The 72,089-nt window shown below is 38.2% G+C and overlaps 1 protein-coding gene and 1 pseudogene across 2 annotated transcripts; both read right to left on the reverse strand.

Annotated features, from left to right (window-relative positions):
* Positions 1-21,886: 21,886 nt before the first annotated feature.
* LOC308239901 (putative P2Y purinoceptor 10) lies at positions 21,887-22,864 on the reverse strand (the record flags this gene model as incomplete). Its single annotated transcript, XM_080652770.1, has 1 exon — positions 21,887-22,864. One exon carries the CDS (start codon positions 22,862-22,864, stop codon positions 21,887-21,889), a length of 978 nt encoding a protein of 325 aa, XP_080508896.1.
* A 37,827-nt stretch (positions 22,865-60,691) lies between these two features.
* Positions 60,692-62,070, reverse strand: LOC308239773 (nuclear factor interleukin-3-regulated protein-like; annotated as a pseudogene). The gene has a single exon. The product of its transcript is annotated as a nuclear factor interleukin-3-regulated protein-like (transcript).
* Between the last annotated feature and the right edge of the window lie 10,019 nt (positions 62,071-72,089).

Consider the following 72,089-nt stretch of genomic DNA (forward strand, 5'->3'; position numbering starts at 1 on the left):
AAGAGTACACAAATGTTGAATAACAGGCTTTTGCCATGACATTTAATAAAATTTTAAAGCACAGTTTCTTCAGCTTAGAGAATATCTGAAAATGTATGAATTTTTTAGGTGTGTAGAGAGAGAGAGAGAGAAAGAGAGAGAGAATGCTCCCTGGGGTTTTAACAGGGAACATTCCCCAAAATAACCAAGCAAATCCCCAAGCTTTTGTGGGCTTCTTAATCCAATCATCTAGCAAAAAACACTTGAGTTGTGTCCATGTCTGGACCACCATGAAAGATGCTGCAATGAATATAGGTGTACATATATCTTCACAAAAAACTATTTTCAAATATTTTGAGTAGATGCCCAGAAGAGGGATTTCTGGGTCATATGGTAACTCTATTCTTAATATTTTGAGAAAACTCCATACTGTGTTCCATAGTGACTATGCCAGTATACACTCTTACCAACAGTGAATGAGGGTTCCTTTTTCTCCACAACCTATCCAACACTTGTTATTACCTGTCTTGTTGATAGTAGACATTCTGACAGATGTGAGGTGGTATCTCATTATAGTTTATTTTACACTCATTTTACTTATTTTTATTTTTTGACATTTCTCATAGCGATATTTTTTTCTTTTACTTTTTTACAAATTAAGTAGCCATTTATATGCAATAAAAATTAATATTTCAAGAAAAATGATTTTAAATATAATATTACATGCAATAAACATTAATATTTCAATAAAAATCTAAATATAATAATATTACCAAAAGTGTACTAATATAGTATAATATTACAAAAGATGTAGGAAGTATTAAAAATCTGCAAATAACAGGATTACTTCTATTATATTCTAAAATGTTTTTTTCTCTGAGTCTATTTTTATTCATCAGTTTATGTTGTTAATTATATTCCACAAAAGAATGAGGTATGTGAGATTTATCTTCCTTCAACTGGCTTATTTCACTTAGCATAATGTTCTCCAGGTCCATCCATGCTGTTCCAAATGGTAAGCGTTTTTCTTTTTTACAGCAGCATAGTATTCCATTGTGTAGATGTAACACTGTTTTTTAATCCACTCAAATGCTGATGGGCACTTAGGCTGTGTTATAGACACAGCGGGTCCTCACAGCCAATTGGCCTGGAGGTCAATTCCTCCCAGTGTGCCACCAGCAATCAAGGCTTAACTACAACAAGACTGTGCACTCAGCCCACAAAGGGGTGCACCAAGAGTATCCACCTCAGGTGATTGGGGAGGTTGAACCACTGGGCCCTATAGGTCACCTACCACACAAAGCCACTCCATCAACACAGGGAAGCAGCCAAAATGCGGAGACTAAGAAACATGTCACAAATGAAAGAAATGGAGGAAAGCAAACTACTGGACATAGAGTTCAAAACCACAGTTATAAGGTTACTCAAAAATCTTCTAGAAACCTCCAAGGAACTTAGTGAGACCTTTAAAGATCTTAATGAGAATGCCAAAAAATGGAAAAGGACCAGTCAGAAATTAAGCATACACTGTCTGAAATAAAGAATATACAGAAATTCAACAGTAGACCAAAGGACCCCAAGAATCAAACTAAAGATCTGAAATATGAGGAAACAAAAAACGCCCAACCAGAAAAACAAAAAGAAAAAAGAATCCAAAGATATGAAGATAGTGTATGGAGCCTTTGAGACAACTATAAGTGTACCAAGATCTGAATTATGGGGTGCCAGAAGAAGAGAGAGAGCAAAATATTGAAAACCTATTAGAAGAAATAATGACAGAAAACTTTCCCTACCTGGTGAAAGAAATAGACTTACAAGTCCAAGAAGTGCAGAGAACCCCAAACAAGAGGAATCCAAAGAGGACCACACCAAGACACATCATAATTAAAATGCCAAGGGCAAAAGACAAAGAGAGAATCTTGAAAGCAGCAAGAGAAAAACAGTTAGTTACCTACAAGGGACCACCCATATGACTGTCAGCTGATTTCTCAACAGAAACTATACAGGCCAGAAGGGAGTGGCAAGAAATATTCAAAGTGATGAACAGCAAGAACCTACAACCAAGATTACTCTACCCAGCAAAGCTATCATTTAGAATTGAAGGGCACATAAAGAGCTTCACAGATAAGAAAAAGCTAAAGGAGTTCATCACCACCAAACCAGGATTATATGAAATGCTGAAGGGTATTCTTTAAGAAGAGGAAGAAGAAGAAAAAGGTAAAGATAAAAATTATGAACAACAATATGACAACAAATACATACCTATCAACAAGTGAATCTAAAAATCAAGTGAATAAAAAATCTGATGAACAGAATAAACTGGTGAATATAATAGAATCAGGGGCATAGAAAGGGAGTGGACTGACAATTCTCGGGGGGAGTTGGGGTGTGAGGAGTGCGGGAAGAGATTGGACTAAAATCTTACACCTATGCATGAAGACAGTGGTGGGGGTAAGGGCATGGTGTTGGGTGGGGAATCAGGTGGAGGGGAGCTATGGGGGGGGGGAAGAGGAACATCTGCAATAATCTGAACAATAAAGATTTATTTAAAAATAAATAAAGGAAGATGAAGGAAAAAATTAAAAAATATAAAAATAAAAGAGATAGAAAGAGACAACAAACTGAAATAAGATTCTGTATTCATGGATTGAAAGAATCAACATAGTTAAAATGGTCATATTTCCCAAAGCGATATACAGATTTAATCCAATCCCCATCAAAATCCCAATGCCATTTTTTAAAGAAATAGAATGAGAAATCATCAGATTTATATGGAACCACAATATAACCAAATTAGCCAAAGCAATCCTGAAAAAAAAAAAAAAAAAAAAAAAAAAAAAACAAGCTGAAGGTATCATACTACCTGACTTCAAATTATACTACATAGCTATGATAATCAAAACTGCATGGTATTGGCAGAGAAACAGATCAATAGAAGAGAATAGAAAACCCAGCTATAAAATCACATGTATATGCACAGATAATTTTGACAAAGGAGCTAGAAATGCACAATGGAGTAAAGCTATCTCTTCAATTATTAGTGCTGGAATAACTGGAAAGTCACATGCAAACAAATGAAACTGGATTACAGTTTGTTCCCATGTACAAAAATTAATTCTAAATGGAACAGAGACCTAAACATAAGACCCAAAACTATAGGTTACATAGAATAAGATATAGGTACCAAACTCATGTACCTTGGTCATAGAGAACATTTTATGGATTTGACCCCAAAGGCAAGGGATGCAAATGCAAAAGTAAATGAATGGGACTATGTCAAATTGAAGAGCTTCTGTACAGCAAAAGAAAAAGATAACAGAACAAAGAGGCAGCCAATCAGATGGGAGATGTTATTTGTAAACAGTAACTCTGAGAAAGGTTTAATTTCCAAAATTCATAAAGAACTAATAAAACTCAGCACCAAACAAACAACCCAATCAAAAAGTGGGTAGAAGACACACAAACAGCCAATAGATATATGAAAAAAAATGTTTAACCTCCCTGGCAATTAGGGAAATGCAATTCAAAACTACAATGAGATACCACCTCACAGCTGTTAGAGTTGCCATTATCAATAAGACATGCAATAACAAGTGCTGGAGAGATTTTGGAAAAAGGGAACACTCATTCACTGCTGTTGGAAATGTAGACTGGTACAACCACTATGAAAAGCAGTCTGGTGATTCCTCAAAAAATTAAGAATAGAGCTACAATATGCCCCAACAACCCCACTCCTGGGTATATACCCAATAAACTAAAAAGCATGTATTCACAAAGATATATGCACTGCTCTGTTCATTGCAGCATTATTCTCAGTGGCCAAGACATGGGAACAACCAAACTGTCCCACGATAGAGGACTGGAAAAGGAAGATATGGTACATATACACAATGGAATATCTACTCACCATTTGCAACAATGTGGATGGAACTTGAGGACATAATGCTAAGTCAGTGGTCGGCAAACTCATTGGTCAACAGAGCCAAATATCAACAGTACAATGATTGAAATTTCTTTTGAGAGCCAAATTTTTTAAACTTAAACTTCTTCTAATGCCACTTCTTCAAAATAGACTTGCCCAGGCCATGGTATTTTGTGGAAGAGCCACACTCAAGGGGCCAAAGAGCCGCATGTGGCTTGCGAGCCACGGTTTGCCGACCACTGTGCTAAGTGAAGTAAGTCACACACAAAAAAGCTAAAAACCATATGATTTCACTTATATGTGGGATATAAAACTGAAACTTATGAACACAAAAAGCAGAGTAGTGGTTGCCAGAAAGAAGGTGTTGAGGGGAAAAGGGGTCCTAAGATGAGGTGACAGGATAAGATTTGACTTTGGGTAGTGGGAACACTATGCAATATATAGGTCTTGTAACATAGAAATCCACACATGAAACCTATATATTCATGTTGACCAATGTCACCCCAATCAATTTAATAAACTAAATAAAAATAAATAAAAAGATCATACATCATGACCAAGTGGGATTTATTCTGGAGATGCAAGGCTGATACAATATCCCCAAATCAATAAATGTGATACAGCACATTAACAGATTTGCAATACAAATATCATATCAATAGACACAGAAAAGGCATTCAACAAAATCCAACAGCCATTTTTGATAAAAATTCTCAGCAAAGAGAGATCATAACAACATAATAATAACTACATGTGAGAAACCTACAGTCAACATCATAATCAATGGGCAAAACTAAAACCATTTTTCCTAAGAATGGAAATAAGACAGGGATGTCTGCTTTTGCTACTCTTATTCAACATAATACTGGGAGTCTTAGCCATGGTGATCACACAAGAAGAAAACATAAGAAACATCCAAATTGGAAAGGAGGAATTAAAACTGTCATTATTCGCAGATGACATGATAGTGTGTATAGAAAACCCTAAAGACTCCACCTAAAAACCAATGGATTTAATAAATGAATTTGGCAATATATCAGGATACAAAATTGACACCAATAAATTTATTTCATTTTTATACACCAATTATGAAGTCTCAGAAAGAGAAACTAAACCAACTATACCATTTACCACTGCAACAACAACAAAAAATTAAGGTACTTAGGAATAAAAATAACCAAGTAGGTAAAAGACTTGTACTCAGAAAACTACAGGACATTTAAAAAAGAGATAGAGGAAGATATAAAAAAGTGGAAGAATATACCGTGTTCATGGATTGGTAGAATTAACATCATTTAAATGTCCATACAACCCAAAGAAATCTACAGATTCAATGCAATCCTTATTAAAATGCTACCAGCATATTTCACAAATCTAGAATAAATACTCCAAAAATGTGTATGGAGCAAAAAAAAAAGACCCAAAATAGCCACAGGAATCTTGAGAAAAAAAGAGCAAAGTTGGAGGGGTCACAGTACCAGATGTCAAGTTATATTACAAAACTACTGCAATCAAAACAGCTTGGTACTAGCACAAGAACAGGCATATAGATCAATGGAATAGAACAGAGACTCTGTAAATCAACCCAAGCCATTATATTCAATTAATAATTGCCAAAGGAGGCAAGAGCATTCAATGGAGTCAGAAAGTCTCTTCAATAAATGGTGTTGGGAAATTTGGACAGATAGATGCAAAAAAATGAACCCATACCACCAATTTATACCATATACAAGAATAAACTCGAGATCACCAAGATGTCAGCATAAGTAAATACCTGTACTCTCCACCTCACACAACCACATCAAAATTACAACTAAAATACGGAAAAACCATCATCCAGAACCATCAGAAAGCTGGCTGAATGGAAGTCCTACAACTAGACAAGGAAAGAAGAAAGCAGACTGACACTGGTAGGAGGTGCGGAGGCATGGAACGTACCTCTCCGACACCTATGTGTGTTACTTTTTTAATTGGGAGGGAGATCAACTCTGCAGAGGCTGCCCATGAGGAGCAAGGGGTCTCAGCCCCACATCAGAAGCTCAACCTAAGGTCCCAGTGCTAGGAAAAGAAGTCCCCATAACTACCAGCTGTAAAAACCAATGCAGATTGGGGCTCAGTGATACAGAGGCTGCTGGAGAACCAGCTGTTCCTCTTAAAAGGCTGGTACATGAATTGAACTTGCAAGGTCCCACTTCCTCTCGCTTCCTCTGATCTCCAGCACCAGGGTGAGTCTCTGGGGACACATACACATAGGAGGAGAAACTAGGTTATCTGGAATCCGGGCAGGAACTCTGGGAGGCTTTCTCCTAGATAGAGGTGCTACCAGGGATCATTATTCCTATGGTGGGACCTCCCCTGTCTCAGCACTCTGTTTGCTCCACCCTGGTGATTCCCTAAGATCCCCCCTCATCCAGTTTACAACCCCACCCAAGCTGTGTGCATCAGCTTTTGCATATGAATGGCCTGTCTTGCTCAGACTAAAATCAAACAAGCTGCAGCTGGGTCAGGGAGCCCCAAACCTATCAATAAAAGGCCCGAGACACAGCACCAGCATGCCTTGCTTCATAGTTGGGCCTTGTCTGGGCACTTCCAAACCCCATACAAAGAGGAAGAATCTGCAGATCTCTCTGTAGCTCCTACTGGGTGGCCTGAGGCAGTGGCTGGCTTTGCACCACCCTGGAGACCCAAGAACCAGTGTACCCAGTGGCCAGTGTGAGACCACACCAGATTACAACTCTACACATCCATAAGCAACACACTCAAGGGGCAGACTCAGTGAGCACCAAAGCACCACAAAAGCAGGTCCTGTTCCATAAAGGTGTCTCCTTCACAGCAGCTCTTCCACTGTAGTTGCAGCTGGTCTTCACAGCCAATGAGCCTGGAGGTCAATTCCTCCCAGTGATACCAACAACAATCAAGTCTCAATTACAACAAGATGGTGCTCACAGCCCACAAAAGGGTGCACCTAGAGGGCCAGGCTCAGGTGACTGGGTAGGCTGAGCCACTGGGCCCTATAAAGAACCTACTAAACAAGGCCACTCTACCAACTCAATGAGACATAGCAGCTCTACCCAATACATAGAAACAAACACAGAGAAGCAAATGCAGAGACAAAGAAACATGTCACAAATGAAAGAAATGGAAGAAAGTAAACTACTGTATATACACTTCAAAACCACTGCTATAAAGTTACTCAAGAATCTTCTATAAACTTCCAAGTGACTTAGTGAGACTTTCAAGGATCTTAGTGAGAATGCAAAAAAAAAAAAAAAAATGGAGAAGGACCAATCAGAAATTAAGCATACACTGACTAAAATAAAAAATAATATATAGGGATTCAACAGTAGAGTAGAGGATTCCAATAAAAATCAATGATTTCAAATATGAGAAAGCAAAAAACACCCAAACAAAAGAGCAAAAAGAAATAAGAATCCAAAAATATGAAGATAGTGTAAGGAATCTCTGGGACAACTTCAAGAGTACCAACATTCACATTATGTGGGTGCCAGAAGAAGAGACAGAGCAAAATATTGAAAACCTATTTGAAGAAATAATGACAGCCCTAGCTGGTTTGGCTCAGCAAATAGAGCGTCAGCCTGTGGACTGAAGGGTCCCAGGTTCGATTCTGGTCAAAGGCACATGTCTGGATTGTGGACTCGATCTTCAGTAGGGGGCATGCAGGAGACAGCCAATCAATGATTCTCTCTCATCATTGATGTTTCTCTCCCTCTCTCTCTCTCTCTCTCTCTCTCTCTCTCTCTCTCTCTCTTTCCCTTCTTCTCTGAAATAAATAAAAATATATAAAGAAAAAAATAATGACAGAAAACTTCCCTTACCTGGTGAAAGAAATAGACTTACAAGTCCAGGAAGCACACAGAGTCCCAAACAAGAGGAACCCAAAGAGGACCACACCAGGACACATCATAATTAAAGTGCCAAGGGCTAAAGACAAAGAAAAAATCTTAAAAGTATCAAGAGAAAAGCAGTTAGTTACCTATAAGGGAATGCCCAAATGACTGTCAGCTCATTTCTCAATAGAAACTATGCAGGCCAGAAGAGAGTGATAAGAAATATTCAAAGTGATGAACAGCAAGGACCTACAACCAATATTACTCTACCCAGCAAAACTACCATTTAGAATTTAAGATCAGATAAAGAGCTTCACAGACAAGAAAAAGCCAAAGGAGTTCATCACCACCAAAGCAGTATTATATGAAATGTTGAAGGGTATTCTTTAAGAACAGGAAGAAGAAGAAAAAGATCGAGATAAAAAATATTAACGACAAAGTGGCAACAAATATATACCTATCAACAATTGAATCTAAAAATCAAAATAAATGAATAAGAAATCTAATGAACAGAATAAACTGGTGAATAAAATAGAATCAAAGGCATGGAAGTAGAACAGACGTGATGATTCTCTGAGGGAAGGGGGTGCAGGACAGGAAGTTATTAAACAAAGATCTTATATGCATATATGCATTACTTATGGGCACAGACAATAGGGTGGTGAAGGACTGGGAAGGGCGGGAACTGGGTGGAGCGGGGCAATGAGGGGGAAAAAAGGAATACTCTCAACAATAAAGATAAAAAAAGGAATAAACTCAAAAGGAGTAAAGACTTAAATGTAGTCGTGAAACCATAAAAAATTCTAGAAGTAACCATAGGCAGCAAAATCTCAGACATCTCTTGCAGCAATATATTTGCGGATATATGTCATAGGGCAAGAAAAACTAAGGAGAAAATAAATGGGATTGCATAAAAATAAAAAACTTCTTCACATCAAAAGAAACCATCAAAAAATGAAAAGGGATCCCACTGTATGGGAGAACATATTTGGCAATGATATATTCGATAAGAGGTTAATCTCCAAAATATGTAGGAAACTCATACAACTTAACAAAATGAAGACAAACAATCCAATTAAAAAGTGGACAGAGAGATGACGAAGAGGTATATGAAAAAATGCTCAAAGTTACTAATCATCAGAGAGATACAAATTAAAATGACAATGAGGCATCACCTCACTCCTGTCAGTATAGCTACCATCAACAAACCTATAAATGACAAGTGCTGGCCAGGTTGTGCAGAAAAGGAAACGCTTGTACACTGCTGGTGAGAATGCAGACTGGTTCAGCCATTATGGAAAACAGTATGTAATTTATTTGAAAAAATTAAATATGGAACTGCCATTTGACCCAGTGATCCCACTTCTAGGAATATATCCTAAGAAAGCCGAAATACCAATCAGAAAGAATGTATGCACCCCTATGTTCATAGAAGCTATTTACAATAACTAAGATCTAGAAACATCTCAACTGCCCATCAGCAGATTAGTGGATAAAAAAGCTGCAGTACATTTACACCATAGAATACTATGCAGCAGGAAAAAAAGATTTCCTTTCTTTTGAAACCAGATGGATAGACCTGGAGAGTATTATGCTAAGAGAAACAAGCCAATCAGAGAGATACAAGTATCACATAATCTCACTCATATGTGGAATCTAATGAACAAAATAAACTGATGAACAAAATAGATCCAGAGAAATACTAGTAGAAGCATTGAACACTGTCAAATCTCAGAGGGAACACGGGGTGGGTGGGAAGTGATCAACTAAAGAACTTGTATGCATATATGAGTAACCCATGGACACAGAAAATAGTTTGGTGAATGCCTGGGGTGGGGGTTAGGGGGCAGGGGCTGCCTAGAAGGAGTCAATGAGGGAAAAATTGGGACATATGTAATACTTTCAACAATAATTTTTTTTTCTTTTTTATTTTGCAAAGGTAAGGAGGGAGGAAGGAAAACAATAATTTTTTTAAATCCATTCCTTTCCAATGTTCTGGAGACCTTGCCTTTCAGCTACAGAATTTACTGGTATTCATAGGAGACACTGATTGTGCCCTATTCTGTCATCATTGTTTGCCTAAGCTTATTGTCAATTTCTGGTATTTGATTTCTTCAGATAACCTTAACCCAGTGGTTCTCAACCTTTTTAATGCCGCAACCCTTTAATACAGTTCCTCATGTTGTGGTGACCCCCAACCATAAAATTATTTTCGTTGTTACTTCATAACTGTAATTTTGCTACTGTTAATGAATCATAATGTAAATGTCTGTGTTTTCCAATGGTCTTCTTAGGTGACCCTGCTGGTGGTTCTCACCCTGTGGGTCGCAACCCACAGGGTGAGAACCACTGCTGTAGAGCCTAAGACCATCGGAAAACACAGATATTTACATTACAATTCATTAACAGTAGCAAAATTATAGTTATGAAGTAACAACGAAAATAATTTTATGGTTGGGGGTCACCACAACATGAGGAACTTTATTAAAGGGTCACAGCATTAGAAAGGTTGAGAACCACTGCCTTAACCCTAATCACAACTCTCTTCTCTGAAATGCTGGACCTAACTAACTCATGGTGGGGGACAAGTTAAATGGCTCATTCTTACCCTCCAGGGACTCAGCCAGTATTACCTTAACCCTGGGAACTATTTCAAATCTTCATATTTCCAATGCTAATAGGTTGTTAAAAATTTTTAGTGATATTCACTGTGTTGTTGTGGGTTGTGGTGGACACGTTACCTCACTTCCATGACTCTTCTCAGTATTACTTTTTGTTTCTTTATGTTTAAGTAATAAGTATAGTTTGAAAATAATTCTCATCTATATACCTTATTGGATTTTTTACAAGAGTTGTGAAGCAGAAAGGGTAGAGATGATTATCACTATACTTCACATGAGGAAAGAGCTTCAGAATGGTAAAATGTTTTGCTGAAGATCATACACTTAAGAAAGGGCAGAAATAGTACTAGAACCCAAGTCTGTCTAATTATTATCAATCATTTACAGTTGTATACTCAAGGTTGCCATTCCTAGAGCTCCTGCACTCCAATATTTTAGCTAATGGGGAGTAGAGAGATGCAGTTGAATATTTGCCGTGCCCCAGAAATACTAGATCAAGGTGACTGCATGTAGTACCTCCACCCCTCTGATAGAAGTAGGAGTAAATTGGAGCTATTTGGCAAATTTTGGTAACTTCAAGAGAGTTAGTATGCCAGTCTGTTTTCTGTGCTTTTCCACGTATTTTGGAAACATTTTATTATTCATGAGAACAATAAGCCAACTTAAAAAAAAAAAAAGAATTAATGTATCTTATATAGAACTTCAAAGATATAGGGAATTTCTAGCAGATGGCCTTAAAGAGAGAGGGCACAATGGCCAAGTGAACAGATATTTTATTAGGACAAATGTTGAAAATATAAAACCTCCATAAGAGAAACAAGTACTGATTTTGGAAATATATATATATATATATATATATATATATATATATATATATATAGCTTTACATATAAATTTATATATGTAGAAACTTTACATATACATATATACATGTATTTAATTATATAGAAATGTATATGTGATAATTATATTCCAAGAAATTTTTGTTGTCATGCCGGAAACCGATCATTGTCTCACTAATTAGAAAGGTGTGGACAAGGAACCTTGGAAGGCTGGTCAACCTTGAAGCTCTGAAAGGTCAGAGCCAACCACTCCCTATCTAATTGAGACAATGGTAATTGAGGCAACTTCCCCATCTTGTAATCATGTAAATCCTTACTGATATGATAATCCGCTTATTACCTGCTTAAGGGTAATGGGTGTATGCCATAGCCTCAATAAAAGGGATAGCAAGGCCAGAGCCTAGCGGTAGTCCTCCCACTAGAGGTGGGCTCCCGCCTGGCCCCCCAATATTTCCAAATTAATACTTTTCTAGTCTCTCTCTTCATTTGTGTGCGGCCTTCTCCAGAACCTGAACCCTGAACTGGAACCCTGAACCACGCGGGACGTGAAAGGGGTTCCCACATCTGGCGCCCAACGTGTTAAGAGATCCCACATCTGGCGCCCAACGTGTTAAGAGATCCCACATCTGGCGCCTTCAACGCGGGACTTCTGGAGGAGAAGGTATTTTTCGCCTAAGAGCGAAGGAAGGAAAAAAATTACACCGAGAAAAAGGTGTGGAAATTCACCGGGAAAAGGTGAGGGAAATTCACCGTAAAAAGGTGAGGGAAATTCACCAGAAAAGGTGTGGAAATTCACCAGAAAAAGGTGAGGGAAATTCACCGGAAAAAGGTGTGGAAATTCACCGAGAAAAGGTGAGGGAAATTCACCGCATGCAAAGCCCACGGACTAGCTGCAGAGTCGCGAACTGTAAGTAGGGTGGGAACGTCTTTTTCAGCCAGGCTAATGGGGAAGAATTAGGTTATAAAATAATGTGGCTTCTTGTTCAAATAAAAATCTTAATTGGTATTTGGAATTTAAAATCTGTAATAAGAAATGAAACTCCACTGCTAAAACCACCTCTGGTGTGGAGAAATTCAAAGGTGGCAGGAGAGGGCAGGGCTATCCGCTCTCCCGCAATGAGATTACTTAAGGTTTCTTTTAAAAATTATAAAAGAACTCGCAGGGAAATGCAAATCTTGGCCAAATTGGGTGCTAGTTATTACTTTGGAAAGCGAAAAAGAAAGAAAAAATTTAAGATCTGTCTATCTTTTAGGCATGAAAAGAAATTTGGCCAGATCTGTTGCTGAAACTTCCCCTGAAGTAAGCAGGACGTGGGGGAAGGGAGACACGTGGAGATCCAATATGGAAGCCCACTCTCCCAGTATGCTAATTTAAAGTTTCCTTTCTCGCCATGAAAAAGTCTTAAAAATTTAGAAATGTGTCTGGAATTTCTGTGCTTGTGGGGAGAGAACCTAGCTATAAGACAGAATGCGCGCATGGTCCGATTTCGGACATTTAGATTGTCTTCAGCTGGAATCTCTCTGCAAAAGCTATAGAAAATGGGAAACCCAGAACTGGTTCTTTTTCCTAAGAAAAATGGCGAAAAAGTCTTCTTGAAAGAAATTCAAGCTAATTCCAGCAACAGTAGTTTTTCAAATGCTAATGAACCTTGTTAAAAATTAACTTTTAAGGCCTTCAAGAAAATAAGTAAATTTGTCTCTGTTATAGAATTTATCCAAAGTGAATGCTTGAAAATAATTATAATTGACTCTAGAATCTCAAATTGTTGAAATATAGATAAATAATGTATTAATTATAAAGAGCTAAGTAGCCCAGGTAACTGGCTAAGCCTTTGTTAATGGAGGAAGGGGTAGACACCCTTCCCCCAGCAGACAGGTAATCTAGTTTCCTGCCAGGAACCATCTTTGAAAAATGTGGTAATTTACATTCAAATAAACCAAACCGGGTTTTACAGAGCTACTGGCAAATAAAAAGTAAAGTTTAAATTTGCCTCATAAAAAACCTAGAGGACAGAATTGAATCTATTAATTGATTATGTCTTGTATTTTTTCTTAAAAATGTAAAGTGTTATTAATCTAGGAAATACTAAATATATTTGACTTGCCAGCTTTAAAAGTTCAAAGTGCAAATTAAATTGGGAGAAATTATATAGTTGTGGTAATTAAATGTCTAAAGTATAAGAACTTATTTTTGAGAAAATAAAATGTTGTGTTTTCTGTAATAATTAGGAATTCAAAATAAGTTGCTTATTATTGTTCTAATTAAAAGAGGATTAATTCAAATTTTTCTATGCAAAAACTAGTTTAAAATCTAATTGATATCTTAAGATAATTATAAAAAGTATTATAATCTTTAAATCATATATGGATATATATATATATTTGATGGTTGTTTTTTTTTTCCATGTTAAAATTTCAAGGCTTTAACAGAGATGATTCTTGGAAAGCTCCAAGGGCCCGGAGTAATACAAGAAATTTATTCTCTCTTCTTAAAGGAAATCTTTTTAAATTTAACAGATCTAATGTACTTGAAATTGCATGGAAAGACTTATCAAATAAAAATTAATAAATATATTTTAAATGTTATGAAGGTTTTGTCCTCTAAGAAGGGCAAAATGAAGTAACTAAATATTATAATCCAACAGCAGAATTTAAAATGACAAAAAGCCCATAGCCGCCTGCATTCTTAATTAAGCTAAGAGGCAGGGCAACATTTGCTGCTTGTGAATCAGACTTAAACATTTACTAAATTTGCTTTGCTTTCTAAATGAAGATGCCTACTTTAATTACTTAAATATATTAGCTTTTTAAATTATAATCAAGGTTTTCAGCTAAATGAAAAGCCAATATTTTTATAAACAATTCTAATAAAGACCAGAAACAGCTAGTGAGATTTTTGTTTGTCTGCCATATAAATTTGACTGTCTTTTAAAAGAACAGATTAGACAGCCGCCATGATGGCCACATGGCTTGCTGGTCTCCTTGGAAGCCATAGGGGCCAACCCTTTCCTTTGGAATAAGCCAATGTCTTTGTAAGCAATTTGATTAAGTATTCTAAGAAAGTTACTGAAGGCTTCCCATGATCCCTCTGTATATGCAAATTAGCTAATGGGGATACTCTTAAAAAATAAAATTCCAGCTTAATAAAAAAGGAGAAATTTGAGAGACGCAGAAAATGTAACTAGACCTTGTCTATACGAAAAAAAAAAAATTGACAGCCAGTTTGAAATTGAATTGTCATGGCTTAGAGCAAAGAATATCCTTACATGATATTATTCTACAATGTCATTATAATTTTTGATATTTTACAAACAGCATATTGTACAATTAATCCAAACAAACTTAAAAATCTAAATTTTTTTTTTTAATGTTTGGCAGCAATTTAAAAGGGACATGAAAGGATTCAATTCCTTCCACTGTGTGAAAGGCCCCTTGGGAAGGTACTTGAGCATTCTATATTGGCCCTTTTTGTCAAAAGGAACCCTCTTCTCACAATTCAATTGCCCACAGCTGTTGCTTGAGTTTTCAGTTCATTTTGAGGTTGAAACCTCATGTTGGATGGTACCATAGATCTGTCTCTCGCACAATGGCGTGAGCTGGGCCCTCCCTGGAGAAGAAACCTGGGTTCCCCAAGATATATGATCAATGCCGGGGCCCCCCACCAGTGGGGGGATCCCAAGGCAGGTGCTGGGCATGGAGGCCATAGGGGCATAGACTACCAAGGAGACAGGACTGAACCTCACATCACCCTGCTTGGCCCTGGAGGATGACTGGTTAGCCAATGACGGGTAAGACTCCTCAAGGGAGGGGCAACCTAAGACAGGCACAGTCGCAGGGGGCCATCAGGAGAGAACTTGGGGATCAACAGAGGTGGGGCACAGACCCTCACCCCCCCCCAACCTTGCAGGGGCGTGAATCCTCGCCCCTTCTGAGGGACGTCTCCTGCCCCCATGGCTGCTTCGCGCTTCCCACGCCCAGCTCAGATCGGGACCCAGGTAACAGAGCCCAGCTCAGCCAGCTACATACTAGAGACTTGGCCCAGCTCATGTTGAGACCCAAGCAGCAGAGAAGTGGCTAATGGTGACTGCCCTATATCTAACTCTAACCTAAATCTAGGAATGCTCAGGGCCTACTCAAGAATGCAAATAATCCTTTCCACTAATATTTACAGGGTAAACTAAGATTGTTGGTAGAGTATTAAATTTGACAGTAAAAAAGTAGTCAAGTTTTCAGATTAATTTAAATTGGCTAATTGAAATAAGTGAATATTCAAGAAAATTTCATTGTACTGGACAAAAAGTTGTTCCTAAAGTATTAACTAAAATTTCTATTGGTAGTTCATCTCGTGGTAAAATTGCTTAACATGCAATGAACCTAAAGCAGTCATATTTTTGTGCAAAAAATTAAAATTTAAAGTTATCAAGACTGCATTATAAAATTTCTAAAAGCCTCCATTAATCAAAAAAAGGGGGGATAGTGGAAAAATAGCATGTAAGGGAAAATATTCTGTAAGTAAATTACATCTAGAAAATTTTTACTTCAAAAAATTTTTTCATTTTCATTTGTAATGCTAACAGCAAGACACCAATGAAAAACATACATGGTATCAAAATAGGCCAAAGGAAAATCATTTTGGGCAAAAAATAAAAAGGATCCCAAGTAAAATTTATAGAAAAGATTCCTTTATTAACTTTTGGTCGAGAATATGTTTGTATATTTTCAGAAAACAACTCCAAGACCATGTGGATTCCTACAACAGAGAGGAATTGACAGGTCTGCTCCAAACACGAAGACAAGATGAGAAACAGTCTCTGGACTGATGGAAGATGCTGACGAGGGCTCACCATACTAGCAGTCAGCAGCTGTGCGTCGCTGCAGGTTGCCCAGGACCAAACCAGAGAGGGTCGGACCTGCATTAACACCATTTGTCCACCATCCAGAACTGAAATATCATTGCTGACATGTACACATAAGGAACTGTTGGACATTGATGGGACTCAAACATTTTTTGTTTTCATACGTTTATTTCTAGTCTGCAGATGCAAGATTTTCTTTTAAGGAAAGAAACGGGGGAGATGCCGGAAACCGATCATTGTCTCACTAATTAGAAAGGTGTGGACAAGGAACCTTGGAAGGCTGGTCAACCTTGAAGCTCTGAAAGGTCAGAGCCAACCACTCCCTATCTAATTGAGACAATGGTAATTGAGGCAACTTCCCCATCTTGTAATCATGTAAATCCTTACTGATATGATAATCCGCTTATTACCTGCTTAAGGGTAATGGGTGTATGCCATAGCCTCAATAAAAGGGATAGCAAGGCCAGAGCCTAGCGGTAGTCCTCCCACTAGAGGTGGGCTCCCGCCTGGCCCCCCAATATTTCCAAATTAATACTTTTCTAGTCTCTCTCTTCATTTGTGTGCGGCCTTCTCCAGAACCTGAACCCTGAACTGGAACCCTGAACCACGCGGGACGTGAAAGGGGTTCCCACATCTGGCGCCCAACGTGTTAAGAGATCCCACATCTGGCGCCCAACGTGTTAAGAGATCCCACATTGTCATAAACAGCTAGTCACACCTCAGTGAACTGGAACTCAAAAATCTGGCAACCTTAGGTATCCAAACACAGCTGACAGAATCAGGAAGGAAACAAAATAAAGATAGTCCTGCATAGTCAAAACAGATGTCATAAAGTCCATAAACTAAAACCCATGCACTTTGTTCCTTAGGAGATTTTCCCTTTTCCATGCATACCATTTCCAAGTAACATGAAATAAACAGGCTTTTACTCATTTTTGTTCAATTTAAACTGTTATAACTAGCTTAATTATTGTATTTTTAAAGCTATAAAATAATAGAAACTACTAATTAAAATTGTAAAGAATTTATTAGAGAATCCCACTGACAATGACAAGTATGTGGAAATAACCTAAAACTAGAGGCCCAGTGCACAAATTCATGCACCAGTGGGGTCCCTCAGCCTGGCCTGTGGGATCAGGTCAAACCCAGCTCTCTGACATCCCCCGAGGGATCCCGGATTGTGAGAGAGTGCAGGCCAGGCTGAAGGATCCCACTGGTGCACGATTGGTGCCAGGGAGGGATGCGAGAGGTTGGCCAGCTCAGGAGGGACTGTGGGAGGGTTCCAGGGTATGTCTGGCCCATCTCGCTCAGTCCTGATTAGCTGGACTCCAGCAGCATGCTAACCTGCCGGTCGAGCTTCTGCCTGCTGGTGGTCAGTGCACATTATAGCACGCGGTTGAGCAACCTTAGCATATTATTAGCATACTAGAGGCCCGATGCATGAAGATTCATACAAGAATGGGCCTTTCTTCCTCTGGCTGCTGGCACCACCTTTGCTCTGGCCCAGAGCCACCTTTCCGCCTTCCCACCTGCCCAGAGGTCCCAAGCAGCTGGGATGGTGCGGAACACCTGCGTCCCGCTCTGCCCCCGCGAGCTACATGCTTGTGTATGCAAATTAACCTGCCATTTTTTGTTGGGTTAATTTGCATACTCACTCCTGATTGGCTGGTGGGTGTCACAAAGGTACTGTCAATTAGCATCTTACTCTTTTATTAGTGTAGATTACACTTTGATTGATTGAATGGCCAACTGGATGTTTGAACACTTAGCGTATTAGGCTTTTATTATATAGGACTAGGAGCCCGGTGCACGAAATTCGTGCACTGGGGGTGGAGGTTCCCTCAGCCCAACCTGCCCCCTCTTACATACTGGGAGCCCTCAGGGGATGTCCTACTGACAGCTTAGGCCTGCTCCCCAAAGGAAGCGGGCCTAAGCCGCAGTCTGGCCTCCCTTTGTGGGAGGTGACCGGGCTGATCAGGGGAAGGCACAAGCCCCATCACCCCGCTGCTGCAGCCACTGCCAGTCATCACAGCCACCAAGGTGTTTTCATCAACACGGACTCCAGTGCCTTCACCATGAAAAAATGACAACTTTCTTTAGGCATTTTCAAGATGTCTCTCTCATAGAATATGACATTTCTTTCTTTCTTTCTTTTTTTTTTTTTTTTTTATCCTCACCTGAGGATATGTTTCCATTGACTTTTAGAGAACGTAGAAGAGAAAGGGAAAGACAGAGAGAAACATCAAAGTGAGAGGAACACTTTGATTGGTTGCCTCCTGCATGAGCCCTGACCTGGGCCCCGGCCAGGGAGGATCCTGCAACCTAGGTACATGCCCTTGATCAGAATTGAACCCAGACCCTGCGGTGGGCAGGCCGAGGCATAATCCACTGAGCCAAACTGGCTAGGGCAGGATATGACATTTCTTAGCCCTCCAGCAGTGGACCTTTGTTTTTTACTCCAGAAGTGTGGTGGAAAAACCCTAGATCACCTTTTTGGATTCTTATTACCCAAGTTACTAAGAATACTACCAGTGGCATACAGGAAACTTAGCCAATGAGCAGTCAGTAAAGGTGTCTCCTCTGTAGTTCACACCAATCGCCAGCTGGGCCCTGCCCAGGCCTAAAGCCTCTGGCCAAAGGTTTAGGCCTGGGCAGGGGACCCTCAGCTCCCTCTAATCACCAGCTCCAACCCTGCCCAGGCCTAAAGCCTCGGAGCCTGGGCAGGGGACCCCCAGCTCCCTCTGATTGCCAGCTCCACCCCTGCCCAGGCCTAAAGCCTCAGAGCCTGGGCAGGGGACCCCCAGCTCCCTCTGATCGCCGGCTCCACCCCTGCCCAGGCCTGCCCAGGCTGAAAGCCTCTGGCCGAGGCTTTTGGCCTGGGCAGGGGACCCCCAGCTCCCTCTGATCACTGGCTCTGCCCCTGCCCAGGCCAAAAGCCTCTGGCCAAGGCTTTAGGCCTGGGCAGGGGACCCCCAGCTCCCTCTGATTGCTGGCTCCGCCCCTGCCCCCTCAGCTCTGATCACAGGCTTGGCCTTGCCCAGGAGCCCCCTGGCTCAGGCCCTTCCCAGGCTGCTCAGGGCCCAGGTGGGGCTTACCTCAGAGTGACCTGGGTGCCAGGATGTTCCCGGGACCCAGGCGCTGGGAGCCTATGTATGCAAATTAACTGCCATCTTTGTTGGGTTAATTTGCATACTCACTCTGATTGGCTATGGGCATAGTGGAGGTATGGTCAATTTACATGTTTGTCTATTATTAGGTAAGATAGTGGAGAAAGAAGCTCTTATAAAATCAAATATATAAGAACCAAAAATTCGTAGGGCAAATTTAGTATAGGCACAATCAATACTACAGATTTCAATAGCCTTGAGAGAACCAAATATGTACAGTACAATAACTGATGTTTATAATAATGACCCTCAGTCACACTGAAAAGATTACATTAAATGTTACATTAATATTATATTAAACATTAACAACAATGTTAATACTGATAATAGCAAAAACAATCATTTGTAAAGTGCTTTGGAGTTTAGAAAGCACATTCTGAAAAGTATGTCTCAAATTAAGATCATCTAGTGTAGCTCCCTTATGAACAGGTTAAAAAAAAAAAAAGAAAAGAAAGAAAACCAAAGATAAGTAATTTGCTGAAAGTATCATAGCTCATCAGTGGTAGACCTGAAACTAGATCTTGGTCCTCTGAATCTGGATGAATACTTCTTTCATACACCATGTCCTCTTATATAAAACAAATTGCTTAAGTGGGTAGGAAAGAATACAATTTAGAACAATTTCCACCTAAAATGGGGTTTTAAATGTTTAGGTACTAAAAAAGAGATACTTGATCATTTCTATAGGATACAACTGTCTAAAATGCACATCTTTGAATTATTTCATAGAACTTGAGTTTTCCTCTGTTTTTTTAATCCCCCTTTGGTAAATGTTATCTGTTTTTGTTTAGATAAGCAATCACTATTTACAAAAAAAAATGACACAGATAAAACATTTTATATATTTCTGATTATATAAAGATAAGAAAATATTCTGAGAAATGCATTTTTTTGGCAATTTTGTCATTGTGTGAACATCATAGAATACACTTACACAAACCTAGATAATAGAGCCTACTACATACCTAGGCTATGTGGTATAGCCTATTGCCTCTAGGCTACAAGCATATATAGCATGTTACAACACAACAAAAACAACAACACAGAACAACACATGATTAAATCAAGCACAAGAAAAAATAATGCAATCAAGAGACATAGTAAACATGAGATTTATAAGCCTGCTGCCAGCATAACACAAAATACTGTTTTATAGCAAGCACTTTTTTCATAAGTAGAAATGGTACACTCTAAATTAATATTAAAAATAGTACAGTGAATACATAAACTAATAACATAGTCATTTATTATAATTATCAAGTATTATGCACTATACAGAAATGTATGTTCCATGTTTTAATGTAACTGGTAGCACATAGGGCTGTTTACAACAGCATTACAACAAACATATGATTAATGCATTACACTATGACATTATGATGGCTTCAATATTACTAGGCAATAAGAATTTTTCAACCTCATTATAATCTTATGGGACCACCATCATACTAGTATATGTGGGCCATCATTGACTGAAACATTGTTACTCGTTGCATGAATATAATTTTATAAAAGTAACCACTGCTTTTTAAAATACCATTTTAATAAAAACTGATATATAAAATTTTAAGTTTAAAAATTTCCAAGGGGGAGTGATTTGTATTACAAAATAATTTCACCACAGTAATTATTAAAATAGCAATTTTCCATTTACAGTAAGACTCAATGCACCATTCTTTTCTTTACACATACCTGTAAGAAAAGAGGTCCATCTGAAAAACTATATGCATGTGTGTGTCTTCATTGTTTAAATCTATCAAGCAATATTTTGACTAAGGTGGTACTTAAGTGAATTAATTCAGGCAGACCATAGCACAATTGATTTTAATGAACAAATTAAACAAAATGTTTTCTGAAAGAGTGCCAATATATAAAAGCATGCATCACATCACACATACTCAAGGAAAGAACTTTCATTGCAAACCCTGAGACTCTGAACTTTGTATAATATGTTAGAACACAAGTTTATTTTGTGTTTAACGTGTATGTGTTCTGTGTGAATGTCTTGATATTTCTGAGATATTTGGGATGTATCTGAATTGTTTCTTTCTCCAAGAGGAAAAAGTAAAAGTCTCATATACATTTTAAATTATAAAAGTATCAGTTCTCATAACTTCTATTAATATAAACCTGTCCTTTTTAGCCTACATTGCTTTAGTATTGTGTTATTTTCTAAATAAAGCTAGGATCATATTGTTTTCATGTACATTTTAAAACATTTCAAAATTCACCTATATCTACCTGTTTTCAATTTACATTTTGTTGTGTGTGTGTGTGTATGTGTGTGTGTGTGTGTGTTATTTTTTTCTTGTTTGTTTTTTGTAGGAGAAGGTGAAAAGACTACACCCATTGCTGAGGAACAGTTAGGCAATTTATTCGGTTGCTTATTACTTTCTGTAAAGAAAAATGTTTTCAAAAAAGAAAAATGTTTTTTTGTGTGCTCCATAGAAAAATTTGTTTCTGTTTGGACAGAACATATAGGCATGAGTAACTCCTTCAAAAGAGTAATTTTGAGAATAAAGGAAAGGGGGGCATGTTTTGTTAAGGCAGTCAACAACATCATTTTAGAAAAAACTATTCAAGGTGACATAACTAAACTGACAGAGCATATAGATAATTCTTGCTAATTGTTTGATTATGTTGTCTTGGAATCATCCAAAAATTAGAGGGAGATTAATTTGAAGATCTTCCTTCTTGTGATGAATCTCCAAAACACTGTCATTGCATCTCACACATGACTGAAAAACCAGGCCACCATGTTCTGAAAATCTATCACAAAATTCTGAGGTCATAAAATAATATACAACTGGATCAAGACAGCAATTCAGATTTGCAAGACACAAGGAAATTATATGGAAACATAGAATACTCTTGATAAAGGAGCAGTTTGAAAAGACATGTTGCTTCACCATCATAAAAACTGGGAAGTTGAGGTGGTAAGGGGCAAAGCACACAATGAACACCACTGCACACATCAGGACCATCCACAAAGCTTTTTTTCTCTCTTTGGTATTCTGAGGAGGAACTTGGAATTCCCATAAAAATTTTCTGGTTTTCCATGTACAATAAGTAATAATCATAACAGGTAATATAAATCCTCCAAGTTCAGCTACAGTTACCATGCCAATGGAAGAAGCCATGCTAATGTCTTGAAGCCCTAAATCAGCAAAGCAGGATTCAGTATTGTTGGCTAAGCCAGTACCTCTCAGAATTGGAAGTGGCAAACAGGCAGTGCCTACGATGACCCAGATGACAGCACTGATGCCCACATCATATCTATGCTTCCAGACTCTGGCCCTGAAGGGCTTGAGGAGAAAGAAGCACCTCTGAAGGCTGATGCAGGTCAGGAAGCAAATGCTGGCATACATGTTGAAATATTTCAGGTAGAAGCACAGCAGGCAAAGGGTCCTCTGGAAAGGCCACTGGTGGCTGATGTAGTAGTAAATCCGGAGGGGTAAGGAGAGCACATGAGCAAGGTCAGCCACAGAGAGATTGATCATGAAAATGATGGCTTTATTTTTCTTGCTGATGAAGCGGCACAGAACCCACAAGGCTGCACTGTTAGCCAGAAGACCAGGGATGAATATGAGGATGTAAGTGGTTGCATACAAGTTATCTTGAAATGGCATTTGAAGGTCAGTGAACTTTGCTCTTGTACTATTTGTGCTGTTACCTCCCAAATTGAGGATTTATGTTCCTTCCTTAAGGAAATCATCAGATGATTTCTGCCCAAAATAGAGTAAAAATAGCATCAAAGACATGTCAGTTCATATTTGGGTATACAAATATATTTGTTCCCTACTGAAGAAGTATTCAAGTGTGAACTTCCATAAATTTAGAAGATCTTTTCTACATAAACTAAAAATAGCATGCCACTCTATAAATGGATAAGTATTTTGGAATATATTTGCAGTAATCAAAAGGATCATTATTTTGGAAATAAGCTCAGTCATATTTTCCCCTTTGTAATCAGAGGGAGTAACCAAATTTGTAGAAATAACCAATAAACAAGACCTCAAAAAATAGCCCCAAAATGTGCATACCAACTGTCTGTGGGGTTCCACATTTCAGCTTTACAGTTGTCTCCATTTGTATTTAAATTGGGAATCTAGCTTATTTCCCTATCATCAACTCTGGGAGAAATTAATCAATTTTAACTGCAATTTTATTAGGGATTAGGTAATTGCTGATGTGAATTTATGAAACTTTGGAAATGAAACATAGGATAAAAGCCTAGGGAATGGCCCTAGCAAGCTTGGCTCAGTGGATGGAGCATCAGCCTGCGGACTGAAGGGTCCCAGGTTCGATTCTGGCCAAGGGCACATGCCTGGATTGTGGGCTCTATCCCCAGTGGGGGGCATGCAGGAGGTAGCCAATCAATGATTCTCTCTCATCACTGTTGTTTCTATCTCTCTCTCCTCCCTTCCTCTCTGAAATCAATAAAGAAATATATATTTTTTTAAAAGCCTAGGGAATGGCTGCCAGGTTGGGGATGATAGGGGCTTGGAAAAGATGGTGCAATTCAGATTACCTTTGCCTCTTTCAGAATTTGGTGGAAGGTAAAATTAGTTCTGCTTACTAATCATGACATGTTCTAGAAGCTTCTGTAATTTTAAAGATTGGTGTTTACTTACAGAATTATAGTAGCTTCAGACATTCACATGTATTGAGACTATTCTTGAAACCATTTCAAGACACTACCAGACTACTGAAGAACTAGAGGTTATTTGGTGGTAGATGTAATAAAAGGGGCTATTTTCTACTTCAACCCACAGGGCAAGCTCAGTGAAAAGATATCAATCTAGATGATTAAATTTTAAAAATATTTTAAAGTGTAGTTGGCATACAATATTATATTAGTTTCAGGTGTACAACATAGAGAATAGACATTTATGCACTCTGGTAAATGTCATACCCATCTGGCACCATACATAGTTATTACAATATTATTGACTATATTCTCTATGCTGTACTTTACATCCCCATGACTATTCTGTAACTACCAATATGTACTTATTTATCCTTTCACTTTTCCATCCATCCCTCCCAACTCCCCTCTCATTCGGTGACCCTCAGTTTGTTCTCTGTATTTGTGAGTTTTATATTTTGTTTATTAGATTCCACATATAAGTGAAATCATACAGTATTTGTATTTCTCTAACTTATCTCACTTAGCATAATACCTTCTAGGTCCATCCATGTTGTTACAAATAACAAGATTTCATTCGTTTTATGTTTTTATGGCTGAGTAATATTTCATAAATAACTTATCCATTCACAGATCAATGGACACAAAAGCTGCTTTCATATCTTGGCTATTGTCAATAATGACAAAATGAACATTGAAGTGCATATATCTTTTTTTTTTTCATTTTTAAAAAAATACCCAGAAATAAATTTGCTGGGTATTATGGTAGTTCTATTTTTAATATTTTGAGGAACCTCTATACTTTTTCCCATAGTGGCTGCCCCAACTTAAAATCCAACCAACAGTACACTAGTTTTCACATTTCTCACCAATGCTTGTCTTTTGTTGACTTTTTTATTATTAGCTATTCTGACAGGTGTGAGGTGATATCTCACTGTGGTTTTCATTTTCATTATGATTTATGATACTGAGCATCAATATATATAAAGAGGTAATATGCAAATTGTCCGGGACACCATACCATTATGACTTCTCAGGAGTAGGCTGCGAGTGCAGGTGGGCGGGAGGGGACTGCGTGCGCAGTGAGGCAAGCTATGGATGGCGCAGGCCCAGAGAGAAGAGGGCCTGCCAGCCACCATGGCTGCAGGGAGGCCCGGAGAAAAGAGGGCCTGCCAGCCACGGCACACTGGTAGTCCCACCTCTGCATGTTAGCTGTAGAGGAAACACCTTTTCTAACCTCTCATTGGCTAAGTTCCCGGTACGCCACTCACAGTGTTCTTGGTAACTTGGGTAATAGGTGATCTAGGGTTTTCCTACCTCACTCCTGGAGGAAAAAATGAAGGTCTGCTGCTGGAGGGGCTAAGAAATGTCATATCCTGCTCTAACCGGTTTGGCTCAGTGGATAGAGCCTTGGCCTGCAGACCACAGGGTCTGGGTTTGATTCTGGTCAAGGGCATGTACCTAGGTTGCAGGATCCTCCCTGGCCAGGGCCCAGGTCAGGGCTCATGCAGGAGGCAACCAATCAAAGTGTCCCTCTCACATTGATGTTTCTTTCTGTCTTTCCCTCTCTCTTCCACGCTCTCTAAAAATCAATGGAAAAATATCTTCAGGTGAGGAAAGAAAGAAAGAAAGAAAGAAAGAAAGAAAGAAAGAAAGAAAGAAAGAAAGAAAGAAAGAAAGGAAGGAAGGAAGGAAGGAAGGAAGGAAGGAAGGAAGGAAGGAAGGAAGGAAAGAAATGTCATATCCTATGTGAGAGACATCTTGAAAATGCCTAAAGAAAGTTTGTCATTTTTTTGTGGTGAAGGGACTGGATTCCATGTTGATGAAAACACCTTGGCGGCTGCAGTGGCTGGCAGTGGCAGCAGCAGCAGGCTGATGGGAGTGTTGCCTTCCCCTGATCATCCTGGTCACCTGCCTTGGGGAGTGGGCCTAAGCCATCAGTAGGACATCCCTGAGGGCTCCCAGACTGTGATAGGGGGCAGGCTGAGCTGAGGGACCCCCCTCCATTACACGAATTTTCATGCACTGGGCCTCTAGTGTTTTTATAATTCTGTTGGCCATCTGCATGTCTTCTTTGGAGAAATGTCTATTTTTAACAATCATAATTGTTAGAAAGGTCTTTCTTGTGAGTCAAAATCTGTATCCCTGTCATGTCAACCTAGTTCTGCCTACCAAAGCCAAATAAAATCCTGTTATACATTAAACACTGAAAACATCTGAAATATGAAAGACAGCAATCCTGTCTCCTCTCAAATCTTCCCTTAATTCTGATTAGACATTCATTTCTAAAATGGTATTGTCTTTGTTCTTTTCTTTCTGTCTTTTCTGGATCAGAACATTATTGATTTTGGCAAAAAGCCACTATACTACTGCTTATTTAACCTTGAAAGTGGCCGTTTAACAACCTAAATGTTTGATATTTTTAGGAAATAACTTATGTATCTCATTTAGAAAAAATGAGATTTTAATGTTTCCTTGTATTTTTAATTATTTGCAAAGGCAGTTAGTTTGCTTCACATTTTATGTAATTAATGGGAAAATGAGACAGACTCAACCTTAACTGCTGAAAGCAACATGGAGTCTGAGAAAGTGCCTACTCAATTCCCAACACAGCCAATTAAAATGTTTTAAGATTCAGTTAACCCACACTCAGCTCACACAATGCCAGACAGCTTATTTGATGCTTTTGCACTGACTACATTATACTTTCAAAGAGACTGTATTTACTAATTGACACTTTATTGCAGTAAAACAATCAGCTAATTTAAATAAACAACTACTTTGAATGTTATTGTGACTATGTTGGTTTTTTTTTTGCTGAATTGACCAGTTTCTCTAGCAAACTATAAATATAACCCACACTGTCTTTTTTTGTGGATTGTTTATCCAGTTAATTAACTAAAATAATTGATCTCATGTTCTATATATTTAGTCTAAATAAAAAAATATATAAGTTTGAACCATAATTATTTTTGAAATAAAATTAAGGAATAGTTAATATACATGAAGTCTTCCCTGATTATCTTTGGTTTTGTTATAATAACAATTAATAATCACTGAATGACTCCTTGTGCAAGGTGCTATACTAAGTACTTTATACATACTCTGTCAGTCAATCTCTCACAGAAATCCTATGCAACAGTAAAGTATTACCACCATTTTGCAGATGGGGAAACTGAAGCCCCAAGAAAGGCAAGGCTCACTTTCTCCAAGAAGTCTTCTTTGACCTCTCCAAACCACAGGTCAATCCTATGGACTCATAGTATTCATAGTTCTGATTTTCTTTAGTGAGAGTGTACTTAATATACCTAGCATGTTGTGGTTATTCACTTTTCCATAGAGTCTATTCTGTTGCCCTAAATAGATTATAATCTCATACATATAAAAAAACTCATTATTACGTCTTTCTTTACTCCATAATAAAGTGTCTTGAACATAATTGGTAGCCACTAAGTGTTTGTTGAATGAATGACTGGATGCCTGATGAATGGATCAATCAAGGGGGGAAAGTTCCTTTGAGGAGAATGAGTGTCTGGGAAATTAGAATTTACCTGTGATGTTTGCTTTGACCACCAGGTGTCATAAGTATACCAAAGTTCAAGTATCTTAATATTTAACACATAATTTGTTTTAAAATTCAATTAAGGGAGAAACCATACTAAAGGAGAGAAATATCAACAACCCCCTATGTAACTACAGAAGAATCCTTTAAAGGGTATTTTAAAGAGTTTGTAATTTTTCAGCCTTCATACTTTCTTATATAGTTCTTTGAGGTTGATTTATAAATCTATTATAGATTGCTAGAATATTAGAGCTGCTAAAGTTCATCAAGATCTCCTGATCTTGATGCTTTTTGTAGCTGATGAAATAAAGGCCAAAAATAACAAAGAAGTTAAAATTTCCAAATTCACACAGAGAATTACTGCCAAAGGCTGAACAATTAATCTCTTGCTTCCCTCTACAGAACAATGTTTAGGTTCCAAAAAAATTGTAATATGAAAAACATATTTTTGTAATTATATAATGATAATACAAACTTTCAGAAATAAACCTATGCCAGATTTTAGAATACTAACCTTGACAGTGAACTGTTACAACAAGAGGGATTAGTTCTTTCCAAATATTCCTGGACAAATGCAGTGTTTTTAAAAACAGAGTGAGTATTCATAGTCTCTAATGATTTGATTATGTAAAACTCTGCTTAAAACTCTTAGATTAGGTTGTTTTTAAGTTTTCATTATTTCTTCACATGAGGAATAGCATTTCATATTAGAAAATAGATATAAGCACAAACAAACCAAAATATATACATATCTATCACCAATATTTCAATTGATAGCATTTTTGTGTATAGCATTCTATTTTTGTTTAAACCTATACACCTACTAGAGGCCCAGTGCACGACATTAGTGCACTCAGGTGGGGGGCGAGGGGGGTGTCCCTCAGCTCGGCCTGTGGCCTTTGGCAGTCCAGGAGCCCTCGGGGGATGTCCGACTGACATCTTAGGCCTGCTTCCCATGGGAGGAGGGGGAGGGGGAGTGGGCCTAAGCTGGCAGTAGGACATCCTGAGCGCTGCCACCACGGCTGCTGTGATCGCCAATTGCCAGCCATCAGGCTGGCTTCTGGCTGAACGGTGCTCCCTCTGTGGGAGCATACTGACCACCAGGGGGCAGCTCATGCATTGAGCGTCTGCCCCCTCGTGGTCAGTGTGTATCATAGTGACTAGTCATTCTGGTCGTTCTGCTATAATGGTCTTTTAGGCTTTTATTATATAGACTAGAGGCCTAGTGCATGAAATTCGTGCACAGGGGTGGGGGTTGTCCTTCAGCACAGCCTGCACCCTCTCCAATCTGGGATCCCTCTCACAATCCAGGACTGCTGGCTCCCAACTGCTCGCCTGCCTGCCTTCCTGATTACCCCTTACAGCTTCTACCTGCCAGCCTGATCACCCCCTAACCACTCCCCTGCCAGCCTGATTGATGCCTAACTGCTCCCCTATCAGCCTGTTTGCCCCTAACTGCTCTCCCCTGCTGGCCTGGTCACCCCTAACTGCCCTCCCCTGCAGGCTTGATTGCCCCCAACTGCCCTCTTTTGCAGGCCTGGTCCCTCCCAACTGCCCTCCCCTGCTGGTCTGATCACCCACAACTGTCCTCCCTTGCAGACCTGGTCCCTTCCCTGCTGGCCATCTTGTGACGGCCATCTTGTGTCCACATGGGGGCAGCCATCTTGTGTGTTGGAGTGATGGTCAATTTGCATATTACTCTTTTATTAGATAGGAGAGCCTGGCTGGTGTAGCTCAGTGGGTAAGCATTGGCCCATGAACCGGGAGGTCATGGTTCGATTCCAGGTCAGGGCACATGCCGGGTTTTGGGATTGATCCCCAGTAGGAGGCATGTTTCTCTCTCATTGATATTTCTATCTCTCTATCCTTTTCCCTTCCTCTCTAAAAAAATCAATAAAAACATTTTTTTAAAAACCCTATAGACCTATAAATGAATGCATGTATAGACATTGTAACTAAATTTGACTTATCTTCACAAACTTTTTATAAGCATAGTTTTTATTAATTCATAATTATGAATATAGTGTATTATCAATAAATAGGTAAATAATCATTTTAGTGCATCTTTAGAATTTCACTGAAACCGTGTACCATAATTTATTTATCCAGTGGATATTGGGCTTTATTCTCATTTTCACTGTTAGAAACAATGCCTTGATAAATATTCTTGTACACATTTTTGTACATTTGTTCAACATATATGGTCTCTGTCCTCATGAAGCTTGTAATTTCCTTTTAATAAATTCTTAAAAGTGGATTTTCTAAGCTTTTGATTTGTAATGACTTCAGGAAGGCATCCTATATGAAATTCCAAAGCTGATACTCTTCCCCCATAACACCACAATGTCAGATCTATTTATTTCCCCCAAAAAAATATCAAGTTCTTTTCAGCTAGAAGAAAAAGTATGGCATACAAAATTCTGATTAATTCATTAAGGTCTTCCTCAAAGTAACTTCCTCTACTTAGTGACAAATCAATCCAGACAGAATTTATTATTTCCACCTTAATACAATCTCCAATTTGAGCATGCTTTAGAATCATCTGGAGGGCTGTCCCACCTACAGAGTTTCTGATTCAGTAATCTAGTGTAGGGCCCAAGAATTTACACTTCTAAAGTCCCGTGTGATCCAGGGACAACAGGTTGAAAATTACTTCCCTAATACACTGCTTATACCAGCAAGGATTATGTGTTACCTGAGAAACCATGCATTATTTCCTCAGGAATACTGTGAATCATTTAATTAATGCTATAGATTTAATGTTGGAATGTTTATGTGCTGCTCATATTCATATGCTGAAACCTAATGATAACTGTAGTTAGCGGCCTTATAAAAATGAGACCCCACAGAGCTCCCTTGCCCTTTCCACAAGTGAGCAGATCACTGTATATGAGCCAGGAAGGGGACTCTCACCATACACTAAACCTGATGGCATCTTGATATTGGACTTCTCAGCCTCCAGATCTGTGAGAAATACATGTTGTTTAAACAACCCAGTCTATGATACTTTGGGTATAGTAACCCAAATGGAATAAGACAACTAATCATATATTCTTTTTAACCTTGAATGAGGAAATTCACACAAAACTTTGTGACCTAATTTTCATAATTGTATAGTACAATCTGGCTCATTTATTTACATTCCATTATTTCTCCAGATTTTACCACATGGAAGAAAAATTATAACAAAACAAACAAAAATGATAGAAAATATTGCATTGTCTTTAAGTTTTAGAAAAATAAGAATTTCTTTGTTTTAAAAAGTTCTGCAGTTCCCTTAATGTTTTAATGAGATGTTGAGCTTTTAATAGTGTTTTTTTTTACCACAATTGATCTTTGAGAAAAACCTAATAAACTTACCTGAAATATTCATATCCAACTGATTCAATTTAGAAAACACTATATTCAGAATAACTACTAATTTGTGGCTTACATAAACAATGTTTTTGAAATCCAAAACTCCTAAAACATAAAACGTGTATTATGTAAAGTAAAATATGACATCTCAGAATTCTTACGTTCTTTGCCTTTGCTGCAAAAAAACAAAAGCAGTTAAGTTTAATCAAAGCATGTCTTCCATTTTTTAGTCATTGTTTTAGGTACTGTAAAGATGCTATACAGACATATATGGTCTCTGTCCTCATGAAGCTTGTAATTTCACTGTACTATATCCATCCCATTCTCCCTACCAAAAGAAATGTTACTCATCCATCAAAGTTATATTTGCCATACCTTCTTAATGAAGGCTTCTTTGAATGCCATTCTACCAGCACTGTCCTTTCACAGCTCTCCTGCTACGTACAGTCTCTTTTTAGCAATAGAATAAATCATGTAATGAAACCATTGACATTGGAATGTTAGTGGTTAGTTATAACTTTTTAACAGTTTTATTTTCAAGGCTATTAGTACTTAAGGGAAAAAATTAAGTAGCTTGCTTGAAATGATTGAATGGTGGAATTTCAAGCAGTAGTAGAGCTCCAATTGACAGACTCTTCAGAGTCAGGAAATTTTCTGCAACTCTGAAATCATAGCTATTGATTAATAATAATCTATTTAGTATACATGTGTAAATCCAGACCTGCTATAAAGCTTACTGTTTCTTGATGATAGTAATACAAAAGACTATGATAACTCTATCCAATCTTATTATTCCTATGTTCCCATTACACTCAAGGCTGGTGTCACTGAAAAATAATACTCAGGGAAGGAAACCAGTGACTAACTTTACATTAAAACCCCAGTACTCCATACAGAATCCAATAGCCCTATGGTAGCTTTAAGTTTTTCACTTACTTCTTATTGCATAACTGCAAGAAGACATAATAATCAGAAGTTCAGGCCCACCACAGTGAAATAAAATATTTTCTTCTCACTCCAGGCCCACTGCACAGTGTCTCTCAGGCCACTAGAGTGGCAAACTGTAGACTATTAAGGAACTGAATATATGGCATTTCATTGATAAATTATTATAATGATGATGAGCATAGACTTTGTTGGTTGTAAGTGCCAAGCCTATAGTAAGCACTTCATTAATATCAAGTACAAGGCCAAGGGGAAATAGTTGTGCTCTGTGCAAAAGTTATAAGAATCTATAAAATAAAAATAAAGGGGTTTGAGTGCAAACGGATTGGTGTCTGTTGCTAGAATACTTCTTGGTCCTGAGAGATGCAAAAGTTATATAATACTTCTGCATTATTTAACAATATGACACAGTCATGCATTAAGTTTTTTTTGTTGATGTCGTTAAGTTTCCCTTTGTTAGATTTTATGTAACAGTTCTTTAGCTAAAAACAGTCGTGGAATCATAGTTCTGGAAGAGAACCTAGGGATTACATAGTCTATCACTTTTGTGATTAAAGTTATTAATCTGAAGCTCTACAACTGAAGGATTTTCTCCAAAGACAAAGATAATTTCAGACAAAGCCAGGTCCTAAATACATATCTTACTTGATTCACTTTGTTTAATGGGTACTTTTCACTGTATCACAATATTTATTTAGATTTGAATTTTTCTATAGTTATTTCAAATTTTTCATCTATTAATCTACATTCTTCCCCAAGTCTGAATGTTGCACACCGGGCACAGTGACATGTTCAGTAAAGACTTGTGAATTTATTTATTACATTTGAGGATGTATTAGTTATACAAGAAATGTTATGTAGGGAACCACTGGAAGAGTACTACCATTCTTTTTTTAAAATATGTTTTATTGATTTTAGAGAGGAAGGAAGAGGGAGAGAGAGAAACATCAATGATGAGAGAGAATCATTGATTGGCTGCCTCCTGCACACACCCCCTAATGGGGACCGAGCCTGCAACCCAGGCATGTGCCCCTGGCCGGAATAGAACCTGGGACCCTTCAGTCCACAGGCTGACACTCTATCCATTGAGCCAAACCAGCTAGGGCAGTACTACCATTCTTACATGGAAAGTTCTCTCATATGTAAAAGCACATAGAGCACTGAAAAATCCCTTAAGATTGAGGAAAGTTTCTAAATGCATAGACACTAATTCATTATAAAACTTAACATGATAGACATGCAAAGTTATAAGGACCCTAAGTTGCAAGCTGGAAAGAATATACCAAGCTATAGGGCATACACCAAATATTTCCCTGAATGTGTGATGCATTCTGTTATATTCATAAATTTGAAAATATTTTCTGTTCCTAGAATTTTATTTTCCTACTTTTCATGTGACTAAGTGATTTTCCTTCAGGTCCTAATATAAAATTATCCTCTGGAAAGCCTTCTTTGACTTTTCTTCAGCTCTGTCTTAAGTACTTCTTTTCTGTGATTCTATAATATCCTGGGCTTCCCTTATTGACTGGATTACCTAATAAATATTATACTCTGGGGCATATATTACATTTTCCTTGACCAAGTTTGCATAAAGTTAATGAAAGAAGTTCCTAGCAAGCATTAGATACTAAAAATGTATCAATTAAATGAATTAATGAGGCAGTAGAATTTCAGGTACAAGATTAAAAATAATATTAAGAATTGGGAGTCACCATCCCCATTAATTCCCCACCTATATAAAACCAGATAGGCCTACTTATAAGATTGCTCTGAAAACTTCCAGTTTTAGATGAGATATAGCAAATTCAAACCACCCCATTATTCCTGATAATTATGGAGAAAATATATAAAATAAATTTCAAAAGATTTTAAAATGGGGAGGAAATAAGAAAGACTGGATATAGTTCTCAATATTGAAGGAAAAACATGACATTGATTTGTATGTGTGTGTGTGTATGTATGTGTGTGTGTGTGTGCATGTTGCTTCCTATATATATCCTAGACTGGGCACTAAAGAAGTCCACAAGTGAGAAAAATATCTTAAGAAATGGCTTAAAATTTCCAAATTTTGTGCAAAACATATGGCTATTAATTCAAGAACTGAGTTTATCCTGAGAAGGATAATTGCAAATAAATGCACATACAGATAAATCATAACCAATCTTCTGAAATTTAAAGACTGAAAATCTCAAAGTGAGCCAGAGAATAAAATTACATGATCTATAGAGAAACAATGGTTCAAATGACAGGATATTTCTAATCAGAAGCCATGAAGGCCAAGAAAAATATCCTTTGGGAATACCCAGATGAGTAAAACTAAGTTGACATACTTTAAAACAACTGCTAAAGAAAATTATTAAAACACAAAGGAAATGATAACAGATGAAATTATGAACATGAATAATGAAGAAAGAACAACCCAACCCAGCCAGTGTGCTCAGTGGTTAAGCATCAACCCATGAACCAGGCAGTGGTAGCTCGATTCCTGGTCAGGGCACATGCTCAGGTTGCAGGCTCAATCCCTAGTAGGGGGTTGCAGGAGTCAGCCAATCAATGATTCTCTCTAATCATTGTTGTTTATCTCTCTCTCTCTTTCTCTGACCAGGATGCCTTGAAATTAGAAATTAACTGCAAAAAGGAAGTAAAAACAACAACAACAAATTATGTGGAGATTAAAAAATATACTGCTAAAAATGAGTGGGATAAAGAAGAAATAAAATATGAGATCATAAGATACATAGAGACAAATGAGGATGATAATAAAACATGTCAAAACCTCAGCGATGCAGCGAAAGCAGTAATAAAATACAAGTTTATATCATTATAGGCCTATCTCAAGAAACAAGAGAAATCCCAAATAAACAATCTAACATTACATCTTGAAAAACTAGAAAAAAGAGAACAAAAGAAATCAAATGTCAACAGAAGAAAGGAAATAATAAAAATTAGAGCAGAATTAAATGAAATACAGAACAAAAAGGCTATACAAAAAAATTAATAAAACAAAGAGCTGGCCAAAACCGGTTTGGCTCAGTGGATAGAGCGTCAGCCTGCGGACTGAAGGGTCCCAGGTTCGATTCTGGTCAAGGGCATGTAACTTGGTTGCAGGCACATCCCCTGTGCAAGAGGCAACTGATCGATGTTTCTCTCTCATCGATGTTTCTGACTATCTATCCCTCTTCCTTCCTCTATGTAAAAAATCAATAAAATATATTAAAAAAAAAAACAAAAAAAAACACAAAGAGCTGGCTCTTTGAAAATATTAAAATTTACAACCCCCTGGCTAGACTCACTAAGGAAAAAAAGGGGAAAGAGCCATATAAAAATAAATCAGAAATGAGAGAGAAGTCACCACATCACATATATACAAAGGATCATACTAGAATATTATGAATGACTATATGTTGCCCAGCCAGCTTGTCTCAGTGGTTGAGCATCGTCCTATAAACTAGTAGTAGGTCATGGTTCAATTCCCAGTCAGGGCACCTGCCTGGGTTATGGTCTTGATCCAGTGTGGGGCATACAACATCAATGATGTTTCTATCTCTCTCTGCCTTTCCTTTCCTCTCTAAATTCAATAAAATTATATTTTAAAAAAAGACTATATGACACCAAATTCAATAACCTAGAAGAAATGGATAAGTTCTTAGAAATACTTAACCTTCCTAGACTAAATCATGAAGAATTGGAAAATCTAAATAAACTGATAAGCAGTGAGGACATTGAAACAACCATCAAAAACCTCCCAAAAAACAAAAGTCCAGGACCAGATGGCTTCACCAGTGAATTCTACTGAACATTCAAAGAAGATTTAAAACCTATCCTCAAACTCTTCCAAAAAATTGAAGGAGAGATACTACATCATTACTCATTCCATGAGGACAATGTAACCCTAACAATAAAAGTTCTAGAAGAAACCATAGGCACCAAAATCTCAGTCATTTCTCATAGCAATATGTTTACCAATACATCTCCAAGGACACTGAAAAATAAGGAGAAAATAAACAAATGGGACTACATTAAAGTAAAAAGTTCTACACTGCAAAATAAATCAACAAAATAATAAGAGTGCCTACTACATGGGAGAACATACTTGCCAATGATACATCCAATAAGGGATTAAGATCCAAAATATAGAGGGAACCTAACAAAAGCAAGACAAAAAATTCAATTAAAAATTGGAAAAGGACCTAAATAGATACTTCTTGAGAGTGGACATACAGAAAGCCAAGAGGCGTATGAAAAAAATGGTCAAAGTTACTAGTTATCCAAGAGATGCAAATCAAAATGACAATGAGGAAAGAACCAAGATGGCGGCAGAGGTAAACACCTAAACTGCTGCCTCGCACAACAATTTCAAAACTACAACTAAAAGACAAAACGTCTATCACCCAGAACCACGGAAAACCTGGCTGAGTGGAAGTTCTACAACTAGAAGGAAAGAGAAAAAAGTATTGAGATGTGCACAAGCACTGAAAAGCTGAGGTACGGAGGCACACGAATCGGGCTGGCGGCGGGTGACTGGGTGCGCTGCTTTTTTCAACCTGAAAGGAGACAAGCTCCCAATTACTCTGAACTCCAGTGTCTGGGGAGATGCTGGGGACCCAGACTCCTATGGGGAGAAGCTGGACTGTCTGCCATCGGGTTGGAAAGTGAGGGTGGCTTCCTTGCAGAGGTGTGCGCAGCAATCATTGTTTACTGTCTGAAATAAAGAATATACAGAAATTCAACTGTAGATCAAAAAACCCCAAGAATCAAACTAAAGATCTGAAATATGAGGAAACAAAAAACACCCAACCAGAAAAACAAAAAGAAAAAAGATTCCAAAAATATGAAGATAGTGTAAGGAGCCTCTGGGACAACTTCAAGCGTACGAACATCCAAATTATTGGGGTGCTAGAAGAAGAGAGAGAGCAAAATATTGAAAACCTATTAGAAGAAATAGTAACAGAAAACTTTCCCTACCTGGTGAAAGAGATAGATTTACAAGTCCAGGAAGCGCAGAGAACCCCAAACAAGAGGAATCCAAAGAGGACCACACCAAGACACATCATAATTAAAATGCCAAGGGCAAAAGACAAAGAGAATCTTGAAAGCAGCAAGAGAAAAACAGTTAGTTACCTACAAGGGACCACCCATACGACTGTCAGTTGATTTCTCAACAGAAACTATACAGGCCAGAAGGGAGTGGCAAGAAATATTCAAAGTGATGAACAGCAAGAACCTACAACCAAGATTACTCTACCCAGCAAAGCTATCATTTAGAATTGAAGGTCAGATAAAGAGCTTCACAGACAAGAAAAAGCTAAAGGAGTTCATCACCACCAAACCAGGATTATATGAAATGCTGAAGGGTATTCTTTAAGAAGAGGAAGAAGAAGAAAAAGGTAAAGATAAAAATTATGAACAACAAAATGACAACAAATACATACCTACCAACAAGTGAATCTAAAAATCAGGTGAATAAAAAATCTGATGAACAGAATGGACTGATGCATATAATAGAATCAGGGGCATAGAAAGGGAGTGGACTGACAATTCTCAGGGGGAAGGGGGTATGAGGGGTGCGGGAAGAGATTGGAGAAAAATCTTACACTTATGGATGAAGACAGTGGCGGAGGGTAAGGGCATGGGGTGGGGTGGGGAATCAGGTGGAGGGGAGCTATGCGGGGGAAAAAAGAGCTACACCTGTAATAATCTGAACAATAAAGATTTATCTAAGAAAAAAACAAAAAAAAAACGACAATGAGGTATCACTCCTCACTTGTCAGAATAGCTATCATCAACAAATCAATAAATGACAAGTTTTGGTAAGGATGTGGAGAAAAGGGAATCCTAGCACACTGCTGGGAATGCAGACTGTTGCAGCCATTAGGGAAAACATTCTGGCGATTCTTCAAAAAATTAAAAATGGAATTCCCATTTGACCCAGTGATCCCACTTCTAGGAATATATCTTAAGAAGCTCAAAACACTTATCAGAAAGAATATGTGCACCCCTATGTTCATAGCAATGCAATTAAAATAGCTAAGATTTAGAAATAGCCTAAGTGCCCATCAGAAGGTGAGTGGATAAAAAACTGTGGTCCATTTACGGAATGGAATACTACTTGGCAAAAAAAGAAAGAACTCTTACCTTTTGCTACAGCATGGATGGACATGGACAGTATTATGCCAAGAGAAATAAGCCAGTCAGAGAAAGATAAATATCACATGATCTCACTCATATGTGGAAATAAATGAATCAAATAAACTGATGAACAATTATAGACCCAGAGACATACAAGCATGAACATATTGTTGAACCTCAGAGGGTAGGCAGAGGTGGGTGTGTGGGAAGAGATCAACCAATGAATTTGAATATATATATATATATATATATATATATATATATATATATATATCCCTTGGATACAGACAATAGGGTTCTGAGGGCATGGGGAGGGATGGGAGCAGTTTGGAAAAGGTTAATGGAGGGAAAAGGAGGACCTGTAGCCAAAACCGGTTTGGCTCAGTGGATAGAGCATCGGGCTGCGGACTGAAAGGTCCCAGGTTCGATTCCGGTCAAGGGCATGTAACTTGGTTGCGGGCACATCCCCAGTAGGAGGTGTGCAGGAGGCAGCTGATCGATGTTTCTCTCTCATCGATGTTTCTGACTATCTATACCTCTTCCTTCCTCTCTGTAAAAAAATCAATAAAATATATTTAAAAAAAAAACATATTTAAAAAAAAAAAAAAGAAAAGGAGGACCTGTATAATACTTTCAACAATAAAGATTAAAAAATAAAATTAAAAAATAAAAAAGAAAAAGCTAAAAGAGTTCATCCCCATAAAACTGGTATTACATGAAATGTTGAGGGGTATTCTTTCAGAAGAGGAAGAAGAAGAAGAAAAAGAAGTAGAACAAGAAGGAGGCAGAGGAAGAGGAGGAGGAGGAGATAAAATATGAATAATAAAATGCCAACAAATACATATCTATCAACAATATACTGGTTAAAAACAAATAGAATCAAAGGCATGGAAGCATGCCTCAGAGGGAAGAGGGGGCAGGAAGAGATTAACCAAAGATCCTACCTATGACACAGAGAATAGGGTGGTGAAGGCCTGGGGCAGGGTGGGAATCAGGTGGAGGGGGGTATTGGTGGGGAAAATGGGGACATCTGTAATACTCCCATAAATAAAAATTAAAAATGTATACTACAGAGCAGCAATAATTAAAACAGCATGGTGTTGCCCTGCCGGTGAGGCTCAGTGGTTGAGTGTCGACCTATAAGCCAGGAGGTCACAGCTCAATTCCAGGTCAGGGCATAGGCCCAGGTTGCGGGCTCCATCCCCAGTGAGGGGCGGGCAGGAGGCATCTGATCAATGATTCTCTCTCATCATTGATGTTTCTATCTCCCTCTTCCTCTCCCTTCCTCTCTGAAATCAATACAAAATATACCTTTAAAAAAACAGCATGGTATTGACATAGAAACAAACACACAGATCAATGGAACAGAATATAAAGCACAGCTATGAAATCACATATATATGGACAGATAATTTTTTGACAAATTAGCCAGAAACACACAGTGGAGTAAAGATAGTCTCTTCAATAAATGGTTTTGGGAAAACTGGAAAGCCACATGCAAACAAATGAAACTGGCTTACAATTTGTCCCCATGTAAAAAAATTAATTCAAAATGGATCAAAGACTTACATATAAGACCTGAAATAATAAGTTACATAGAAGAAAATATAGGTACCAAACTCATGGACCTAGGTCATAGAGAACATTTTATGGACTTGACCCCAAAGGCAAGTGAAGTAAAAACAAAAATAAATGAATAGGACTATATCAAACTAAGAAGCTTCTGTGCAGGAAAAGTAAGTGACAACAAAACAAAGAGGCAGCCAACAGTAGCTCTGACAAAGGATTAATTTCCAAAACATATAAAGAACTCATAAAACTCAACACTAAACAAACAAGCAAACCAATAAAAAAATGGACATACAGAAAGCCAAGAGGCATATGAAAAAATGCTCAAAGTCACTAGTCATCCAAGAGATGCAAATCAGACACAGACACCAAGGGGATGAGGGCATGAGGGGGCACAATGGGGGGATAAGGACACATATGTAATACCTTAATCAATAAAGAAAAAAAAGAGATGCAAATCAAAAGGACAATGAGTTATCACTGCACACCTGTCAGAATGGCTATTATCAACAAATCAATAAACGACAAGTGTTGGTGAGGATGTGGAGTAAAGAGAACCCTAGTACACTGCTGGTGGGAATGCAGACTGTTGCAGCCATTATTGAAAAAAGTTTGGCGATTCCTCAAAAAATTAAAAATGGCACTCCCATTTGGCGAGTGATTCCACTTCTAGGAATATATCCCAAGAAACCTGAAACACTCATCAGAAAGAATATATGCATCCCTATGTTCTTAGCAGCACAATTATAATATGTAAGATTTGGAAACCTGTGTAAATGTCCATTAGCAGATGAGTGGGTAAAAAACAACTGTGGTACATTTACACAGTGGAATACTATGTGGCTGTAAAAAAGAAATAACTCTTATCATTTGCAACAGCTTGGATGGACTTGGAGAGTATTATGCTAAGCAAATTAAGCCATCTGAGAAAGATAAAGATAAGTACCACATGATTTCACTCATTTGTGGAGTCTAATGAACCAAATAAACTGATGAACAAAAATAGGCTCAGAGACACAGAAGCACAAACAGACTATTGAACCTCAGAGGGAAGGCAGGGATGGATGGGTGGGTGGGAAGAGATCAACCAATGAATTTGCATGCATATATGCATAACCCATGGACACAGACAATGGGGTGGGGAAGACCTGCAGTGGGGGATGGGGTGGGATTGAAGAAGTTAATGGGATAAAAAGGGGGACTTTTGTAATATTTTCAGTAATAAAGATTTTTTAAAAATAGTGGGCAAAGGACCTGAAAATACACCTCTCTCAAGAAGACATACAAATAGCCAATAGATACATGAAAAGATGTTCAACCTCATTGGGGATCAGGAAAATGTAGTTACAATGAGATACCACCTTACACCTGTTAGAGTGGCCATTATCAACAAGACAAGCAATAACAAGTGCTTGAGAGGTTTGGGGGAAAAGGAAGCCCTCATTCACTGCTGTTGGAATGTAGACTGATGAGTTTGGCGATTCCTCAAAAAATTAAGAATGGAGTTCACATAGGACCCCACAAACCCTCTTCTGGGTATACCATAAAACCTTGAAAGCATGTATTCACAAAGATATACACCCCTATTGACATTGCATCATTAATTCCAGTGGCCAAGACATGGAAACAACCAAAGTGTCCTGAGATAGAGGACTGAATAAAGAAGATGTGGTACATATACACAATGGAATGAAAGAGAGATTAAGACTTTCCAAAACATACAAAAGCTGAGGGAGTTCATCACCACTAGACCATTGTTACATGGAATGCTGAAGTTCTTCAAGCTATAATATAAGGATGATAACTAGAGACATGAAAACATGAAGTCATAAAACATACTGGTAAAGGTAAGTATACAGTCAAAATTAAAAGTGCTCCTATATTGTAATATGATGTGTTAATCACTTAAGTCAAGTATATGGCCTAAAACCCAATTATTAGAAATAAGTATAAGTACAGTAATTTATTTGGATACATGATACAAAAAGAGGTAATTCATAACAAAAAATTAAAATATGTGATAAAATATGTGATACAGTTTTTTGTATGCAATCTATGTTTAGTTACTATCAGCTCAAAATATACTGTTATATCTATAATGTTTTATGTAAGCCTCATGATAACCCAAAAAGTAAAAATGTACAGTACATATACGAAAAGTAAAAAGAAAATAAATCAAATCATACCTCTATTGAAAATCATCAATTAACAAAGGACAACAAGAGGAAGAAAGAAACAAAAGAATTAGAAAACATCCAGGCAACAATTAACATGGTGTCAGCTGTAATTTCATACCTATTAACAATTACTATAAAAATAAATGTATTAAATTCTCTAACCAAAAGGCATAGAGTAGTTTAATAAATTAAAAAAAAAACATACCCAATTAATGCTGCCTAAAATAAACTCACTTCAGGTTTAAGGACACACATAGGTGCAAAATGATGGGAGAGAAAAATATAGTGTATGCAAATGGAAAACAAACAAACAAAAACAGGGGTAGCTATACCCCTCAAGAAAAAGTATACTTTTTTTTAATTGTTTGAAGTATTACAAATAGTAGTACATATGTCTTCTTTTTTTTTCCCCATTAACCTCCCCCCGGCCTCCCCTTCCCCCCAGTACGTGCCTTTACCTGCCCGCCCCCCAGTGTCTTGTATCCATTGGTTATGCTTATATGCATGTGTACAAGTCCTTCGGTTGATCTCTTACAGCCCCCCCCCCCCACAACCTCCTCTGCCTTCTCACTGTAGTTTGACAGTCTGTTCAATGCTTCTTTGCCTCTGTATCTATCTTTTCCCCATTTCTTTCCTTTAAAAAATCTTGCCTCTACAGACTAGAAATAAACATATAATAACAAAAAATGTTTGAGTCCCAATTTCAATGTCCAACAGTTCTGAGTCCCCGTTTCAATGTCAAACAGTTCCTTATGTGTACATGTCAGCAATGATATCTGGATGGTGGGCACATGGTGGCAATGCAGTCCAACCTTCTCTGGTTTGGTCCTAGGCAACCTGCTGCGACACACAGCTGCTGACAGCTAGTGTGGCAAGGCGTCGTCAGCGTCTTCCATCTCTGGACTGTTCTCCTCTTGTCTTCGTGGTTGGAGCAGACCTGTCAATTCCTCTCTGTTGCAAGAATCCACATGGTCTTGGAGTTGTTTTCTGAAAATATACAAACATATCCTCTACCAAAAGTTAATAAAGGATTCTTTTCTATATAATTGATTTGGGATCCTTTTTATTTTTACCCAAACGATTTTCCTTTGTCTTATTTAGACACCATGTGTGTTTTTCATGGGTGTCTTGCTGTTAGCATTACAAAAGAAAATTAATTTTGTAAAGTAAAAATTTTCTAGATGTAATTTGCTTATAGGATATTTTTCCTTATATGATATTACTCTACTATCCCCCTTTTTTTTGATTAATGGAGGCTTTTGTAAATTTTATAATGCAGTCTTGATAACTTTAAATTTTAATTTTTTGCACAAAAATATGACTGCTTTAGTTTCATTGCATGTTCAGGAATTTTACCATGAGATGAACTACCAATAGAAATTTTAGTTAACACTTTAGGAACAGCTTTTTGTCCAGTACAATTAAATTTTCTTGAATATTCACTTATTTGAATTAGCCTATTTAAATTAATCTGAAAACTTGATTATTATTTTACTGTCAAATTTAATACTCTACCAACAATCTTAGTTTACCCTGTAAATATTAGTGGAAAGGATTATTTGCATTCTTGAGTAGGCCCTGAGCATTCCTGGTGCTAGGTTGGATTTAGATATAGGGCAGCTGCTGTCAGCCAAGTCTCTGTCTGTTACCTGGGTCCCAATCTGAGGTGGGCCAAGTCACTGTCTGTCACCTGTGTCCCGATCTGAGCTGGGTGTGGGAAGCAAAGCAGCCATGGGGGCAGGAGACCTCCCTCAGACGGGGTGAGGGTTTAGGCCCCTGAAAAGTTGGGGGGGTGAGGGTCTGTGCCCCACCTCTGTTGACCTCCAAGTTCTCTCCTGATGGCCCCTCTGCGACTGTGCCTGTCTTAGGTTGTTCCTTCCCTGAGGAATCTTACCCGTCTCTGGTTAACCAGTCATCCTCCGGGGCCAAGCAGGGTGATGTGAGGTTCAGTTCTGTCTCCTTGGTAGCCTATGCCCCCGTGGCCTCCATGCCCAGCACCTGCCTTGGGATCCCCTGGCCTGCTGGTGGGGCCCCAGCACTGATCACATATCTCGGGGAACTCAGGTTTCTTCTCCAGGGAGGGCCCAGCTCACACGATTGGGCGAGAGACAGATTCATGGTACCAGCCACCACGAGGCTTCAAGCTCAGCATGAACAGAAAGCTCAGGCAACAGCTGAGGGCAATTGGATTGTGAGAAGAGGGTCCCTCTTGGCACAAAAGGCAAGAGGGGCCAATATAGAATGCTCAAGTGCCTTCCCAGAGCCTTAATTCCTTCTGAAAGGGATTAAATCCTTTCATATCCTTTTTTTTTAAATTGCTGCCAAACATTCAAAGAATTAGTTAGTAAGTTTGTTTGGGATAATTGTACAATATGCTGTTGTAAAATATCTACAATTACAAAGACATTGTAGAATAATATCATGCAAGGATATTCTTTGCTCTAGGCCATGGCAATTCAATTTCAAACTGGCTGTCAATTTCTTTTTGTAACTTTATATAAACTTTGTCAGGGAGGCAAAAACACAAATTACTTACTTTAGTTCAAGAGGCCAAATATGTTGACTTTCAATTACAATCCTTACGACTTTTGAAGGAAACTTCTCTTTGTTTCCTTCCAAAATAATTTTCGGGCTACAGAGAGTTTCATTTAAAAATCTTTGTCACATGAAGCAATTTCTCTTAAGGTTATGGTGACCACTAGTATGGATTAGATTTAATATTTTATTTTAATTTTATTTTATTTTTTATAACTTTTTAAATTTTTTGAAATTGTTATTTTTTACATATGTGTCCTTATTCCCCCATAACCCCCCACCCCCCAATTAAGCCCCACCCCCTTGTTGTCTGTGTCCATTGATTAGGCTCATATGCATGCACACAAGTCCCTTGTTTGATCTCTCCACTTTACCACCACCCTCACCTATCTTCCCTGAGATATGACATGCTGTTCGAAGTTTCTCAGTCTCTGGATCTATTCTTGTTCATCAGTCTATGCCGTTTATTATATTCCACAAATGAGTGAGATCATGTGATATTGATCTTTCTCTGCCTGGCTTATTTCACTTAACATAATACTCTCCATCTCCATCCATGTTGTTGCAAATGATAGGAACTCCTTTTTTACCGCAGCATAGTATTCCATTGTGTAGATATACCACAGTTTTTTGGTTTTTTTTATTAAGGTATTATATGTGTACATATCTTACCATTGCCCCCCCACCCCCCTCCCATACATGCCCTCACCCCCAATGTTTTGCATCAGTTGGTTACCATAACCTTAAGAGAAAGGTTATATACATGCAAGTAAGTCCTTCAGTTGATCTCTTATTTCCCCCACCTCTCCCTAACCTTACCGCTGTAATTTGACAGTCTGTATGATGCTTTACTGCCTCTGTATCTATCTTTTTGTTCATCAGTTTATAATGTTTTTCAATATCCCCAAATGAGTGAGATCATGTGGAATTTTTCTTTCATTGACTGGCTTATTTCACTTAGCATAATGTTCTCTAATTCCATCCAGGTGTCTAAAATGGTAGTAATTCCTTCTTTTATGGCAGCATAATATTCCATTGTGTAGATGTACCATAGTTTTCTGATCCAGTCATCTGCTGACGGGCACCTGGGCTGTTTCCAAATCTTAGCTATTGTAAATTGTGCTGCTATGAACATAGGGGTGCATATATCCTTTCTGATTGGTGTTTCTAGTTTCTTAGGATATATTCCTAGGAGTGGGATTACTGGGTCAAATGGGAGTTCCATTTTCAGTTATTTGAGGAAACTCCATACTGTTCTCCACAGTGGCAGCACCAGTCTGCGGTTCCACCAGCAGTGCACGAGGGTTCCTTTTTCTCCGCATCCTCGCCAACACTTGCCGTTTGTTGATTTGTTGATGATAGCCATTCTGACAGGTGTGAGATGGTATTGCATTGTCGTTTTGATTTGCATCTCTCGGACAATTAGTGACTTTGAGCATGTTTTCATGTGTCTCTTGGCATTCCTTCTGTCTTCTTTCGAAAAGTGTCTATTTAGGTCCATTGCCCATTTTTTTATTGGATCATTGATCTTCCTTTTATTAAGTTGTATAAGCTGCCTGTAGATGTTGGAAATTAAACCTTTATCAGTGATAGCATTTGCAAATATGTTCTCCCATACAGTGGGGTTTCTTATTGTTTTGTTGATGGTTTCTTTTGCTGTGCAAAAACTTTTTATTTTGATGTAGTCCCATTTATTTATTTTCTCTTTGGCTTCCATTGCCCTAGGGGCAGTATCAGTGAAAAAGTTCTTTTGGCATATGTCTGAGATTTTGCTGCCTGTGGATTCCTCTAGTATTTTTATGGTTTCCCGTCTTATATTTAAGTCCTGTAACCATTTTGAGTTTATTTTTGTGTATGGTGTAAGTTGGTGATCTAGTTTCAGTTTTTTGCATGTATCTGTCCAATTTTCCCAACACCATTTATTGAAGAGACTGTCTTGACTCCATTGTATGCTCATGCCTCCTTTGTCAAATATTAATTGCGCATATTGGTTTGGGTCGATATCTGGATTCTCTATTCTATTCCATTGATCTATATGTCTGTTCTTGTGCCAGTACCAGGCTGTTTTGAGGACAGTGGCTTTGTAATACAGCTGGAAATCTGGTATTGAGATCCCTCCTACTTTAGTCTTCTTTCTCAGGATTGCTGTGGCTATTCAGGATTTTTTTTTTTTTTTATTCCAGATGAATTTTTGGAGAGTTCTTTCTAGGTCTGTGAAATATGCCTTTGGTATTTTAATGCGGAGTGCATTGAATCTATAGGTTGCTTTGGGTAGTATGGACATTTTGATGATGTTGATTCTACCAATCCATGAACATGGTATGTTCTTCCATCTGTTTACATCTTCCTCTATCTCTTTTTTCAGTGTCCTGTAGTTTTCTGCATATAGGTCTATTACCTCCTTGGTTAGGTTTATTCCTAAGTATCTTAATTTTTTTGGTGCAATGGAAAATGGGATTGCTTTTTTAGTCTCTCTTTCTGTAAGTTCACTGTTGGTGTATAGAAATGCCATAGATTTCTGGGCATTAATTTTGTATCCTGCTACATTGCCGAATTCATTTATTAAGTCTGTTAGTTTTTTGATGGAGTCTTTCGGGTTTTTTTATGTACAATATCATGTCATCTGCAAATAAGGACAGCTTTACTTCTTCTTTTCCAATTTGGATGCCTTTTATTTCTTCTTCTTGTCTAATTGCAATGGCTAATACTTCCAGTACTATGTCAAACAGGAGTGGTGAGAGTGGGCATCCTTGTCTTGTTCCTGTTCTTAGGGGAAATGGTTTTAGTTTTTGCCCATTGAGTATGATGTTAGCTGTGGGTTTATCATATATAGCTTTTATTATGTTGAGGTATGATCCTTCTACTCCCACCTTGTTGAGAGTTTTTAGCAAGAAAGGGTGTTGGATTTTGTCAAATGCTTTTTTTTGCATCAATTGATATGACTATGTGATTTTTATCTTTCAATTTGTTTATGTGATGTATCACATTTATTGACTTTCTGATATTGTACCATCCTTGCATTCCTGGGATAAACCCTACTTGGTCATGGTGTATGATCTTTCTGATGTACTGCTGGATCCGATTTGCTAGAATTTTGTTGAGGATTTTGGCATCTACATTCATGAGGGATATTGGCCTGTAATTCTCCTTCATTGTGTTGTCTTTATCTGGTTTTGGTATTAGGGTGATGCTGGCTTCATAGAAGGAGCTTGGAAGTGTGCCTTCCTCTTGAATGTTTTGGAATAGTCTGAGGAGGATAGGTTTCACTTCTTCCTTGACTGTTTGGTAAAACTCTCCTGTGAAGCCGTCTGGCCCCGGGCTTTTGTTTGCCGGAAGCTCTTTGATGACTGCTTCAATTTCTTCCATAGTTACTGGCATATTGAGCTGTTTAGATTCTTCTTGATTGAGTTTTGGAAGGTTATATTTTTCTAGGAATATGTCCATTTCCTCCAGGTTGTCCAGTTTGTTGGAATAGAGTTGTTCGTAGTATTTTTTAACAATCCTTTGTATTTCGGCGGGATCTGTTGTTATTTCACCTCTTTCATTTCTGATTTTGTTTATTTGGGTCCTCTCTCTTTGCTTCTTGGTGAGCCTGGCTAGAGGTTCATCAATCTTGTTTATCCTTTCAAAGCACCAGCTCTTGGTTTTGTTGATCTTTTGTATTGTTTCTGTGGTCTCTATGTCGTTTATCTCTTCTCTGATCTTTATTATTTCCTTCCTTCTGCTTACACTGGGCTTTTCTTGTTGCTCTTTTTCTAACTCTTTGAGTTGTTGGGTTAATAATTTATTACCATTGTTTCTTGTTTTTTTGCAGTAGGTTTCTAGAGCTATGAACTTCCCTCTCAAGACTGCTTTCGCTGTGTCCCATAGATTTTGGATTGTAGTGTTTTCATTGTTATTTGTTGCCATGATGTTTTTTTTTATTTCTTCTTTGATCTCTCTGGTAACCTAGTCATGGTTTAATAGCATGTTGTTTAGCCTCCATGTGTTTGATTTCTTTGGGTTGTTTTTACTGTAGTTGATTTCCAGTTTTATGCCACTGTGGTCGGAGAAGATGCTTGATATGATTTCTATCTTCTTGAATTTGAAGAGACTTTGCCTATGTCCCAACATATGGTCTATTTTTGAAAATGACCCATGTGCACTTGAGAAGAATGTATATTATGTGGCTTTGGGGTGAAATGTTCTGAAGATGTCAATTAATTCCATCTGATCTAGTGAGTCATTTAGGATTGATGTTTCTTTGCTGATTTTTTGTTTAGAGGATTTGTCCAATGGTGATAGTGGGGTATTAAAGTCTCCTACTATGATTGTATTGCTGTCAATCTCTCCCTTGATATCCTCCAGGAGTTTTTTTATGTATTTGGGTGCTCCTGTATTGGGTGCATATATGTTTACCAGAGTTATTTCTTCTTGTTGGATTGCTCCCTTTAGTATTATGAAGTGGCCTTCCTTATCTCTTGTTATGTCCTTCAGCTTGAGATCTAATTTGTCAGATATAAGTATTGCTACCCCAGCTTTTTTTTCAGTTCCATTTGCCTGGAAAACCTTTTTCCATCCCTTCACCCTCAGTCTGTGTGCGTCTTTTTTTCTGAGGTGGGGTTCTTGTAGACAGCAGATATATGGGTCATGTTTTCTTATCCAGTCCATTACCCTATGTCTTTTGATTGGGGCATTTAATCCGTTTACATTTAAAGTTATTATTGATAGGTACTTATTTGTCGCCATTCCTATTCTTTACACCTGTGTTCCTTCTTCGCTTCCTATTTCTTTTTCTTTTTTTTTTTACAGTAGACCCTTTAGCATTTCTTGCATTGCTGGTTTGGTGGTAATAAATTCCCTTAGTCCTTTTTTGTCTGTGAAGCTCCTGATTTCACCTTCAATTTTGATTGATAGCCTTGCTGGGTACAGTATTCTTGGATTCAGACCCTTTCTTTGCATGACTTTGTATATTTCATTCCATTCCCTTCTGGCCTGATGAGTTTCTGTTGAGAAATCAATTGCTAGTCTGATGGGGGTTCCTTTGTATGTAACTTTCTGTCTCTCTCTTGCCGCTTTTAAGATTCTTACTTTGTCATTGGTGTTTGCCAATTTAATTATAATGTGCCTTGGCGTCGGTCTTTTGGGGTTCATTTTGCTTGGGACTCTGTGAGCTTCTTGGATTTGTGTGGGTTTTTTCTTCCCTATATCAGGGAAATTTTCTGTCATTATTTCTTCAAAGAGGTTTTCTATTCCTTGCTCAGCTTCCTTTCCTTCTGGAATCCCTATAATGCGGATGTTGTTTTGTTTCGTGTTGTCCCAAAGTTCCCTTAGGCTCTCTTCCTGTCTTTTATTTTTTTTTTCTAGAAGTTGTTCTACTTGGGTATTTTTTTCCATCTTGTCTTCTAGCTCACTGATGCGGTCCTCTGCTTCTTCTAGTCTACTCTTGATGCTTTCTATTGAGTTCTTACAGCAGCGATGTCATTTTTCATTTCTTCTTGGTTCTTCATTTCCTCTTGGTTCTTGCTCATATTGTCGAATTTGTCTTCCATTCTTTTCAGCCACCTTATGACCATTTCTATGAATTATTTTTCTGGAAGGTTGCTTGCCTCCATTTCGTTTACTTCCTTTTCTGGTGATGCCTGCTTTTCTTTCATATGCGGGCTGTGTCTTTGTCTCTCCATGGTCTCTCTTCTCTGGGTGTCTGGTTATGTAGTTCTCTCTCTCCTGCGTCGATTTAAAGGCACAAAATACAGAACTACCAGGTACAACACACAAGGCACTGAACAGAAATGTATTCACAATATTAATAACCTCCAATAAAGGTGACCACCAGAGAGAGGCAAATTAGGGGATAGGAGAGAAAGAAAAAGAGGAAAAAGAAAGAAAGAAGAAGAAAAAAAAAAGGAGTGTCAAAATGAAATTGTGAAAAGGGAAAAAAAGAAGATAAAAAAAAAAGAGAGACAAGAAAGAGACTAAGAGAGAAACGGAAACAGACGATATATATTGGGGATAAAACTCCAATAGAGCAATCACTTATCCCAGCAAATGCCAGCAACAAGTACCTGGGGATTAATACAAACTACAACACCAACTAATATTGAGTGAGGCAAGGGAAAACAGAAGCACTAAACAAACAAAAAAATAAACAAAAGAAGAATAAGCAAAACAATCAACCAAAAAAGCATAAAAATTCGATATAATCTACATTCAAGCGAACAACAACAAAAGGACAGAGAGAAAAACAATTTTTTGGATAGTTAAGACAGCGAAGAGAGAGGTGTGTATGGACTTGGAGCAGGGGATTGGAGATTAGATATATAAGTAGGGTGAAATTTTAACGGGGGTAAACAGAAAGAATAGGGAAAACCTAAAGCAGGAAAGGGGTAAGATAAACAGGACACCGAAAAGGGAAAAGTGAGGAAGAGAGTGATGGCATAAAGGTAGAGTTCAGATAGAGTAAAATGATGCTGAAGGAAAGATAAAAATAGAATGTAGAACATTAATCCCAAAACAAAATGAAGAGAAAATAAAATGACACTTAAAAAAAAAAGATAAAATAGCAGTAATAATAATACGGATTGAAAATAAAAATGTAATAATTAAAAAGGTAAAATCAAGTGAGGAAAAAAGAAAAAAATTAGTTTCTTGAGTAAAAGATGCAAAAAATGAAAATAAAAAAATAAAAATAAAATGTGGAGTAGTGAAGGTCATTCACTTCCTCTGTTGTTCTGTTTGGCACGCCTGTTTCTCAGTCCGGACAGTATTGCAGTTCCCTGCATTCCACTGCTCTTCATTGATGTAAGCCAGTCCTGATTTTAAGCAGGCGGTGTGTCTTAATTCGTATTCCTTTATTTTTGATTACACAAGAGTCAATTTGTGATTCAGCCCCTGGGTGGCAGTGTTTCTGGATTGACTTTCGGTTTTATCTATGGCCTCTCTAGGGAGTGTTAGAGCCTTCTTTCCCTGTGGCACTCACTACCAGTTTGTGGGAGTGGGCTGCCTCAGAGCTGGCTCTCTGATTGTCACTCCCCGCTCAGATCCCCAGGTTCCAGAAAAACAACTTTCCCCTGCAGTCTCCCAGGGTGTCCCCAACTGGGTGATCCTATGTATTGGGCTTAGTAATCAGAAGCAAGAATTTCAAGAGTAAAAAGCCCAAGTGTGCGCACTCCGTGGCTGCGCGTAAGTCTAGCACATCCCTGAAATTCTTAGGGTGTCCCTGCATGTCAGATCAAAATGGGTTGCTTTTTAGAGAGCCCTTCTGTTAGCAGCTCTGAGGGCCCCCTTCCACATTCACAGATCATGCCAGCCCCAACAGCCACGGATTTTTCTAGGCACAGACTTCCCTGGTCCTCCAGCTCCCGCAAAACACGAGTTCCTCTCTGGCGCTGCAGGGACCAGAGACCTCACCTTATTCTAGGCGAAATCTGACCTTTCCATGGTGGAGTGCAGAGCTCCTCCAAACCCCTGTGTTTGCGCCAATTGGGGAGCGTTGCTCTGGGGCTTGCAGCTGTTCTGTGGGTGCCGCAGTTGTGGATTCTCAGGCTTCCTATAAGCTCCACTTTCCGGTCCAAGATGGCGCAGACTCCGCGCCCAAGCCCGCAGCTCCGGGAGGGGACCCAGCCGCAGTGGGAGCCGCCAGGTCAGGGGAACCCAGTCTAGCAGTCTCCCACCTTCTTATGGAGTTCAGCTGTCCCCCAACTTGCCAACAAACACTCCTAGTGTGACCTTCAGCTGTTCTTTCTTTCTGCTCCGGGACAAGGCTCGGAACATGTCTGTCTATTCTGCCGCCATTTTTCTCTCCTCAAAATTTCTAATTTTTAATATTAAATTTACTTCTAAACAGCATTCTTTTTGGCTAGTGCTCATTTGCATATGTATAAAAATTTTACTTTGGACTTTACTAGAACCAGTTGCTCATAAAATATTGGATTCACATATAAATGAGTTTATATGAGACCTTGATTATATTGTGAAAAGCTAACTTATTAAGTAAAGTATGCACCTTTATTGAAAAAGCAAAGTAAGCAAACCTTACTTTGGCTGAAAACACAGGTTCTAAGAAAATTCCCTAGACAAAGGGAGGTAACTAAAAAAGGCCCCAGCCCATTCATTACTAGGTCTCTTAGTGATCCTGTAAAATGGACTCCCGCTCTTGGGAGCATTCTTAAAAGTCTCATTAGTGGTCGGCTAAATGTTACCCCACCCATGAAGTACAGATGCTGCCCTACCCCCAGCCAATCTGTAGAGCAGGTTAGGTGGGGGTCTGTGGCATTATGTATGCTCTCCTGCTTTTGAAATTCCACTGCTGAATATTCTGGTTTTGCTTAAGAAGTATTTAGCAACCTTGTCCTGCCAAGCTTAGAGTCTGAAACTTCTATAATATTTAAAATATATGTATATAAATAGAACACAGTTATTAATTTTTTATTTGACAAGGCCTTCCACGTGATTTAAAGTATATTAGATCAGCCTAATTTAGTTCAAAAATATTTATTTTAAGAAGAGAGAATAAATCCTTGAATCATTCCAGGTCCCTTAAAATGACCCAAAGCTATCTCTTGGGTAAAGTCTTAAAATTTAACTTGGAAAGACTATCAAATATACATAACCTAAAGATTACATTATACACTTTTTGTAATTATTCTGAAAGACATAAATTAAATTTAAACCCTTTTTAACATTAAAAACTTGGTTCAGACCATAGAATTAATCCTCCTTTTTAATCAGGCCAATAAAATATTATATCCTAGGTTGATATTTTACTGCATGTAGTACACAGACACACATATACATAAAGACTATAATATATTTTGAACTACTAATTTTTCAGAGAAAACACAAGAATTATTTTCCTCAAAAATGAATTTCTATACTTCATGCATTCTATTATTACAACCATAATTTCTCCCAACTTAATTTGAACTTTTAACTTTTAAAAGCCTCAAATTTTATGTGGCAAGTTAAATACTTAGCATTTCTCAGATTAGTAATATATTCATATTTTAAGAATATATTTCAAATAAAATAGAAGACCTATTCAATTAATAGATTCAAATCTATCCTTTAGAATTTTCATATGAGGCAAACTCAGATTAATATTTCAGTATCCTGTTATTTCAAAATATCTAGATATTTAATAATTTTTATTATTTAATTCAGCAACCTCCAAAGTTTTAAGTTACCAAAAACTTCAGAAAACTATGTTTAGTCATATATAATTAACACTAAAGAAGATTTATCATATACCCTTCATTTTAGTTATATATATTTTGCCTTAATAACTTTGAGATTTTAAAGTCAATTATTATTACCCAAAGCTTATTCCTTGGCAAATTCTGTAACAGAGATAACTTACTGACTTTCAGTGGCTTTAATGTTAAAGTATTATTTTATTTTATTTTTCTTTATAAAAACAGGAGTGTCCCCCTGAGATCTGGGAGGCAACCTTGGAATGTGGTCCATTGTTATTCAAGAACTGCCTTTTATCATGGAAACATTAATCTTATTTCCCAAACACAGCTTGTATATTTTCCTTGTGTCATTTTCTCCATCTTCCAAAGGAAAACAGTCTGGGTCCTACTCTATAGCATCCGTGAAGAGATGGGACTTAGGCCAAGAGGCCACCCAAAATCGAGTGGGGCACATTCCTCTTAAACTAGACTTTTCCTAAATTGTGAGAAATGTCTCATTTATCCAAATTTTAAATGACAGACTGGGAAATAAAAGCATGGTGAAAATGAGACTTTTAAGAATGCTCCCAAGAGCAGGAGTCCATTTTACAGGATCACTAACAGACCTAGTAATGAATGGGCTGGGGCCTTTTTTAGTGACCTCCCTTTGTCTAGGGAATTTTCTTAGAACCTGTGTTTTCAGCCAAATGTACCGCTCATATTCTTTCTCCCCCACCCCCACATTCTGTTTGCTCTGGGGAAATTTAGTAATGGCCTGGCCACCTACTGTTTCTTTTCTATTCAGATAAATTAAAGGCATGCTTAATAGACTAAGAATAAACATATTAAAACAAACAAAAAATACAGATAAAACACCAATCAATAGACAAGCACACATAACACATAGACAAGACTTAATAAATCTGAGTTATTTTCATGGATCTTTCAAATATTTTACATTGCCTGGGACTTACAGCCATATGTGGCCCAGATCTTAGCCAGTTTTTCACATATCTCATCATATTGTGCTCTTCATAGCACTGACTGGCATCTAAAGTTGTTTCAACTAAAATCTGCCAGTCCCAAGGCATCATATGGTAATTTTCAGACAAAGCATTGAAGAGTCCTTTTATAAAAGGACTGTTAGCCCCATTTTCCCTAGTTGATGAGCCTTCCCACACTAGAGGTGGAGGATCTGGGGCCTTAGGTGTTACAGACTTTTGATTCTCAGTATGAAGTGGGCATAATGCAGTTCAAACAAGAGCCCACATAGTTAAAGATGACAAGGGCACTTGTTTTCCTTGAGCCTGATTTAAGAGAGTACCTTTTGACACCTTAATTCCTTTATCCTTGAGCATGCAAGCTAAAAATTTACAATGATGTTTTTGCCTTTTATTCGAATTCTTCCCCATTATAATCTGGCTGATTAAAAACATCCCCATCCACTTACGGTCACGACTCCAAAGCTGGCATGGGCTTTGTGCGCTGTGAACTTCCCACCTTTCCTGTGAATTTCTACTTTTCATTTTTCACTCAGGCGAATCTTCTCCTACAGTTCCTGTCCGGGGTGCCAGATGCCGCAACCTGCACGGCTGGGTTCATGATCTGAAGGAGGGGCCGATGCACAAATGAAAACACTAGACAAGAAATATGAATTATTAAGGGGTGGGGGCCAGGTGGTGTCTCTTTCGTGAAGAGCACACTGACCTCTGGCCTGGACTGCTATTTATTTACTTGAATGCACATTTGCCCTTTAGCAATGCATACAGGCATATCAAAGGTAAAGTTTGGTAAACAGTAAAAGGATTATCAGGTTAAGGAATTGCCTTGAGCCACCACTATCTCAACAGATGAGGTGCTTAGCTTCAGCCCTGCTGACACCCAAGGTCCATCGGCCTTTTTTGTTCCTTGGTGCACTGACAGTATTGGCAAGCAGTGGTTTCCTGAAACTTCTCATTTATTTATTGACAATTACTTAAGTTGTTTCTGTATATTGTCTATTGTGAATAATGTTGAAATGAAATGGGACTCCTAAAATACTTTTTTATTTATTAAATTGATTGGGGTGACATTGGTCAAAATGAACAAATAGGTTTTAGGTGTAGGTTTCTATGTTACAAGATCTGTATATTGCACCCAGTGCCTACCACCCAAAGTCAAATCTTCTGCTGTCACCTTAGATAAGGATTCCCCCCTTCTCTCTGGCAACCACCACACTGCTGTTTGTGTTCATGAGTTTTAGTTTTATATCCAACATATGAGTAAAATCATATGTTTTTTAGCTTTTTCTGACTGACTTATTTCACTTAGCATAATGTTCTCAAAGTCCATCCATGTTGTTTCAAATGGCATTTTTTCTTCCTTTCTTATGGCTGAGTAGTATTCCACTGTGTATATGTACCACATCTTCTTTATCCAGTCCTCTTGTGGGACACTTTGGTTGTTCCCATGTCTTGGCCATATATATTTGCAAATACATTATTTCAAGTTTCTCAGTTATATACCCAGGAGTGGGATTGCTGGGTTGTATGGTAGCTATATTCTTAATTTTTTAGCAATTACCAGACTGCTTTTTATAGTGGCTGTACCAGTCTACATTCCCACCAGCAATGAATAAGGGTTCCTTTTTTTCCACAACCTCTCCAACACTTGTTATTTCCTGTCTTGTTAATAATGGCCACTCTAACAGGTATAAGGTGGTATCTCATTGTAGTTTTGATTTGCATATCCCTAATTGTCAGTGAGGTTGAACATCTTTTTATATATCTACTAGAGGCCCAGTGCATGAAATTCGTGCATGGGGGGGTCCCCTAAGCCCAGCCTGCACCCTCTCCAATCGGGACCCCTTGGAGGATGTCCGACTGCCAGTTTAGGTGAGGATTTGGCCTAAACCAGCAGTCAGACATCCCTCTCACAATCCTGGACCACTGGCTCCTAACTGCTCACTTGCTTGCCTGCCTGATTAGCCCTAACTGCCCCCTGTGCCAGCCTGATCATCCCTAACCACCTCTACCTGCCAGCCTGATCGCCTGTAACTGCCCCCTGCTGGCCTGGTCGTCCCCAACTGCCCCCCTCTGCTAGCCTGATCACCCCTCATGGCCCCCCCTGCCAGCCTGGTCGCCCTCACTAACCCCCCTGCTAGCCTTGTGGCCCCACCCACACTGCTGTTCGGTTGTTATTGTGAGGGCTGATCATAAGTCTTCTTGGGAGAAGTGTATTTTCAGGTCTTCTTCTCACTTTTTGAATGGGTTGTTAGTTTGTTTGGTGTTGAGATTTATGAGTTCAAACCTTTGTTGGAGCTACTGTTTGCAAATATCATCTCCCATCTGATTGGTTGCCTATTTGTTTTGTTGTCAGGGTCTTTTGCTGTGCAGAGGCTTTTTAGTTTGACATAGTCTCATTCATCTATTTTTTTTTCCTTTACTTCCTTTGCCTTTGGTGTCAAGTCCATAAAGTGTTCTCTATGACCTAGGTCCATGAGTTTGATACCTGTATTTTCTTCTATGTAACTTATTATTTCATGTCTTATATGTAGGTCTTTGATTCATTTTGAAATAATTTTTGTACATGGGGACAAACTGTAAGCCAGTTTCATTTGTTTGCATGTAGCTTTCCAGTTTTTCTAGCACCCTCTTCTGGCTCCTTTGTCAAAAATTATCTGTTCATATATATGTGGTTTTATAACTGGACTCTATTCTGTTCCATTGATCTGTGTGTGTTTATCTGCCAATACCATGCTGTTCTGATTATCATAGTTCTATAATATAATTTGAAGTCAGATATTGTGATACTTCCAGCTTCATTATTTTTTTTTCTCTCAGGATTGCTTTGGCTATTCAGGGTCTTTTGTAGTTCCATACAAACCTGATTTTTTGAGATCTTAATTTTAGTTCCTTCTGATAAATATCCAGAAGTAGGATTGTATGGTAGTTCTAATTTCTAATTTTTAGAGGAATCCCTATGCTGTTTAACATAGTGGCTGTACCAATGTACATTTCCACCAAAATTGTACAAGGGTTTTCTGTTCTCTACATCCTCACCAACATTTGTTATCACTGTCTGCTTAGTGATAACCATTCTAACAATTTGAAGTGCTATTTCATTGTTGATTTGATTTTTAGTTCCAAAATGATTAGTGATATTGAGCAAATTTTCATGTACCTGTTGGCTATTTGTATGTCTTTTTGGAAAACTATCTATTCATAGTCTTCTGATTTCACTGAGCAATTAAATTTAGTAAAAATTATAAGCTAGAATGTCAATAATCTTTGTTTTCTTAATTTTATTTTTTGTTTGTTTTGATTTGTTTTGCTTTGCTTTTTATTGAATTTATTGGGGTGACACTGGTTAACAAAATTATACAGGTTTCAGGTGCTCAATTCCACAATACATCATCTGTGCACTGTATTGTGTGTTCACCATCCCAAGTCAAATCTCCTTCCATCACCATTTATCCCCCCTATACTCTCTTCCACCTACCTTCACCCATCCTCCCCTCCCACAGCAATTACCACACTGGGTGAACCTTGAGAGCATTATGCTAAATGAAATAAGCCAGTCAGAGAAAAAGTCCCATATAATTTCACTCATATGTATAATCTAATGAACACAATGAACTAACAAGGAAAATTGAGACACACTCATAGGTAGAGAGCAGGCTGACAGCTTTTGAGGGGGAGGGAACTGTGTGGGATGTTAGAAGGATTTAGCAAAAAGGAAAAGAAAAGAGGAAAAAAACTAAATTTTATTTTTGAATTGTTCACTGCTAGTGTATATGTATAGAAATACATTGGGTTTTGTACTTGTTTCTATGTCCTGATAACTTGTTATACCCATTTACTAATTCAAATAGATTTTTGTGTTTTAAAGATTTTTATATTTAAATATGTATTTTTATTGATTTCAGAGAGGGAGAGAGAGAGATAGAAACATCAATGATGAGAGAGACTCATTGATTGGCTGCCCCCTGCATACCCCCTACTGGGGATTGAGCCCACAACGTGGGCATGTGCCCTTGACTGGAATCAAACCCAGAACCTTTCAGTCTGCAGGCCAATGCTCTATCCACTGAGTCAAACAGGCTAGGGCAGATTTTTTAATATTTAATATGCCATCCTTAATGAGAGTTTTAGTCTTTGCTTATAATCTGGATGACTTTTAATTTTTTTCTTGTCTAATTTCCCTTACTAGAACCTCCTGAACAATATTGAATAGAAGTAGCTTAAGGAGACATTCTGATCTTAGAAGGAAAACATTCAGTCTTTCAACATTAAGTATGATGTTATTTGTGTTTTTTTAGATACCTTTACTAGGTAAAGGAAGTTTTTGCCAATTTCTAGTTACCTTGTATTTGTTTCTATTTTCAGGATTTTTATCATGAAAATGTGTTGGGTTATGTGAATGTTTTTTTTTTCCTGTATATATTGAGATAATTATTTGTTTTTTTTCTTTTGTATTATATTCATATAATAAAATATATTGATTGATTTTTAGATGTTAAATCAAGCTAGCATTCCTGAGATAAATTCTACTTGGTCATAAGTATGATCTTTTTTACATGCTGCTGAATTGAATTTTTGTGAAAATTTGTACATCTGTGTTATAAAGAATATTAACCTATTGTTTTATTTCTTCATCATGATTTTGTCTTATTTTAGTGTCAGAATAATACTGGCCTCCTATAGAATAAGTTGGAATGTTTTACTACATTAAAAAAATTTAGAGGCATTTGTGAAGGGTTTGTTTTAATTCTTCTTTAAAATTGTGGTAGATTTTACCAATGAAATTGTTGCTGGGCAGTTATTTGTGGGAAGATTTTATCTAATGTTTGAGCAAATTTTATATTGATATTTTTCTTTATTATTGGTCTATTCAGTCTATTTTCTTCTAGACAATTTAATCTGTGTATTTCTAGAAATATATTCTTTTCATCTAGGTTATCCAATTTGTTGCTATATAGTACTTTTTATTTCCTTAAGTTCTTTAATGATCACTTCTTCATTTCTGATTTTAGTAGTTTGAGCTTTCTTTGTTCTAGCTAGAAGGTTGTCATTTTTTTCACATGATTTTTATTGATGAAATTAAAAAATATATATTTATATATATAAAAGGCTAATATGCAGTGTCCGCTCAGGTGTTCAACCAGGAAAATGAGTTCAATCGCTCACTATGATGTGCGCTGACCACCAGGGGGCAGTGCAGAACATGGCTGGCGGGCATGCGGTAACAGCGGGGCACTGAGGGAGTGAGGGAAGGAGGAGGCGGGGGGGAACCATATGGGTGGCAAGGGAAGAAGGAGGCAGGGAGGTGGGGGGAACCATGCTGTGCTGGTGTGCAGGTAGCAAGGGAAGGAGGAGGTGGGGAGGCGGGGAACCAAATCAGCCCTGATTGCCGGCCAGGTCTAGGGACCCTACCTGTGCACAAATTTCATGCACCAGGCCTCTAGTATATATATAAAAGCCTAAGTGACCATCTGACTGTTCAACTGTCCGTCCGGTAGCTATGACATGCAATGACCACCAAGGGGCAGACGCTCAATGCAGGAGCTGTCCAGCAACAGCAACTTTGCAGAGTGTCCTCTTGCACTCTGGGACCCCTCGGGGGATGTCAGACTGCCAGTTTTGGCCCAATCCCCACAGGCCAGGTCGAGGGACCCCACCTGCCAGAGGGACCCTACTCACTCCACAAACACCCTTGGAGCCCTGGAGCCGCCCCAGGTGTGAGGGACTGCAGGAATTTGGCTCCAGGGTGTGTCTGGCCCGTCTTGCCCAGTCCTGCCCTACCAGTCACCTTCTAATTAATTTCCTTTCAATGTGCACGAATCCATGCACTGGGCTCTAGTATAATAATAATTGAGTACTTTTCTTGTAATCCAGATCTACTAATGAGAATAATGCATCTGTGTCAGTTGGAGGGTACTAATGCCTATTTAGTTTAACTGTGCCTGAATGTTAGTGTTCCCTATCATCAAAACCAATTTCAAGTGTTTATCTGTTAATGTTCATCTGTAAATATCAAAATCGTGCCAATTGCAAAAAAGGGTATCTTAGAGAGATTTACAAAAAGTGCTGACATATATTTATTTTGTGTGTGTGTGTGTGTATGTGTGTGTGTGTGTGTGTTTGTCACCAATCCTTTATTGAAACTGGTAACTTACACACTTTATAATAGAACAAAAAAATAATGTTCAGTTTATACAGTCTTTGCATGGACTATACAATCTAATCTTCATAATAATTTGTGCAGAAAAAGAGACCTGACAAACAACGTGTGAACAGTACAATGAAATGACATCACAGGTCCAGTGAAACTCAGTCTGACACAGAACGTAGGCATCAATGGCCAGTGACGCCTCCCAGTGCGAGAGGCTGGTCAGTAGTAATTTACCCCGAGTTGGAAGCAGAGATCTGGTGTGTGGCTATAAATCTCTTAAGTGAGACCACCTCTGCAGATAAGTTTGCTATCCCCTGCTTCAAAAACAAATTCTCTGGGTCAAAAACTTTGTAGCCATTGTCTTTCATTTCAACAACTCCAGTTTTGAAACTATTCTGAGTTTTGCCCACAAGTTCTTTTTGATGCCAGTGTTCTGACCGGAGAGACCAGTCTTAGATGTTAGTCACTTGCACTGAAAAAGGAGTGAGGGGAGGATGGCCCGCACTTGGGGTACTAAGCTTCTCTAGTCCGAAATGCCTCTTAGCCGTCATGCCAACAGGCGAGGGAAGTTTGTGAGTGGCCTCAAATTTAGTATCAAATGCCTCTACTTTTGTCTGCAAGGCTTTGGCTTTAATGCGGAGCTTGTGTGGCAAAGCAGAGGCATTCGCTTCTGGGACTTTAATCACCGTGGCATGTCCATGCTGAAGCTCGAGGGGAGAGTGGATGGGGCCTTTGGGAACCTGCTGCTCATCTTCTCCGTCCAAGGACTTTCCCACTGCGCCATCATGGTTTCCGACATTCTCAGGGAGTTGCTGGAGGACCGGCTGGCCTGCGGGAGAGGTGGGGAGTGTGAGTAGCCAGGGAAAGAGCTGCCCGTGTAGTTCTGATACAGGGCCGCTCGGTAGGCGCCAGGGTCGTCCCGGGGCTCTCCGGCATAGCTCTCCAGTTCCACGGGCTCCTGCTTGATGGCCTGGAGCTTGCTGGCAGGGCTTGGGCAGCCGCTCTGGCTCTGCACAGCGCCCTCCAGCGCGTGCTCCAGGGAGCCCTCGGTGCCTTTGGCCAGCGAGCCCTGCGGAGAGTGCTTGATGACCTAAATGCCGCTGCTGGCCACTGGCTCGTCCGCAAAGGTGCCCCCGCCTGGCGCCGCGGCCTGGTAGTCTTGGAAGTACACAGCCGCAGAATTACTGAGTTTCTGGATCTCTTGGGCATATGCTGTGGAGCTAATTAAACCAAACTTCAATTTTAGGGAAAGCAGTTCAGCTTTCAAAGTGGCGTTTTCTTCTCCCAGAGCAATTAGTTTGATCTCCAAAACAAGGTCATTCAGCCAGCGCTTCTCCTGTGACCTCTTGGCAGCTTCGATATTTTTCTGCCTTTTCTCCCAATACATGGCATCTTCCTTTTCATCGGGGATGAACTCCCGCTTCCTCAGGCACGCGGAGAATTTGCTTTTCCCCACACTCTCTTCACTTAGAAGCAGCTCCTCTCCTGTCGACAAGTCTTCAGAGACTTCAGTTAAGGCCGAACTAAGCATCATCACCTTGTCCACGCTGCAGCCAGGGTCCAGAGAGGCCTGCTCCTTCTTGACTGCCTGCATCTTCCTCAGCTGCATCGGAGACAGCCGCGCCCTCTCTGTGCAGCGCGGAAGCAGTTATTCCCCCGGGACCTCTCAAATGCTTTCCAACCTGCGCTCTAAAATCCATCAATGTTCTTCCTTTTGCGTGGGACAGTCTCCCGCTGAGTGGAGTGGGGTCTTCTAGGTGACCGTGTTCCTGCTCTCGGGCCGGCGAGCGGGGAGAAGGAACGGGGGCCGGGAGCGGGCCAGGAGGCGCTTGGGCTCTGGCTGGGGCCGGGTTCCCAGGCGGAGGCGAGGGCGCGGCTCGGGAGGCGGGCGGCGTGCGGGTCCATGGGCGCCGTGGCCGCGCAGGAAGATGTGTGTTAGTAGGTCAGTTCCGAGCGCCGCGCTACTTCGCCGCCCGCCAGCCCCTCCGTGACCTGCGACCGGGCCCCAATTGCGGAGCCCGCACCCGACTCCTCGCCCGCCCCCAATGGCCGCGGCCGGCAGGGCGATATTTAGATAATAAATGTGTGAAAACAGATATACCAAGTTACATACTACCACAAGAATCATAAATTATCACTTCCCTTCTGAATTTCCTACTGGAGGAAATACTGATATTTTTCTGAAAGACTCTGTTATGGAGCCCTCCTAATTGTGGTCACAGGTTTATAAGCAATATATGAAATTGCATAAACTTATTTTCTTTCTCTTATTAATTTTTATTTTTTGTATACTCAGCGACCCCTTTAGATTCTTGGAACAAGAGCCAGGTAAAAATGTAGGCATGAAAATTATGAATTTGGTGTTTTCTGCCGGAAACCGATCATTGTCCCACTAATAGATGTGGAAATGCTCTGAAAGGTTGGAGCTAATCACTCATTGTTTAGTTGAGACATTGGTAGCTGAAGCAGCCTCCACCTGTTACTCCTATGTAAATTTCTGTTATTGGAATTTCCTGCCTAAAGGTTATGGTTGTATCCCATAGTCTCAATAAAAGGGATTGCAAGGCCAGAGCAAAGGGTAGTCCTTCCACTAGAGTTGGGCTCCCGCCTGGCCCCCAATATTTCCAAATTAATACTTTCCCAAGTCTCTTTTCATTTGTGTGCGGCCTTCTCCAGAACCCGAACCCTGAACAGGAACCCTGAACCACGCGGGACGTGAAAGGGGTTCCCACATCTGGCGCCTGAACTCGGGACTTCTGGAGGAGATGATATTTTTCGCCTGAGAGCGAAGGAAAGGAAAAAATTCACCTAGAAAAAGGTGAGGGAGGTTCACCGCACACAAAGCCCACGGACTAACTGCAGAGTCGCGAACTGTAAGTAGAGTGGGAACGTCTTTTTCAGCCAGGCTAATGGGGAAGAATTAGGTTATAAAATAATGTGGTTTCTTATTCAAATTAAAATCTTAATTGGTATTTGGAATTTAAAATCTGTAATAAGAAATGAAACTCCACTGCTGAAACCGCCTCTGGTGTGGAGAAATTCAAAGGTGGCAGCAGAGGGCAGGGGTATCCGCTCTCCCACAATGAGATTGATACTCAAGGTTTCGTTTAAAAATTATAAAAGAACTCGCAGGGAAATGCAAATCTTGGCCAAACTGGGTGCTAGTTATTACTTCGGAAAGCGAAAAAGAAAGAAAAAATTTAAGATCTGTCTATCTTTTAAGAATGAAAAGAAATTCGGCCAGATCTGTTGCTGAAACTTGCCCCAAAGTAAGCAGGATGTTATTAATCTAGGAACTGCTAAATGTTTGACTTGCCAGCTTTAAAAGTTCAAAGTGCAAATTAAATTGGGAGAAATTATATAGTTGTGGTAATTAAATGTCTAAAGTATAAGAACTTATTTTTGAGAAAAAAAATGTGTTTTCGCTGAAAACAATTAGGAATTCAAAATAAATTGCTTATTGGTCTAATTAAAAAAGAGGATTAATTCTGTGATCCCAACCAAAATTTTTCTATGCAAAAACTAGTTTAAAATCTAATTGATATCTTAAAATAATTATAAAAAGTATTGTAATCTTTAAATCATATATGGACATATATATATTTGATCATTTTTTCCATGTTAAAAATTTCAAGGCCTTAACAGAGATGATTCTTGTAAAGCTCCAAGGGCCCAGAGTAATACAAGAAAATTATTCTCTCTTCTTAAAGAAAATCCTTTTAAAACAGATCTAATATACTTGAAAATTGCATGGTATTATTCTACAATGTCATTATAATTTTTGATATTTTACAACAGCATATTGAGCAATTAATCCAAACAAACTTAAAAATCTAAATTTTTTTTTATGTTTGGCAGCAATTTAAAAGGACATGAAAGGATTTAATCCCTTCCACTGTGTGGAAAGCCTCACTGGGAAGGCACTTGAGCATCCTATATTGGCCTTTCTTGCCTTATTTGCTAAGAGGGACCCTCTCCTCACAATCCAATTGCCCATAGCTGTTGCTTGAGTTTTCAGTTTATGCTGAGGTTAAAAGCCTCGTGATGGCTGGTACCATGGATCTGTCTCTGTCCCAATGGCATGAGCTGGGCCTTCCCTGGAGAAAAAAAACCTGGGTTCCCCAAGGTATGTGATCTATGCCAGGGCCCCACCAGTAGGTGAGAGGATCCCAAGGCAAGTGCTGGGCATGGAGGCCATAGGGGCATAGGCTACCAAGGAGACAGAACTGAACCTCACATCACCCTGCTTGGCCCCGGAGGATGGCTGGTTAGTCAATGACGGGTAAGACTCCTCAAGGGAGGGGCAACCTAAGACAGGCACAGTCGCAGGGGGCCATCAGGAGAGAACTTGGGGATCAACAGAGGTGGGGCACAGTCCCTCACCCCCCCAGCCTTGCAGGGGCTTGAATCCTCACCCCTTCTGAGGGACGTCTCCTGCCCCCATGGCTGCTTCGCTTCCCATGCCCAGCTCAGATCGGGACCCAGGTAACAGAGCCCAGCTCAGATTGAGATCCAGCTACAAACAGGAGACTTGGCCCAGCTCATATTGAGACCCAAGCAACAGAGAAGTGGCTAATGGTGACTGCCCTATATCTAAATCTAACCTAAATCTAGGAGTGCTCAGGGCTTTCTCAAGGATGCATATAATCCTTTCCATTAATTTTTACAGAGTAAACTAAAATTGTTGTTAAAGTATTAAATTTGACAGAAAATTTAATTGTATAAGAGGCTGTTCCTAAAGTATTAACCAAAATTTATAAAAATATTTTCCAAAAGCCTCCATTAATCAAAAAAAAGGGGGGATAGTGGAAAAATAGCATGTAAGGAAAAATATTCTGTAAGTAAATTACATCTAGAAAATTTTTACTTTAAAAAAAATTTTCATTTTCATTTGTAATGCTAACAGCAAGACACCAATGAAAAACATATGGTATCAAATAGGCCAAAAGGAAAATCGTCTGGAAAAAATAAAAAGGATCCCAAGTAAAATTTATATAAAAGATTCCTTTATTAACTTTTGGTCGAGAGTATGTTTGTATATTTTCAGAAAACAACTCCAAGACCATGTGGATTCCTGCAACAGAGAGGAATTGACAGTAATCCTTCAGCCATGAAGACAAAGAGGAGAAACAGTCTAGAGATGGAAGACGCTGACGACACCTTGCCACGCTAGCAGTCAGCAGCTGTGCGACGCAGCAGGTTGCCTAGGACCAAACCAGAGAGGGTCGGACCTGCATTGCCACCATCCAGATGTCATTGCTGACATGTACATATAAAGAACTGTTTGACACTGAAACTGGGACTCAGAACTGTTGGACATTGAAATTGGGACTCAAACATTTTTTTTTCTCTCATACATTTATTTCTAGTTTGCAGATGCAAGATTTTCTTTTAAGGAAAGAAACGGGGGAGATGCCGGAAACCGATCATTGTCCCACTAATAGATGTGGAAATGCTCTGAAAGGTTGGAGCTAATCACTCATTGTTTAGTTGAGACATTGGTAGTTGAAGCAGCCTCCACCTGTTACTCCTATGTAAATTTCTGTTATTGGAATTTCCTGCCTAAAGGTTATGGTTGTATCCCATAGTCTCAATAAAAGGGATTGCAAGGCCAGAGCAAAGGGTAGTCCTTCCACTAGAGTTGGGCTCCCGCCTGGCCCCCAATATTTCCAAATTAATACTTTCCCAAGTCTCTTTTCATTTGTGTGCGGCCTTCTCCAGAACCCGAACCCTGAACAGGAACCCTGAACCACGCGGGACGTGAAAGGGGTTCCCACAGTTTTCCAATATGTTTTACTGTGGTCCATTTGAAACACACACACACACACACACACACACACACACACACACACACACACAGCTCCTTTGGGCAGCCCAAGGTTACTGGGGTACTGAGCATGTACTCTGAATAGGCCACAGAGGAAAGTTTTAGAGTCACAGATGGTTAGTGGAGCTTAAGGAAGTTTTACAATATTTTAACAAACCAAAATTAAACTCTTGTCAAAATGAAAAGGAGATGATTTTTATTTTTATTTCAACTTCCTCTTCCTCTGAATTGACCACTACCTTCACTCTCAGGGTGTATATACGCTAATTTTCTTCTCATTCAAAACTTGTCTTCTATTTATGTTGATACATGAGGGATTTTGTTCATTTATTCCTCACTTATAAATGCTTACTTTATACAAGGCACTGGGTACCTCCTAGGAATGAATTAGATAGGATTCTTACCCTCAAGGAACTCACAGATTACAACTTAAAATGTCACCCAAGTTAGATGGTCTTTATTTAATTAAATCGAAGTTTTCATTTGGAGAGCTGGACTGCCAACTTTTGGCATTTTAGGCACTAAGGGGAAACATTTGAAGGACACAAAAATCACTGCTGCATGATTTAGCTGCTCTTAAAAAGAGGTCCATGTTCTGCTAATACTCCAGACTAGGGAAATCACATAATTATTTATAAAATAGACTGATAATTTTTAAGCTTTACCAAGTACAATTGATATAAAAGGGAAGTATCCTTAATCTGATTAAACTGCATATCCCTTGAAATCAAAAACTGTATTTTTATACACCATTGAATAACCAGCACATACCAAAGTGCTTAGGCTTAGAAAATTTTGACTCTAGAAGTGATTTTATAGGAGAGGGCAAAATAACTCCATAGGTCAGACCATGTCCTGGGTGTCCCTCACAAAAAAGTGCTTGAAAGTGCTCATGAGACACCAGGAGAGCCATCTGATAGGATCTTCCCTCCTTTTTTTATAGATTAAAAGGAGCCTTTCACAAAGAAATTAAAAGAGGCTTATGCAGCTGGCATGTAACCAAAAATGGCTGTCTTTGGTTCACATACCAGTGTGAGCTTTCCTATGTAGCTTATTAATAAATTAGCCAGCATATAATTGATTACTCTATGCAAAATTTTATGTTGAATATTATATAAAGCACAAAAAAGCAAAGTATTCTCATGCAAGAGTCAGTATAATTTAGTGAAAAGAACAGAAGTTTTAGATGGAAATGATTTGAAATCCTGGCTAAGCTACTTAGAGTTGTGTAACCTTGGAAAAAGTGTTTGAGGAAGTTTTTAAGCCTCAGATTCTTCATCAGTAAAATGGGGATACTAATATTCATATGAGGTTGCTCTAAAGATTACATGAGATAGTGTATGCACTTTGATTTTTCAATGTATAGCTAGATTTTGAGTTACTTCAAGGACCCTGTGATTTTCATCTCCATATTAATCCACCACCCAGAGTTTCTTGTATATTGTAGGTATTCAATAAATATTTATAAAATTATTTAACAAATTAAATATATTTGTACAGAAACAAATTTATTTTAGCCAGTTTTCCAAGAAACAATGGTAAAGCAAATTAACAACTTTTGCATTTTAAGAGGACCTACCACCCAGGTAATAATTAAATAAATCCTCATTCTAAAATAAATGATTAAAAACCTAGAGTAATACTTTCTACACATATACGAAAGCTTTGGCATTCCATGAAAAACTATAGTTTAGTTTTTTAAAAATAATTTTAAAGTTATTTAAAAATAAAAGAAAAACTTATTGTCAGAGCCAATGCAATAAGTTTGAAAAACAACTACACATGTCTTGAAAGCTCATCAAAAACTGAAGACTATGAAAACAGGATGCCCACAGTTCAGTTTCACAGAAATATGTTAGAGAGATTAGAGTAGATTAGCTTGTTCTGGTCTAGTTAAAACACCAATAAAGCTAGCTCAACTGCTTCTAATAAAACATTTCAATGAATATAATATGTTTTGCAATGTCACCAATTTATCTGCACAGTAATTTTCATTATTTAATGGTTCTAAGAACAGGTAAATGTTTTTTAAAGGAGGCTACAAGTCTACCTCTCTCACTGCCCCCTCTCAATAGGTGAACAATACTGAAACTTGTTTGCCTGTTTTTCAGGAATAAGTTGTTTTTCATTCACATAAAATTGTGAAAGAAAGGGGCAGGGTGGGCTCAGATGAAGATATATTAAAGGGCAGAATCATGCAAATTAGAGAAAAGATGATTATCTTACTACGTCAATTTATTTATCCCCAATGCATTTATATGGACAAATTAACTTTTGATTATTAGGTAAACTATCTTTTATTTTTTTCCACTTCTTTCTTCCTTGTCCAAAATTCTAAAAAGTTGTGGAGTTTCTCTTTAATGATATTCTCTCTAGTAAGAACAAAAATCCTAATATGTTAAAAAAAAATTGTTGAGAACAAAGGTCAAGACTTATTCATCACTGTACCACTGAGCACAGTGCATTGTAAGTACTAGTTGCTTAATAAATACATGTTGAATAGATGAACATTGCTCTATTTCCTTTTATGATAACATCATTGACAGAGGCTCAAATTATAACTATTGATCTCCTCATCTCTTTCAGTTCTGCAATCAGTTGGACACAAAATACAGTTGTTTCTTCTTTTGTAACATTTCTCAAGTCCATTCCTTCCTATAGTAACCTCCAATCTGATCTGCCGCAGTTTACAGGGACACAGTGGTCTTCCAACTTATTCCTTTGTCGTATTTTAACACACGCCTTACCAAATCTGTTTACTCACACCAATCAGGAGTTCAGGAATTCTTTCTTCTTAGAACACTGGTAATAATTTTCCTGTGTAACTGATAGGGAATTACTTCTCTATGATGGGCTACAAGGCTTTTTAAAAATATGTAATTCTCATAATTTCTTTCCCTTCCTGCTTAAACTAAATTTCTGGGTACTAAATCTGTGTCTAGTTTAACTGTTGTTTCAATTTATTTGACTCTTGAAATGATGAATCCAAGTCTGTTTACTTATATCTATGTATCTATCATGTATCATCTATTCATCTGTCTCTTACACATTTCCCCCAAAATAAACTTGAAGGCAGTTTAATAAAAATATTCTAAATAAACATTTAAAATAAACATTAAATTAACAATAAAAACTCATTAATAATTTGACCACAATTTTTTTAAATTTTATTTTATTGTTTAAAGTATTACAAATAGTAGTACATATATATTTTAAGAGTTTTCTGAGTCTATTGGAATCCATCCTTTGAATCAAGATTAAGATCTCCTGATTTAGAGGAAGAACAAAAAAAATTGTGATAGATGAAGGGGACAAGAAATTTAAAACACTAAATTCAGCTCTAAATGCCCTAGAAATTAAGGTGGGGGCAAGGTAAACCTAGTTGGCTATTTAGTCTCATTGTCAGAAGATACTACAAAAGGATTATCACATCTACTCTTTATATTAAAGTAGCTGATCTCCTGAATACATCATTTTGATGGAATAACAAGTCAGCCTTTTCCTTTCCAATAACATAACTGAATTCTTTGTACTGAGTCTTTATTCTCAACTACAATTTTTAATTGCTCATGGCCTGTTCAGGACACTTCTCAACTTTAAATCCTTATCAACTCATGCCTGGATTATTAAAATTATCCTGACTGGTTTCCTTTCATTAAAATTATTTTAATGAAATCATTAAAATCCCCTACCTATTTGTATATTAGCTTCAGAAGATTATTAGAAATAAAGTATTTGAATAGAGCCATCTTTATCCCATCTGGTTCTTCTAAAAATTAGAAAAAAAGTATCTCTTCCAGTCTAACATAGTCCTATGGTTGAAAGGCTTGCTTCTGTGAATTAGAAAACTATACATCATCCTCCAGGTAAAGCATGACTGCTCTTAGGAGCACTACTTGGCTTAGATGCACATCATGGATGGTAACTCTTTTGTACTGTATGACGATATGCAGCAGCCCTGGCTTTGTTTCATTACTCCTCTATGCCAAATTTTATTGATCTTCCATGGCTTATAACCATATCATGATAACTTGGTTTTTATTCCATATAAACAGGTCCAAATAATGCAGAAAAGAAAATTTCCAGAAGCAAAAGATGGTTCCAGAGAACCACTTAAAATTTTTCACCCTCAAACTATAGCTACATCAATAGCAAAACTAACATTTTGGTGGGAAATTTATCAGACCTGTTCCAAATATCTCACCCAGTGAGTTTCAAAGCTTTGCTCTTCATGCATTTAATCATGTCCTCAGACAAAAGTTTGTTGAATGGCTATTAGTGAATCTGTCTAATTGGGACCAATTAATATTAAGGTCATGAAATCCTGAAAGTTTCTCTTTGGAATCCTTACCATTCCTTTCTGAGTAATTTTCCATTTTTAGAAATTTTATGTCCCTTACAACCTTGCCCAATATTACTCAAACAACACAGTCCCAATATGGTGTTAAGAATTAAATGTGATAAAATTAGCATTTTCAAAGACAAGCATATGGAGGGGGCAAAACTTAATCCAACATAATGTCTGAAAAAAATTTTAGCCATCTTTATGGGAGACATTATGAAGCATAGTCTTTCTGGTAACTTTAAATTATTCCATTTTGGTGATTCCATAAGGTTGTCACTGATTTTTCAAGGCAATTCCTATTATTACCACCCTATAACACTTGAAACAGACAATATCACAAAGCATATCAATGTGGTCTATGCACTTCAATATGTCTTGGAAACATTTATTTTATATAGCCAGCTTAAGTATTATATTTTACTCGCATGCATGCATACATATACACAAAAATAAAAGAAATAAGAAGAAAGATGATGATAGAGTAAGATGGCTATGGACATAGCAGGAATATCAGTGCATTTTTTCAATCACTATATTTTAAAGAACCAAAGTAAAGACACATGACATTTCATGTAATTAGGTAGAAATAGCAGCCATTGCATCCATGGTATCTATTGGTGAAGTAGAGCATCTTCTGTAACTTTAACATGCTATGCAATAACCTCCTGATACATTCAGAGTAATATAAATGAATTCCCTCAGAAAGTAAAGCTGTAATTTACTTGCAGATGAGATGATACTGTACATAGGGAACCTTAAACATGCGACCAAGAAACTAGTAGAACTGATAAATGAATTCAGTAAAGTAACAGGAAAGAAAACAAATATCCAGAAATCAGTTGCATTTTTATAAACCAATAATGAACTATCAGAAAGTGAAACTCAGACAACAATCCCACATACAATTGCATCAAAATAAAACAAAAATGTAGGAATACATTTAACTAAGAATGTAAAATACTTGCACTGGGAAAATGATAAGACAATGAAGAAAAAATATGAAGGACATACAAATAAATTGAAACATATATTGTAATCATTAATTGAAATAATTAAGGTCAATAACATGTGCACACTACCCAAAACAATCCACAGATTAAATGTGATTCCCACCAAGATATCAATGGCATATTTCAAAGAACTAGAACATATATTCCAAGAATGTATTTAGAATCACAGAAGAACCTGAATAGCCACAGAAATCTTGAGAAAAAAGAACAGAAGGTTGGAGGTATTACACTACCTGATTACAAATTATACTACAAGGCTATTGTAATAAAAACAGCCTGATACTGGCAAAAGAACAGGCATATGGGTAAATGGAATGAAACAGAGAGCCTAGAAATAAACCTATGCCTTTATAATAAATTAATAATATTATACAAAGGAGTTGCAAACATACAATGGGATAAAGACAGTCCATTCAATAAATGGTGTTGGGAAAATTGGGCAGACA

This window comes from Plecotus auritus, assembly GCF_963455305.1.
Source record: "Plecotus auritus genome assembly, chromosome: X".
Taxonomy (NCBI): Eukaryota; Metazoa; Chordata; class Mammalia; order Chiroptera; family Vespertilionidae; genus Plecotus; species Plecotus auritus.